Genomic DNA, 72,089 nt, shown 5'->3' with positions numbered 1-72,089 from the left:
GTTAACTACTAAGAAAATGTAATTTTTCCGACCACTGAGATCTCCAACTGACAGATTTTTTCCAAACTTGAGGGCAACAGGAAAGCTGGTCTTGAGGGCAAGCTGATTAAAACATTTAACAAATAAATGAAGACAAAACATTGAATGAATATTGTAATTTAGATTTCATGACGCCAACAGAACTGGAATTTCCGCATCAAGAAAATGACTAAAATTAAATTCTTGTGTGTAAAGTCATGTACCGTCATGGGGGGCTATTTTGTGCAGGATTTCGCAGTTTTTGAACTTTGACATGTTAAAAAACCATGTTAATTCAAACTTTAGCAAAATTTATCGATATTATATTCATAACTGGACTCAGACGAGTGAATTTGATCAATATTGGCATTATTTGTATGTAATATTTACGAATAATAAGTCAAAACATACCTTGCACAAAGTAGCCCCCAAGTGGGGCTGCTTTGTGCAGCGATAGGAATTCAGTTCAATAATCATGTTTTTAGTAAAATATTGATATAAAATTGTTATTAATTGTTGACATTTTTAATAACAAAAACATCAAGATGTGTAAAGATATTAGTTTGAAAATAATTCTCAGCGTTAAAAAAAACATTTTTTATAAAGAACTTTTTGAACATTGAAATGGATGAAATTTCAAAAATAATAATTATTATATATTCATTAACATTTATAATATTGATACATTTGAACATAACATGCTTGAATGAACATGACAGAACTTCCTCTTCAGTTTCTGTCAAAATCACCTGATGTCCTATAATATATATTTTTATGTGTTAAATCGTTTGATTAATTCATTAGAAAAATCTTTGTAGAAGAAAAATAATATTTTACAAGCACGTTTCACGTGTTTCTTGTGAATTTTATTAGAGATAGTATTTCTGTGGATTTTGTACTTCGGAGAAGCTTCTGCAATCGACATGCCACCAGCAACTGCTTGCAAACATTGTTGCAGCTTTTCTAAAGTGTAATCACGGTAGTTTCTCGTTCCAGGTATTTTTTTATAACGTGTGACAATTTTTCTGTCGAAAAAAAAAACGAATGAAACTTTGCATAAAGTAACCCCACAGTGCATTTTTCCGTTTATTTGTTATTAATTTTCAAATTTTTTTAACGCTAACATGATATAATTGTTCATTAATAAATAAATCAAAATTTTGCACTTACGACAATTGTTTTATCAACGTCTTTGCATTTCACAGCTAAAGTTTCCACGCACACTTTTCGATGTCCGACATTCTCGGAAAGTTGTTGTCATTGGATAAACAAAACACACTCTGAGATTGTTTTAAAATTGGAAAAAATTTTTGTGGTAATAGAGGAGACTTCTATCTTCAAATTCCCCACATTTTTAACGTGAAAAAAAGTAATACTGAATAGCAGCATTTGAAGAGTGTCAAATTCGAATTTGCACAAAGTAGCCCCCGCTGCCCCACATGACGTTACCTTCGATAACAATTTTGAAGTCAACGGTCAGGCAACTTCTAAGAGTGACTCAACTTCATCCGCAACCATTTTACGATAGAGTGGTCGCTCCCAAGAGGTTTCACGTTATTTCATTTGAAATTTTTATGATTAAAATTTTTTAAAAAAAGTTATCTGCTGACACAAAAAAAAACTTAATTTCCAATTAAGTTGATTGTTCATTAATAAAAAGAAATAATAAACCATCATATTTAATCTTAAATCATTACAAATGAATTTCAATACCGCGAATAAGAGTTGCCAACTCATATTTGGAAAACATTTTTTCTGTGATTTCCTTGTATGCATCATACGCAATATATTAAGGGGAACGATTTACTGCGCTATGAGCTATATTGGACTAACTATACTAGTTTTAATGGCTGGAAAAATCAAAGAGGAAAAAAAGGAACAGTTGAATATACTTAAATAATGGCATAATAAATTAAATAGTTTAGTATAGCTAAAAGAACTTGCTTAAATACCCTTTAGATTGCGCTGAGTGGCAACCATTTTTTTTAAAAAACGAAAATAAATTCCCTGCACTTTCCTAGTCTGTAAAGAAAATCTCAAAATTCCCTGTTAATTTTGGTGATTTTTAAATTCTCTGTATTTTCCAGGTTTTCCTCGTGGAGTGGTAACACTGTATAGTACAGCAACTTGAACCATGAACAATTAGATAGTAAAAATGAAGATGAAAAATCTTTGGAGGAATGAAACGTAGACGTAATGTCAGTCTGACATTTGACACTCTATCAGAACCCAAAGAGAAGAGTTTAGGCTTTTCAATGAAATCTGCAATATCCTTCACAACAATCTCCTGACAGAGTGAGATGTAACTGTAAACAGAATATATATACAGTCAAACCTCGATATCTCGAACTTGAAGGGAGAGGAGAAAAAATCCGAGATATCGAAAATTCGAATTAACGAAAATCGCTTGTTATCGATGGTAGGATAAAGAAAAATGCTTTTTACATGCCTTTTTTTTATTCCATATCTGTCTAAAAACACTTTTTACACTTTCATTTAAAAAAGATTCAATTGTTGTTTGCTTTAGAGATGTGTAAGGAAGTTTGTCTATAACACTTTCTAAGTGGACTATAGCTTTAAATGCTCCTCTGACTATAGCTCCTCTGACTTATTCGGCTGCCTCTCAATAAAACTCCTTACAGTGTCCACTGCAGAAAGTGCTTGTTTGTTAGTAACATTGGGCGGTAAATCTTCGATTTCCTCATCCTCTTCTTCTGATAGTTCACAAGAAGCTTTCGTTTGAGCGATGATATCATTGTCATCCCACTGACTGCATCACTGTTACTACATCATCTACGTTTACAAACTCATGAAATTCCATGTCATCAAGCTTCATGAGTCCGGTCAATCTGTTCCAATCATTTTCGGTGTAGTTTTCAGCAGAATTAACGATATTGATTGTTTGACTACTTTCGTGATCTTTAATGAATCCAGACTTCTACCATCTTTCGACCAGAATGATTGTAGAGGAAGACACATAATTTCATGCCTTGTCAGCCATTCTTAAATTTTTTTGGGGGGAATATTTTTTTAATTTTAGAAAAAAATCTACACTATTTATGGGAAAAAGAATTCAAGTTATCGAGGGAGTAGAAAAAAAAAATTTTAAAATCAATTTTTTTTAACATTGAGTGTATAGGAAATTTGAAAGGATTTTTTTTCTTCGAGATATCGCAAAATTCGTGAAATCGAGGTTCGAGTTAGCGAGGTTTGACTGTATTTTAGTTACAATAAATATATACATTTCTTTCCAATGAAACTGAAGCGTAACGAATGCTTTGAACTCATAACTAGATTAAATAATTACTATTTACATTTATTTACAATATATACATGACTAGTTTAGGTTAAATGCGGCATCAAATATTTAAGAGGCAAAGATCAAATTATTGAACAACATTAAAAATGCAATTCTGAAAAGTAAGAATTAAAGTTGTAGTAACAATAAACTTAAAGTTCATAAATAATTATAAAAACAATTAATGCAGATTATGATGAGTGATGTCACGTCGCTTCAAAACTATAATTATGGGGGGTTACTCCAAAGAGGTTTAGCAGACTGCAGTTCCAAAACTGACGAATCTTTAATCTTATGAGAGTTCCATTATACTGTTTTCGTTATACAGTTTTTATTACAGAAAAATATGGAAGAAAATTTCTCACCCTTTCTCAAAAAACAGGCTGAGATGTCAAAAAGTTAAGTGAGATTTCTAAAAATTTAAAAAAAAAAACACAAGCAGACTCAGGAAAAAGTATTATTTTTAAATATAATATTGAACATCTTCTATTTATTTTAAAGCATTGAATATTTTTGCTGCATCATCCTATGGAAAATGTTCTACATTTACTTTTTTCATCAGCTATTCTCATTAGGTTGCTCAATCAGTCAGTCTGTTACGATATTTTGTCTCAATTCTGTTTTGGGTGGTAAAAGACCTTTCAACAGATGCTGAACTATTCGGAATCACTGAGTAAATTTGCAACATTGTGCACACGCTTTTCCCATTCTCTACATTTGCCAGCTTTCAATTACTTCTGCTATAGAATAGTGAAGTTCGTTAACGATATTTCCGTGTTCATACTTTACGCTAGGTCAGGGACCGATCAAGACAAATTCAGGCCCAAGGCCCACAAAATTTCCCGGGACCCTAAAAAAATATTTTGAAATTAAATTTCTGAATAGTAGTCCTAACAATAAAAAGAATCTATTGAACTGCCTGATTCTAGAGAAATATTCTAAAAAATTTTGAAAGCAGACATATGAAGATTATTTTTCTAAGAAAAAGTTTACGCATCTAAGTATTAAAGCAAAGTATAAAATGCTGTGTGGAAATAAAAATAGTTTGGTGACCACAGACAAGTGAAATTAGTGATTTTTGCTAAAAGTCACTGATTTGCTGGATTATTTTAAAAATTGTAGCCTTCCATCTAGTTCATGTTGACACTAATCATTTATAAGAGACTTTACGAATATGCATTTTCGTTGCATTTGCTTTAAAGCCGTTAAGTAAAAATTGCACCCATTAAAATTCAGGTGTACTTTCGAATTTCATTAGTGCACACGAGTTTGGTTTGTCACAAAAAAAAGAAAATTTGAAATTAAAAAAATATGCATTTTTTGAGAAAAAACTGTTTCCTTCATTATTATTTTAAAAAATTAATATTTTGGACTTTTTGCTAATTTTCGAGGCCCCCCAGAAAGTTTGGGCCCTAGGCCAGTGCCTATTGGGCCTAGGCGATAATCAAGCCCTGCGCTAGGTTTTCCAGCATAGTTTTCACAGACTTGAAGTCTTACAAATTGCTGTAAATTACAAAAGAGGAAGTTTGGTAATTCATTAATAGCTAAAGAATAGAGCTGACTTGAAACAACTTATTAAAAAGAACTAATTTTTCCCCTCAACATTTGTCGTAGCTGCTTTCATGTCTGCTCTTGCTCTTGGTAATTGTTGTGCCTTTGTAGGGAAGTGGTTTTGTAAGATGCGCAACCGTCTAGGAAAAGAGAAAGAATATCTTATAAACATTCCAATTTTTTTTTTGAATCAATAAGAAATAATCTTTTAATGTCTTAAAGCTGTTATATTTATGTGTGTACATCTTCAATGGGTCCCGCAGTGGACTGATCGCTAAGACACGGTTCCCATCAGATCACCGAAGTCAAGCATCACTGGCAGCAGGTCAGTAAGCGGGTAGTGCGACCACTTTGATCAGCCTGCGTAGGGACTGAGGGTGTGCGATATGGGTCCTCGTTAAATTGTTCTACCGTAAAGTGCTCGACTTCACGTGCAGGTCGTTGGGCTACCGAAGCAGGGGTGCCATCCCCTCTGCAGAGCATCAAAAATGCGATGACTTGTCTTCGGATTATCCTCAAGGATGTTTCCCAGACCGTCGCCAATAGCCCATTGTGCAGCTCTAGTGTGATTTAAATTAACTACAACAACAACAGAAACATCTTCAATTGAAAGTGATATTATATACAAGTGGATGAAGTGAGTGCACATAGAGGTGCACATCAGAGTAAAAACAAGAAAGTCATTTCTCTACTGACTATACCTGTATAAGGGATATATTGCTTTGATTTATCTAGCTTAAAACAAGAATTATTCAAGCTTACTACACATTTCATACTAAATGCTTAATCATACTATGTTTACCCTATTCTATTACTTTCATACTATATTTACACAATCAGCTCTTCAAATATAAGAATTTTTTTTTTTTTTTTGAATTATGCAATCAACACACTCTTTTATTATTTATTATTCCTATGATAAGTTTCCACTTATTCTCTTAGATCATAATATATCAGGACTTATAATTTTAAATTATATCCAGATGGCTGTGAAGCATAAAAATGATGGCGGGGAAAAAAACCAAGCTCTAAACTAATAATCCAGTTAATATGCAAAATATAACAAAATCGCTTAATTACAAAAACGGAACGACAAAAGAAATACGCAGTTCTCTACTAAAAATTCAGTTCATTTGCCAAATACATTCAAATTGCTGAAGTTCGAAATAAAAAAACCAAAAAAGGAAGAGCATTACCTAGATTATTAATTAATTTAGTTAAGGTACAAAATATATCCAAATCAATGAAGCACAAAAATGTGGAAAAGAAAAATAAACTAATTTTAATTTAATAATAATTCAGTTATAACGTAAAATGTATCCAAACATCAAAAATACCGAAGAAATAAAATTAAAAAAAACTTAGTTAAAATTAATTATTCAGTTGAAATTGAAAATTTATCTAAATCACTGAAGTACAAAAATGAATGCGGACCGGGATAGCCGGGTCGGTAGGGCGCTGGGCCAATGTCGGAGAGTTCGTTAGTTCGAACCCCGATTGCCGAAGACTCCCAGTGTAGTAAATGGTGACTGATGCACGCAAAGTCCTCCATGTTCCCATAACAAATCAATACCTCTGGGGGTGCTGGATTGAAGATCGATCGTTCGCTGATCCAAGTCAAAAATTACGATCTGTGGATGAATGAATGGATGTATAAATGGGTCCGCCCTATAAACGGGTGTGACGTGTGTGCGGCTGAAGACGAATTCTTGCCCATAGCCACTGAAAAGCAAGAAACGCACCCTCCGCCTTAACGTTGATCGGTTTTACCAAGCAGGCTTGCTAGTGTGGCAAGTAGCATTAGAAACAACAACAACAAAAATGAAGGAAAGAGGAAAAAATAATAAAAACGTAATTCTATTCTAGTAAGTTAAAAACGAAATATACTCCTTCGAAACGGCTTGACCGATTTTGATGAAATTTTATATGTATATTCAGTAGGTCTGAGAATAAGTTTATAACTATTTTTTTTTCTTCATTTTTTGGACAATTTTTTTTGTTATTTTTTTATGGTGTGGCATTAAAAAATACATTCAATTCTTAATTTTAACCCTCCTACCATTTTATATTTTTTAACCCCGGCCGATAGCTGATCAATTAACACTTGATCAACTATCCCCGCCGGGGGAAAGTTGGATCTCCATTATTTTAAATGGGTGAAAGTATATTACTTTCACGAATCCCTATTATGCCCACAGATGTGCCAATTCAATTTAAACGCATTCAGTTCCCCATTAGATTGGCATTTGCAATGACTATTAATAAATTTCAAGGCCAAACAATGTCTGTTTGTGGCTTTGATTTGACCACACCCACCATATTTTTCACACGGACAATTATACGTGGCATGCTCTCGAGTGGGTAAACAATCCAGTTTATTTGTGTTAGCAAAAGATGGAATGACAAAAAATATTGTACACTCCATTGCACTAAGAGATTAATATTTTTGACTAATATTTTCAGAATTCTTTGTATATGTAATTTATAAAAAAAAGTTACAATAATTTAGAAAAAATATTATTCGGTGTGTTGTTATTTTCACATTCCGTACCACATACGTACACACTTACAATAAATAAGATAGATTTCCATACTCTAATGATACACTGGTGTGCAAAACTTAAGCAACAAGTGGTTTTTCAGCCACAGCTCCCCTACAAAGTATAAGATAGCCATGAAATTGCAGTATAATATGCACGTAGTTCAGTAGAAAGATTATTTGCATGCAAATTTTAGAAATAAAACGTCGTAGGTGGTGTAAGTGTACGTAAACCTTGTGGGTCGGCGCGCGTAGGTCAAAGCTGTGATAAAAGGATGAAGAGCACCGTAGTTAAAGACATTCGCTGCAAGTGCAACTGATTTGCTTTGTGAAACATCTCTTCAAGAAATCATTTAGACGTCTTTACTCGAGGAAGAATAATTGGGAAGCTTGAGGAGGGGCGTAGTGTGACCAGTGTCGCCGAAGAGTTCGGGATCAACAAAAGTGTTTCTCATGCTTGGAATGCCTTAAAAACTACTGGTACAGCTGTTCGGAAGGTTGGTGGTGGCCGTCCAAGGAAAACAACACCAGGAGATGACCGTTACATTGTCCTCCAGGCGAAAAGAAACCGTTTTCAGTCAGCGAGCGCCATATCTCAGCAACTGTGCACAGTGGCCAGACGCCTCCACAAAGGTGGCTTATTTGCTAGACGCCCTGAACGCTGCATACCTTTAAAAGTTAGCCATCGGCGGCACCGCTTAGAGTGGTCCAGAGAACACGAAACCCGGACACCTCATCAATGGAGTCGCGTCTTCTTCACAGATGAGAGTCGTTTTAGTGCTACAAGCTATTCTCAACGTCAGTTGATCTGGAGAGAGGTTGGAGCTCGATTTCATCCCAATAACATCGCGGAAAGAGATCGTTACGGTGGTCCTGGAGTTGTCGTCTGGGGTGGCATTATGTTGAACGGGCGGACTGAGCTTCAGATCTTCGACCGAGGTTCTGTAACTGGAGACCGCTACTGCAATGAGGTAATCCTACCCCCATGTGCGTCTGTTCCGTGGGGCCATTGCACCAGACTTCATTTTTATGGATGACAATGCCCGGCCACACCGTACTGCTAATGTTCAAGAGCTACTGGAAAGTGAAGATATCACACGAATGGATTTGCCAACTTACTCTCCAGATCTGAATCCCATAGAGCATGTGTGGGATGCATTAGGGAGACGTCTTGCGACGCGACAGTATCCTCCTGGTAACACCCATCAGCTGATAGATGCGTAAAGGAGGAATGGAGACGTTTACCCCAAGAACTCCTAGATAATCTGGTGCTTAGCATGGAGAGACGATGCCAAGCAACAATTACAGTAAGGGGAGGGCATATCTCATACTAGGGAACATCTGCCAGTTGTACTTACGCTTCTTCAGGCAATCATGTGTAACGCCACTATATGTCAAATAAAGCCTTTTTTTGTTCCATACCCTACTTTAAGCTTTTTATTCATTTCTGCGCCATTATTCTTTTACCATCGTTTAAGTACAAAATAATGTACATCATATTCAAATTTTATGTCAATCGGATGATTTCTTGTAGAGTTATGGCAAAAAACGCACTTGTTGCTTAAGTTTTGCACACCAGTGTAATTCATATGGCAAAACAACGTTTGCCGTGTCAGCTAGTATATTTATAAAAATCAAAATCGCAAAAAAAGACTTAGTTCTTAACAATTAATTCAATAAAAATAAAATATCGAAATCACTAAAGATACGAAAATGAAAGAGAAAAACACTACTTAATAATAATGTAGATAACACATACGAATCGCAAAACACCAATGAAAGAAAATAAGGCTAGGAAACATTTCAGTCAAAATGAAAAATATCTATCCAAATTGCTGAAGTACGAAAACGAAGGAAAGAAACGAAAAAAACTAATTCTAATAATTCAGTTAAAATATAATTTAAATCAGTGTAGTACGGAATTAAAAACTGTTCTAAATTACTCAGTTAAAACGATGCATCCGAATCGGAGAAGAACGAGATAGAAAAAACCGTATTTTCATCTAATATTTCAATTAAACGCAAATCGCTGAAATATGCCACAGAAAAGATATAAAAAACTGTGAAAAGATATAAAAAAAACTGTAAAGAACTGTAAAACTGTAAAGAAAAGATATAAAAAACTGTGAATGGCATTTCAATATTTAGCATTCAGTAAAAGTTCGATATAACGGGATATTATGACACATTTCCAACTGACCGTCCTGACATTAAAAATGCGTTTTCCAATATTTCATCATTTTATTTCAGAGAAATACATTTTCAGCTGCTCAAGTGTGAAGAAGTAAAAAAAAATTTGTAATAGTCGCTGAACAGCCGACACAATTTTTGGGGGGTTTGCTACTACTAATGTTCAACTCCGTAGCCTTTTCATTTTGAACTTGGTCCAGAAGACAAGGGAACTCCTGGATCCAGTAGTGGGAGAAATTTTGCCTTCGTGAAGAACTTTTTGATGGAACTAACCCGCATTTGCGTTACATGGTGAGGGAGACCACTGGAACCTCAAACCGTTAGCCTGAAGGCAAGGGGACCATGATCCGTCTACCACTGAGGATATCTCGAGTCAGCACTGTTGTCGGCCGGATACGGATTCGAACCCCATTCACCTCATTGGAAGGCTTTATCCACTGAGCCCTCGGGACAAAAGTGTTAAATGTAGGACTCTGTTATCAATACAAAAAAAATCGTTCAACCTTATTTTTTGTCAGCAGTTCTAACACATTATATTTATAAAGCAAATCTCCCTCCAAAAGAAAACACTATTTTACAAACTAACCACACATTTCAAAAGAATATGCATTTTTATTGACCACCTATTTTCTTTCTTCCCACTTTACAATTGAAATCTGCATTATATTAAAAAGCACAAAACCTATTGAATATATTTATTTTAAAAAAAATTTCCCGCTTTTTCAACAATAAATAAGTGTATTCGCTAAATAATGAAAAGCTCCCTTGAACGATAATTCTATTGTGAATTCTCGCTGCAGCAGACAAATACTTTATTTATCCTATTTGTATGTTATAGACCTTTCTAGGTGTGTACATTTACATTGCGTGTAAGAAGGGCCGGATGACCCATTAGGCCATGGCCTGGGGCCCCCAATGATAAGGGGGCCCCTTAAAATGGATTTTTTGAAAATAAATTAAGAAAAGCAATGATTTTTCAAATTTTTTCAAAATGCTACGATTATTTTTCAGTTCTAACTTAATAAAATAAAGTAAACTTTCATTTATTATTATTTATTTTAATTTTAAATATGCTTTTTTAAATGAAAAGATGTATAAATGCTTTTATATTTGAATCAATAAAAAGTATACGAGGAAAAAAAATTTAATCTAAAGGACCCAAAAATTTGAATGGCCTAATCCGCCCCTGCGTGTAATTCAGCACTAAAAATTAGTCAACATTTTTATGTTCTCTCCCCCTTCCCCCCCCCAAAAAAAATGAAGGAAGAAAATCAAAAGAAAAAGCATATTTTACCAGATTTAAATCGATACATAAACAGATTTATTCCTATAAAGAAACTGTGATTCTATGGGGCTGTTGACAGTCTCTTTGCTATGAATACCATAGTTACTTAACCAACTGTTGCTATAATTCATATTCTTCAACTTTTCTTGTTATACGAAGTACAAAAAAAAAGGAGGATGAAAAGAAGAAATATTGATTTTTTTTTTCTGTCCCCTTTCTGCATACACACCGCCCCAGTGTTCGTAACCCCTGTAAAAACAAAGACACAGATAGAGTACTCTGTTGAATCAATTCTCTTGTTTCCTTTCCTTTCATCGAAAGGTAAACAGAAGGAAATTCAAAAAAATGAAAGGGGGTGGAGGATTGTGTATGGAGCTCTTAGCCGGATTAAGTCACTTTTTTTCTTTTCTCCTTTTTTAAATCCTTTTGTTGGTTCCTTTCTTCTATTTTTTTAGATATATATCCTTTTTTCTTTTTCTCTTCAAACGGCATTTTATAATTAAATTCTTATAGTTCTATCCTATGCTTATTTTGAGAGCCGTGATGGCTCAGGGGATAGAGCGTTGGGCCTCCCAATGAGGCGAATCGGGTTCGAATCCCAGTCGATAGGAATTCCGCTTTCGGCCGGCACCGACCACAGTGCTGATCCGAAATATCCTCAGTGGCAGATGGATCATGCGTTAGAGTTCCTTTGCCGTCAGCCTAACAGTGAGAGGTTCTCGTGGTCTTCCTCTCCATGCAAAGCAAACGCGATTTTGTTCCAACAAATAGTCCTCCAAGAAGGCAAATTTTTCCCAATACTTGATCCTGGAGTTAACTTGTCTTCTGGATTGGATTCAAAATTACAAAGCGGCAAAGTTGAACAATGGTAGTCCTAAACCCTAAAGATTCAGTCAGCTGTTCAACGTCGGTTATAACATGAAATTTTTTTAAAAAAATGCTTATTTTGAAGTATGAGGTATCCAACGCATGATTTACTTATTTCAACATTAAAAATGTCGAAAACAAACGTCTTAAAAAGAATCAAACTAACGGTACGTCTATATTGCGAAAGCTGTACAATATGCTTGCTAAAACTTTAGAATTTAGTTTCAAAAGTTACTTACATTCAGTGCTGTACTCTGTTCTTAAAAATAATTCAAATGCCCTAAGACTGTAATCTAAATTGTGAAATTGCCATACGCGCGTTGTTTAATAAAACTCACGGTTTACTATAGATACTCGCGGTAACAATAGAACTGATCATGTAGGTTATCGATAGTTTGCATCGCCACTGTTGCCAATTTTTGTTACTAAAATCCAAAACTTTTATGTATAAACCTTTTTCAGCTTTCACAACAAACTTATCGTCTGCTTCATTCTTCTATCGCCTTTTTTTTTCCCGAGATTTTTAATTTTTAAATCAATCTTCTTTTAAATCAATTTTTTAAATTTAGTCTTCCGTTGTATTATGTGAATTACAGACCAATTTAACAAGTTTAGAAGTAATCGGCCGTTACGTACTTTTGAACTCAGATGTGAAAGTTTAAGAAAAAACTTTTAAAGTCATATTCAAGAACAAGTTGAAGTTTTTATAATGACTTTGTCATTCATAAACTTACACCTTTTTTAATTTTTTATTTCATAACCGTCGCTGAACATCCGACACAGTTTTTAGGGTTACCAATGTTAAACTCCGTATCCTTGTCATTCTGAACCAAATTCAGAAGAACAAGGAAGCTCCTGGATCAAGTATTGGGAGAAATGTCTGCCTTCGGGGAGGACGTTTTGAGGGAACCAACGCGTATTTGCGTTAATTTTGCTGAAACAGCGCGTTTATTTTGTTTATAGTTACTCTTTTGGAAGTTTATAGTTACGCTTTTGGTCAATATTAATATAAAAATAGTAATAAAAAGTAATAGTAATTAAATAAAAGTTAAAAAAAAGCAATAGTAATTAAAAAAAGAAAAGTTTGATCTGTGCTAAAATGCAAATTCATTAAAAAATTGCTTCATTATTGCAAATTTTGAATATTATAAGTTAGCTGTGAGCCATAACACTTTAGGTGACGACTCGATAATTCCGTAATTTTGAACCCAATCCAGCAGACAAGGGAACTTCTGGATCAAGTATTGGGAGAAGTTTGTCTTCCTGGAGGACTTTTTGATGGAATGAACCAGCACTTGCTTTACATGGAGAGTAAAACCACGAAAAACATCTATGATTACGGCAAGGGAACTCTAACCCATGATTTGTCTACCACTGAGGATATTTTACGTCAGCACTATGGTCCGTGCAAACCGGGCGCGGAATCCGAATCAACCAGCCATTGCCGGGATTCGAACCAGTTTCAGCTGATTGGGAGGCAAGCTCTCTATCCCCTGAGTCACCATGTAGGGGTCTAAGGTCCAAACATGCCTGAAGGAGGAAATTTTTATAAGTGAACTAGGGGGGCTCAGTGAACCCCTAAAAGTCTATTGCATAGCCGACCGTGAGAGGGCTTTTGAAGCGAAGCAGAGGCAGGCTTGCCGTGCTCAAGCGGTCTGGTGGTTAAGACAGCGGACTAGTGACTCAGGCCTGGAGCAAGGGGGGCAGGTTCGAAACCCAGCTGTGTTTTTAATGTGTTTTTTCCATATTCTGGAGGGTCCTGCATATAGGAAATAATTTTTTTTAATTCGAAAAAAGGGAAAAAAACTGGAAAAATCCAGGAAAATTAGCTTATTTCTTATTTTTCGACTCCTTTTGCAATATTGTGGATAGTATAGCATGCGTAAGGTGTTCTATGTATAAAATCCAGCATCTTTCTTCGTTAAAGAGCGCATAATAGAATAATAAAAAAAATAAAATGGCGCGAATAAGGTTCAAATTTAGAGAGCGCCTAGTTCCCTTTAATATTAGGCTATAATTTTCAAACTCGGACCCTAAGTAGCGGTCTATGGTCCAAACATGCTTGCCGGAGTAAATTTTTATAGGTGAATTAAGGGGGGTTCAATGGGCCCCTAAATGTCTATTGCATAGATTGTGAGAGGTCTTTTGAAGCGAAACTGTGGCAGGCTTGGCGTGCTCCAGCGGTCTGGTGGTTAAGACACAGGACTAGTAGCCCAGGCCCGGAGAGAAGAGGCACAGGTTCGAATCCAGAAAAGGGGCACTTTTTCTTTTCTTTCGTTTATTTCGCATTCGATGACGTCTAGTTCCCCTTAATATTAGGTTATAATTTTCAAACTCGGATCCTAAGTAGAAGTCCATGGTCCAAACATGCCCACGGAAGAAAATGTTTATAAATGAATTAGGGGGGGCAGGGGGTCCCCTTAAAGTCAATTGCATAGCTGATCATGAGAGGGCTTTTGAAGTGAAATTGTGGCAGACTTCTCGTGTTCGAGTGGTCTGGTGGTCAAGACACCGGACTAGAAACTCACGGTTGGCACGAGAGCACGCTGATTCGAATCCCAGCGGCGGCAGTTTTCAAAAAAAATTGTTATTTTTTCTTCTATCGCTTATTTTGCATTATATTATTTTTCAATGTGTTTTTCTTTATTTTAGAGGGTCCTGCATGCAGGAAACAATTTTTTTTATTTGGAATAGGGCGAATAATGGGTAAAAACTGGAAAAATCCCAGAAAATAGATTTATTTCCATTGTTTTAAATTATTTTTACAATTCAATCGGCAGTATATCATGCGGAAGGTGCTCTATGTGTAAAATCGAGCATCGTTCCTTGTTAAAAAATGCGTAATGGAATAATAATTTTAAAAAATATTTTAAAATGGCGGGGAGGGGTTCGAATTTCGAAGCCTCTCTAGTATTAGGTTATAATTTTCAAACTCGGATTCTAAGTCTAAAGGTATATTGCGAAGATGAGAGGAGAGAGCTTTTGAAACGAAAAAGTGGTAGGCGTCACGTATAACCGTGGACAGGATATTAGGCCACCATACAAGCAAGTTCGCTGCTGGGTGAAGGGGTCCTGGGTTCAAATCCCAGGGAGAAAAAATTTTCAAAAATGTTTTTTTTTTTGCTTATTTTAAATAATATTATTTTTTTTGTGTCTTTCGATATTCTGGAGGGTCCTGCAATCAGGAAAAAAAAATTTTTAATTGGGAAAATGGGAAAAAACTTTAAAAATCCAGGAAAATCAGTTTATTTGCTCTTTTTCGAGTTCTTTTGTAACATTTCGGATATTCTAGCATGCTTGGGGTGTTTTCTGTGTGTGAAATCCAGCAAAGAAAGCGTAATGGAATAATAAAAAAAGAATAAAAAAATAAAATAGCGCGAGAAATTTTCTTTTTTTTTGTTTATTTTAAATTATATTATTTTTTTAATGTGTTTTTCGATATTAACGAGGGTCCTGCATGTAGGAAATTTTTTTTATTGGGAAAATGGGAAAAAACTAATAAATTTGTCCGTCCCTGGGATTCGAACTCAGGAGCCCTCCCTCCAGCAGCTAACTTGCTTATCTGGTGGCCTACCTTCCAGTCCACGGTGATACATGAAGCCTACCACAGTTTCGCTTCAAAAGCTCTCTCCTCTGATCTCCGCAATATACCTATAGGGGCCCACTGTGACCCCCCTAATTGGCCTAAAAAAATTATCTTTGGCAGCCTTGTTTGGACCATAGATCAATACTTAGGGTCCGAGTTTGAAAATTATACCTTGATATTAAAGGGAGCTAGGGGATCTTGAAATTTGAACCTTTTTCGAGCCATTTTATTTTTTTATTCTTTTTTTTATTATTCCTTTACGCTTTCTTTGCTGGATTTCACACACTGAAAACACCCCAAGCATGCTAGAATATCCGAAATGTTACAAAAGAAATCGAAAAAGAGCAAATGAACTGATTTTAATGGATTTTTCTAGTTTTTTCCCATTTTCCCAACAAAAAAAATTATTTCCTACATGCAGGACCCTCCAGAATATCGAAAAACACATTAAAAAAAATAGTATAATTTAAAGTAAAATAAAAAACTAAAAAAAATTATTTCCTACCTGCAGGACCCTTCAGAATATCGTAAAACACATAAAAAAAAATAATATACTTTAAAGTAAACAGCAAAAAAAAATTTGAAAATATGTCCGTCCCTGGGATTCGAACCCACGAACCCTCCCTCCAGCAGCGAACTTGCTTGCCTGGTGGCCTACCTTCCAGTCCACGGTGACACGTGAAGCCTACCACAGTTTCGCTTCAAAATCTCTCTCCTATGATCTTCGCAATATACCTTTAGGGGCCCACTGTGACTCCCCTAATTGGCCTATAAAACTTTTCTTCGGTAGCCATGTTCGGACCATAGACCCCTACTTAGGGTCCGAGTTTGAAAATTATACATTGATATTAAAGGGAACTAGGGGGGCTCGAAGTTCGAACCTTTCTCGCGTCATTTTATTTTTTTATTCTTTTTTTTTTTATTATTCCATTACGCTTTCTTTGCTGGATTTCACACACAGAAAACACCCCAAGCATGCTAGAATATCCGAAATGTTACAAAAGAAGTCGAAAAAGAGCAAATAAACTGATTTTCCTGGATTTTTAAAGTTTTTTCCCATTTTCCCAATTAAAAAAAAATTTCCTGATTGCAGACCATCCAGAATATCGAAAGACACACAAAAAATAATATAATTTAAAATAAGCAAAAAAGAAAACATTTTTAAAAATTTGTCTGTCCCTGGGATTCGAACCCAGATCCCTTCCTCCAGCAGCGAACTTCCTCGTCTGATGGCCTACCTTCCAGTCCACCGTGATACGTTAAGCCTACCACAGTTTCGCTTCAAAAGCTCTCTCCTCTGATCTCCGCAATATACCTTTAGGGGCCCACTGTGACCCCCCTAATTGGCCTATAAAAATTATCTTCGGCAGCCTTGTTTGGACCATAGATCCCTACTTAGGGTCCGAGTTTGAAAATTATACCTTGATATTAAAGGGAGCTAGGGGATCTTGAAATTTGAACCTTTCTTGAGCCATTTTATTTTTTTATTCTTTTTTTTTATTATTCCATTATGCTTTCTTTGCAGGATTTCACACACTGAAAACACCCCAAGCATGCCAAAATATCCTAAATGTTACAAAAGAAGTCGGAAAGGGACAAAAATTTGAATTTTCTGAATTTTTCCAGTTTTTTTCCCATTTTCCCATTAAAAAAAATTATTTCATACATGCAGGACCCTCCTGAATATCGAAAAACACATTAAAAAATAATATAATTTAAAATAAACGAAAAAAAAAAATTTTTGAAAATTTTTCCTTCTCTGGGATTTGAACCCAGGACCCCTCCCTGCAGCAGCGAACTTGCTTGTCTGGTGGCCTACCTTCCAGTCCACGGTGACACGTGAAGCCTACCACAGTTTCGCTTCAAAAGCTCTCTCCTCTAATCTTCGCAATATACCTATAGGGGCCCACTGTGACTCCCCTAATTGGCCTTTAAAAATTATCTTCTGCAGCCTTGTTTGGACCATAGACCCATACTTAGGGTCCGAGTTTGAAAATTATACATTGATATTAAAGGGAACTAGGGGGGCTCGAAGTTCGAACCTTTCTCGCGTCATTTTATTTTTTTATTCTTTTTTTTTATTATTCCATTACGCTTTCTTTGCTGGATTTCACACACTGAAAACACCCCAAGCATGCTAGAATATCCGAAATGTTACAAAAGAAGTCGGAAAGGGACAAAAATTTGAATTTTCTGAATTTTTTCAGTTTTTTTTCCATTTTCCCAACAAAAAAAATTATTTCCTACATGCAGGACCCTCCAGAATATCGAAAAACACATTTAAAAAAAATAGTATAATTTAAGGTAAAATAAAAAACAAAAAAAAATTATTTCCTACCTGCAGGACCCTTCAGAATATCGAAAAACACATAAAAAAAAATAATATAATTTAAAGTAAACAGCAAAAAAAAAATTTGAAAATATGTCCGTCCCTGGGATTCGAACCCAGGAACCCTCCCTCCAGCAGCGAACTTGCTTGCCTGGTGGCCTACCTTCCAGTCCACGGTGACACGTGAAGCCTACCACAGTTTCGCTTCAAAATCTCTCTCCTATGATCTTCGCAATATACCTTTAGGGGCCCACTGTGACCCCCCTAATTGGCCTATAAAACTTTTCTTCGGTAGCCATGTCTGAACCATAGACCCCTACTTAGGGTCCGAGTTTGAAAATTATACATTGATATTAAAGGGAACTAGGGGGGCTCGAAGTTCGAACCTTTCTCGCGTCATTTTATATTTTTATTCTTTTTTTTTTATTATTCCATTACGCTTTCTTTGCTGGATTTCACACACAAAAAACACCCCAAGCATGCTAGAATATCCGAAATGTTACAAAAGAAGTCGAAAAAGAGCAAATAAACTGATTTTCCTGGATTTTTAAAGTTTTTTCCCATTTTCCCAATTAAAAAAAAATTTCCTGATTGCAGGACCCTCCAGAATATCGAAACACACACAAAAAATAATATAATTTAAAATAAGCAAAAAAGAAAACATTTTTGAAAATTCGTTTGTCCCTGGGATTCGAACCCAGGACCCCTTCCTCCAGCAGCGAACTTCCTCGTCTGATGGCCTACCTTCCAGTCCACGGTGATACGTTAAGCCTACCACAGTTTCGCTTCAAAAGCTCTCTCCTCTGATCTTCGCAATATACCTTTAGGGGCCCACTGTGACCCCCCTAATTGGCCTATAAAAATTATCTTCGGCAGCCTTGTTTGGACCATAGATCCCTACTTAGGGTCCGAGTTTGAAAATTATACCTTGATATTAAAGGGAGCTAGGGGATCTTGAAATTTAAACCTTTCAGAAGTCATTTTATTTTTTTATTCTTTTTTTTAATTATTCCATTACGCTTTCTTTGCTGGATTTCACACACTGAAAACACCCCAAGCATGCTAGAATATCCGAAATGTTACAAAAGAAGTCGGAAAGGGACAAAAATTTGAATTTTCTGAATTTTTTCAGTTTTTTTTCCATTTTCCCAACAAAAAAAATTATTTCCTACATGCAGGACCCTCCAGAATATCGAAAAACACATTTAAAAAAAATAGTATAATTTAAGGTAAAATAAAAAACAAAAAAAAATTATTTCCTACCTGCAGGACCCTTCAGAATATCGAAAAACACATAAAAAAAAATAATATAATTTAAAGTAAACAGCAAAAAAAAAAATTTGAAAATATGTCCGTCCCTGGGATTCGAACCCAGGAACCCTCCCTCCAGCAGCGAACTTGCTTGCCTGGTGGCCTACCTTCCAGTCCACGGTGACGCGTGAAGCCTACCACAGTTTCGCTTCAAAATCTCTCTCCTATGATCTTCGCAATATACCTTTAGGGGCCCACTGTGACCCCCCTAATTGGCCTATAAAACTTTTCTTCGGTAGCCATGTCTGAACCATAGACCCCTACTTAGGGTCCGAGTTTGAAAATTATACATTGATATTAAAGTGAACTAGGGGGGCTCGAAGTTCGAACCTTTCTCGCGTCATTTTATATTTTTATTCTTTTTTTTTTTATTATTCCATTACGCTTTCTTTGCTGGATTTCACACACAAAAAACACCCCAAGCATGCTAGAATATCCGAAATGTTACAAAAGAAGTCGAAAAAGAGCAAATAAACTGATTTTCCTGGATTTTTAAAGTTTTTTCCCATTTTCCCAATTAAAAAAAAATTTCCTGATTGCAGGACCCTCCAGAATATCGAAACACACACAAAAAATAATATAATTTAAAATAAGCAAAAAAGAAAACATTTTTGAAAATTCGTTTGTCCCTGGGATTCGAACCCAGGACCCCTTCCTCCAGCAGCGAACTTCCTCGTCTGATGGCCTACCTTCCAGTCCACGGTGATACGTTAAGCCTACCACAGTTTCGCTTCAAAAGCTCTCTCCTCTGATCTTCGCAATATACCTTTAGGGGCCCACTGTGACCCCCCTAATTGGCCTATAAAAATTATCTTCGGCAGCCTTGTTTGGACCATAGATCCCTACTTAGGGTCCGAGTTTGAAAATTATACCTTGATATTAAAGGGAGCTAGGGGATCTTGAAATTTAAACCTTTCAGAAGTCATTTTATTTTTTTATTCTTTTTTTTTATTATTCCATTACGCTTTCTTTGCTGGATTTCACACACTGAAAACACCCCAAGCATGCTAGAATATCCGAAATGTTACAAAAGAAGTCGGAAAGGGACAAAAATTTGAATTTTCTGAATTTTTTCAGTTTTTTTTCCATTTTCCCAACAAAAAAAATTATTTCCTACATGCAGGACCCTCCAGAATATCGAAAAACACATTTAAAAAAAATAGTATAATTTAAGGTAAAATAAAAAACAAAAAAAAATTATTTCCTACCTGCAGGACCCTTCAGAATATCGAAAAACACATAAAAAAAAATAATATAATTTAAAGTAAACAGCAAAAAAAAAAAATTTGAAAATATGTCCGTCCCTGGGATTCGAACCCAGGAACCCTCCCTCCAGCAGCGAACTTGCTTGCCTGGTGGCCTACCTTCCAGTCCACGGTGACGCGTGAAGCCTACCACAGTTTCGCTTCAAAATCTCTCTCCTATGATCTTCGCAATATACCTTTAGGGGCCCACTGTGACCCCCCTAATTGGCCTATAAAACTTTTCTTCGGTAGCCATGTCTGAACCATAGACCCCTACTTAGGGTCCGAGTTTGAAAATTATACATTGATATTAAAGTGAACTAGGGGGGCTCGAAGTTCGAACCTTTCTCGCGTCATTTTATATTTTTATTCTTTTTTTTTTATTATTCCATTACGCTTTCTTTGCTGGATTTCACACACAGAAAACACCCCAAGCATGCTAGAATATCCGAAATGTTACAAAAGAGGTCGAAAAAGAGCAAATAAACTGATTTTCCTGGATTTTTAAAGTTTTTTTCCCATTTTCCCAATTAAAAAAAAATTTCCTGATTGCAGGACCCTCCAGAATATCGAAACACACACAAAAAATAATATAACTTAAAATAAGCAAAAAAGAAAACATTTTTGAAAATTCGTTTGTCCCTGGGATTCGAACCCAGGACCCCTTCCTCCAGCAGCGAACTTCCTCGTCTGATGGCCTACCTTCCAGTCCACGGTGATACGTTAAGCCTACCACAGTTTCGCTTCAAAAGCTCTCTCCTCTGATCTTCGCAATATACTTTAGGGGCCCACTGTGACCCCCCTAATTGGCCTATAAAAATTATCTTCGGCAGCCTTGTTTGGACCATAGATCCCTACTTAGGGTCCGAGTTTGAAAATTATACCTTGATATTAAAGGGAGCTAGGGGATCTTGAAATTTAAACCTTTCAGGAGTCATTTTATTTTTTTATTCTTTTTTTTTTATTATTCCATTACGCTTTCTTTGCTGGATTTCACACACTGAAAACACCCCAAGCATGCTAGAATATCCGAAATGTTACAAAAGAAGTCGGAAAGGGACAAAAATTTGAATTTTCTGAATTTTTTCAGTTTTTTTCCCATTTTCCCAACAAAAAAAAATTATTTCCTACATGCAGGACCCTCCAGAATATCGAAAAACACATTTAAAAAAATAGTATAATTTAAAGTAAAATAAAAAACTAAAAAAAATTATCTCCTACCTGCAGGACCCTTCACAATATCGTAAAACACATAAAAAAAATAATATAATTTAAAGTAAACAGCAAAAAAAAATTTGAAAATATGTCCTTCCCTGGGATTCGAAACCAGGAACCCTCCCTCCAGCAGCGAACTTGCTTGTCTGGTGGCCTACCTTCCAGTCCACGGTGATACGTGAAGCCTACCACAGTTTCGCTTCAAACGCTCTCTCCTCTTATCTTCGCAATATACCTATAGGGGCCCACTGTGACCCCCCTAATTGGCCTATAAAAATTATCTTCGGCAGCCTTGTTTGGACCATAGATCCCTACTTAGGGTCCGAGTTTGAAAATTATACCTTGATATTAAAGGGAGCTAGGGGATCTTGAAATTTAAACCTTTCAGAAGTCATTTTATTTTTTTATTCTTTTTTTTTTATTATTCCATTACGCTTTCTTTGCTGGATTTCACACACTGAAAACACCCCATGCATGCTAGAATATCCTAAATGTTACAAAAGAAGTCGAAAAGGGGCAAAAATTTGAATTTTCTGAATTTTTCCAGTTTTTTTCCCATTTTCCCATTAAAAAAAATTATTTCCTACATGCAGGACCCTCCTGAATATCGAAAAACACATTAAAAAAATAATATAATTTAAAATAAACGAAAAAAAAATTTTTTTTAAAAATTTGTCCTTCTCTGGGATTTGAACCCAGGACCCCTCCCTCCAGCAGCGAACTTGCTTGTCTGGTGGCCTACCTTCCAGTCCACGGTGATACGTGAAGCCTACTACAATTTCGCTTCAAAAGCTCTCTCCTCTAATCTTCGCAATATACATATAGGGGCCCAATGTGACTCCCCTAATTGGCCTTTAAAAATTATCTTCTGCAGCCTTGTTTGGACTATAGACCCCTACTTAGGGTTCGAGTTTGAAAATTATAACTTGATATTAAAGGGAGCTAGGGGTTCTTGAAATTTAAACCTTTCTCGAGCCATTTTATTTTTTTATTCTTTTTTTTTTATTATTCCATTACGCTTTCTTTGCTGGATTTGACACACTGAAAACACCCCATGCATGCTAGAATATCCGAAATGTTACAAAAGAAATCGAAAAAGAGCAAATAAACTGATTTTAATGGATTTTTCTAGTTTTTTCCCATTTTCCCAACAAAAAAAAAAATTTCCTACATGCAGGACCCTCCAGAATATCGAAAAACACATTTAAAAAAAATAGTATAATTTAAAGTAAAATAAAAAAAATAAAAAAAAAATTATTTCCTACCTGCAGGACCCTTCAGAATATCGAAAATTACATAAAAAAAATAATATAATTTAAAGTAAACAGCAACAAAAAAAAATTGAAAATTTGTCCGTCCCTGGGATTCGAACCCAGGACCCCTCCTTCCAGCAGCGAACTTCCTCGTCTGATTTCCTACCTTCCCGTCCACGGTGATACGTGAAGCTTACCACAGTTTTGCTTCAAAAGCTCTCTCCTCTGATCTCCGCAATATACCTTTAGGAGCCCACTGTGATCCCCCTAATTGGCCTATAAAAATTATCTTCGGCAGCCTTGTTTGGACCATAGATCCCTACTTAGGGTCCGAGTTTGAAAATTATACCTTGATATTAAAGGGAGCTAGGGGATCTTGAAATTTGAACCTTTCTCGAGCCATTTTATTTTTTTTATTCTTCTTTTTTATTATTATTCCATTACGCTTTCTTTGCTGGATTTCACACACTGAAAACACTCCATGCATGCTAGAATATCCTAAATGTTACAAAAGAAGTCTGAAAAGAACAAAAATTTGAATTTTCTGAATTTTTCCAGTTTTTTTCCCATTTTCCCATTAAAAAAAATTATTTCCTACATACAGGACCCTCCTGAATATCGAAAAACACATTAAAAAAATAAAATAAACGAAAAAAATTTTTTTTTGAAAATTTGTCCGTCTCTGGGATTTGAACCCAGGACCCCTCCCTCCAGCAGCGAACTTGCTTGTCTGGTGGCCTACCTTCCAGTCCACAGTGATACGTGCAGCCTACCTCAGTTCTGTGTGTGAAATCCAGCAAAGAAAACGTAATGGAATAATAAAAAAAATGAATAAAAAAATAAAATGTCGCGAGAAAGGTTTAAATTTCGAGACAACCTAGTTCCCTTAAATATCAACGTATAATTTTCAATCTCGGAACCTAAATAGGGGTCTATGGTCTAAACATGGCTACTGAAGAAAAGTTTTATAGGCCAATTAGAGGGGTCACAGTGGGCCCCTAAAGGTATATTGCGAAGATGAGAGGAGAGAGCTTTTGAAGCGAAACTGTGGTAGGAAATGCGTCAAATAAAATTCATTCATCTAAAAAAAATATTCTGTTAAAGCAAAAAGTATAAAAAAATAAAAATATTTTTGAGTTTCATCAATTTTATCTTTTTTTTTAAAAAAAAAATCGAACATTTAAAATGAAACTTTTAAAACAATCACCAGATAAACTAAATAATCTGGAGTTTAAGTCTTCATAAATTTTACATGATATAAAATAAATTGTCACTTAAAGCGATGTTCTAAAATTTACCATTACCAATAGCACATCGTGCAGCTGTAGTGCGATGTAAATAAAGTACCTACGCCACCTTTGTAGCTACTACCACAAAGCTTTGAAAGCTAAAAGCTTGTTTTAAATTGCACAGATATATGCAGCAGCAAGCAGACTTAGCAAAACAAAAAATTTGATCTCTTTCTGATTCAGGATTCTAGTTATTATTTAGTCTTTCTGAAATAAATATAGGACATTAAATTTTCTAATAAATATAATTCCGAATTAGGATGAGTGCTCCTATTTTTAATGATTCAACTGATGAAGAGCAGGTTGAGTTTAATTTATTTTGTATTCTGTAATCAGCATTTGGGCATGGAACTGTTTTTCTCATATTTCTTTTAATTATGGTATCTGAGTGATTTTTATTAATTCATTCGACTTTAATATGAAATAAAATTGTAATATTAATTTGATTTCATATTAAAGTTGAAGAAATGTGATGTGAGTCGTTAGGAACAATTGTAACGAACCTAACTATTATTTTTTTATAGTACCTAAATGATATAGTTACAAGTCAAATGACACTCATATCTTTTGAGAGGTCTGTCAAAAAATTTTATAAAACTCTGGATTTTTACTAAACTTTGCGTTAATTCATTAAAATTAAGAGCATAAAGTATTAAAATTAATTTTTTTAAAAAAAAACTGGGTTTTAAAACAAAAAAATATTGTAATGGATCTAATTTCAGGACAAAATATTGGTATAGAATTACTTAAGGATATTTTTATATTGATGCCTGTTTGGTGCTAGTAAATTTTTGTCAGCAGTGAACAAAATTGTCTGCTTTTTCTTTTGTAAGCAACTAGTTTTATAATCATGCGTCTAATGATTAGTTGCTTTAATATAGTACATAGGTTATTCCCTACAAATTTGCTATTTTCAGGTAGGAACAACAACTACAAAAATTAATAATTTTCTGTAATAAGCTGCAGGATAAGGTACTAAACAAAAAATAATAGCAGTTTTGGTTATTATTAAAATAAAATGCTTTTATTATTTTAAGTATTTATTAAACTGAGTTTATGATAGCATAGTAAGAGAATAATTCTAGTCACAAACATGTTTAAAATAATATTTTTAATGAACATGTTTAAGTACATCCTTAGTCCTTAATTGCTTTTTGAATTATATATTATCCATTACTGCCAAGTATTAACTGTAAAGTATATATATTATTTAATTGTATCAGCTATAAGTAGTAAACATGCAAATAAATTATGGGTTGCCAATTTTTAACAGGTTTTGATTAGTTCCATCTTTTTTAACCACTAAGAACCTACTTTTTATCATGTTATGGTAAATTTGGTTATTAAAATCTAAACTGAACCATATAATTCCAAATGTTATTTGAGTGTTTCAGCTATTGAAAAAGCTCTTGATTCCAAAAAGATCAGTTTTAGGAAACAACTCTAAGAGTAGAAACATATTACTGAATAAAAAGTTTGTCTCTTTTTCTGCCCATTATTGAGATTTATAATTTTATTCTTTAGTGTCAGGATCGTCGTAGCTATTTGATAGAATTCAGATGAAGGATTTCTGACTGATTTAGAAGATGTGATTGGCTGTTGCAAATTCATGGAGCTGGTAAAGTTGCTGTTAATTGGGAGTTTTCTTTAAAGAACAATTGCTGCCAGCTCTAAATATATCTTAATGAGTCTACCTGATTTTTTCATTGCAGGTCCACATATAAGAAAAACAAGTACCAGAGGTTCACATTTAATAAGGAAGATGCAGATACCTAGACAATGAAAATAACAGACGAAATTCCAAGAGCTCTACACTCTTTAAAATCATAAAGCCACCTTCAAGGTTAATGCCTAAACATATTATGACATATAACTAACTAATGACATAAACTAACTAATGACACTAATTATGACATAAACATATAACTAAGAGTAAAAAATGAAACCACGGTCCACACATGGTTTTATTTTTCTGAAATAACAAATTATTATGTGATAGTGTTTTCTTTAAAGAATTATTAAAATAGTCTCAAATTAAATTCTAATTTAAAATGTATTCTTAAAAGTATTTTTTCTTATTGAAGTGAAAAGATTCCGTTTATAATTATCATTACGATTGCATCTCATTATTTTCACTTTCTATGAATTATTATTTTCCTCTTTTTATAATGTTTATGATACATTAACATTAATTTTAGTCCCATCTGTTTTAAAAAAAATTTTTTTTATGGATAATATTATTTTTTTTAAAGCAATATGAAGCTTTAAAAAAAATCATGAATGTGGCATAAGTATTAAAAAATACTGTAGTGTAAAAATAAACGATTAGTATTAGTTTCATTGAACTCACTAATTCTATTAAATAGTTTCTACGATTAGCCACTGAACCAATGGAAGTTAGTAAAAAGTTTTTAGAAACTGAAATTGGAACCATTACATTAATGAATAAAAACTTACACATCCCTTATTTGAAGCATTTTAAATTCAGAAACAAATTTAGTTTGCATGGAATGCCAGATTTTCTCTTTTCATTAACATTACACTTATTACTTTGGGTATAAACATTTACAATGGAAGTTAGTAAAAAGTTTTTAGAAACTGAAATTGGAACCATTACATTAATGAATAAAAATTTACACATCCCTTATTTGAAACATTTTAAATTCAGAAACAAATTTAGTTTGCATGAAATGCCAGATTTTCTCTTTTCATTAACATTACACTTATTACTTTGGGTATAAACATTTTTCCTGCATTTATGTTTTGTTTTGAAAAATGACTTAAGAGAATTCCATACCCTTAAGGAAACTTATCATTGAAAGTTCTCTTTCATCTCCATAACTAATTCAAAGTGTAGAAGCATTGAGTTCAGACAAACCTAGAGTAAGTTATCAAGTTTAAATCACTGACATTTTTTTCTTCTAAATTTAAAAACGCGAACAAATTATTGGAAGTAACCATTGCGTAATCAGAAGTTATCTTCTCATAATTTATTTTCATTTTGATACTTTTAATACTTTATTACCAGCATTTGAAACCTTATTACTTATTCTAGGTTTGTCTGAACTCACTTTTTCTTTAATTTAAATTAGTTATTAAGGTGAAAGAGAATTTGCAACGAACAGTTTCCCATGTGGTATGACACAGGGCTCGAAAAATCACCCGTCCTCCCGTCCTTGGCGGTCAAAAATTCCCCGCGGACAGCAAATTTCTCGAATCCGACGTCCGCGCGGATGGCCATTTTTTCGCTAATGTTCGTGATACATTTTTAGTTTTTGTTTTCTTTTTAGAGTCTAGCGCTTCACTTCTTAAATGATCCTCTAATCTAGAAATCCCGTTAATTCTTTTATTGCTGAATAATCTAATCCTAGTATTTGTACTCCTAGTAACTACTAATTCATTGTGCAATTTATGTTAATGCTTGTAATAAATGAGAGAAAATTATATTTTTATTTATTTAGAAGCTACGGGTTAGTTTCAAAGGAGGACGGGTACATTGTTGGACAAGCCGTCCTCGGGGACGAGTAAAATTTCTGAGTTTTCTCGAGCCCTGGTATGACATCCTCTTAAGCATAATTTTGCATTGAATAGAATAATAAAAATTCTTGATCTTCTGTCAGCACTTACAATTGTTTGGACGAAAGATTAATGTTGCCTTCTACGTTTAATCATGAAGTATACACACATAACATTTAAGTAGTATTTACATATGACAATTAATGAACATAATATAGCTTTAATTATGGTAAATTAAGAAAATATTTTTGAAGAAATTTTCCAGATAAAAAACAATGGGTCCAACAGGGCTAAAGAGAATAGAAGGGCTGGTCACTCCTTTGAAGTAGCTCTCGCCGCGCCAATCCTCCGATTTTCTCTAGTGACGTCACTTTGGCGCAAAGCTTGCACTTTTACTTCAAGAACGGAGCTTTCGGCCTTACTAGCTCTAACTAATATTGGAGTATTTCTTTTTGCGACATATTCTAAGACATTTGTTATTTTCTATGATGACTTTCCTCAGTTTTTGCAGCGAATTTGCAAGAATTTAAATCTATTATTGAAATGCCAGTTTGCGCGATTGCAACTTGAAAAAATTTTAATAGAGAAACAAAGGGAAAAAAATATAATTTTCCGCATGTTCCCTAAAGTAAATGAACAACTATGTAAAGAATGAATTCCGAAATGACACAGTTAATATAAAACAGCAATATGTTTATTCTGTCCTTAAGAACTTTTATAAAAATTCATTATCTAAATATAAACCGCCTCGTTACTTCAAAAAGAAAGGCAGGTGAAAAAATGGATAAAGTCAAAGAAAATTAAAATGTAAATAAAAAGTATAAATAAAATATATAGTATATAGTTGGAATTCTCCTAATTTCATAACATATTTTTTAATGTAGTTATTCTTAATATTTATGATTTTTTTTTAAAATTATACTCTCTTAAATTTAAATATCTATAAATTATACCATCGTAAATTTAAGTATCTATAAACAATTGTAAAATTTCTAATGTCATTATGAACCTAAATTATTATTTTGTTTCAGTAATTATCGTTTAAGGTTGATGTTTCCTAATGATAAGGTATGAACAAATTGCTATTAAGAGCATATTTTAAAATCGGGAATTCTAAATTTAACTCAACTTATTGTTATAAAAGAATATGTAGATTAAAAAGTGTCGATATATACTTTCATTTTTCTTAATAATTAAAGGTAAAACTGAACTTTTTAAAATAAAGTATTTATAGTGTCATTTTGGACAACTTGTAAAATATTTTTATAAGTTTAAAATGATATTTTTTTAATATACTGGCCAAAAAAGTTTTTTTAAACTATGTTTATGAATGGAAATAATGTGTTAATTACGCAAAGTTTGAAAGCTAATAACCAGAAAAAGTCTAACTTATTTTTGCAAAGAGAAAGATGCCAAGTTATCATAATATCTTTGCGTGCAATCTTCCGAGATCTGTGGACACAGTGACGTCACGAGGAGGGAAATCGTAGCTTCAGTTCTAAGAGCGGAGTGAACTAGCCCTTCTATTCTTTTTAGCCCTGTGGGTCCAAACCAATTTTTTTCTGCTAACCTTGTTTTTCTACTTATCAAATAATTTCTTGATAGCCTTCAAAGTTAGAGCCTATGTCAGTGATCAATTTGATTCTCATTCATTTTATTGATGATGAATGTTTTTTTCAGATGCAGAATGTACTACAAAGTGAGACTGAACCACTTATTCACACATTTTGCGAAAAGCTTACAAAAGCACCTGCCTCAAAAATGGCTGCAGTTTGCCTGATAGTGTAAGTTTTATTTTAATGCTAAGCTCTGAATATGTTTAGATATGTATATGAATCTGTTTATGTATCGCTGTATCTTAAAAAAGTTTTTGTTACAAATTCAGTGTTAAGGAGGGTATAGACCCATACTTTTACAGTTTGTTTCTATAGTTGTGCCATTCCTGGTTTTGAGGCCTACTTATTTGATCCAAGTTTTTGAATGAAAATTGTTTGAAATTGAGGAAATCTTGTTATGTTTAGAGCTTGGATCATGTAAACTAGGGGCGCACAACCTTTTTTAGTGAAGGGCCACTTGCACAGCAGATTGACTAACGAAGGACTGCACGTGTATTTGGACATGTAACAGCAACTGTAGTAATATTTATTTAAACATTAGTGTTCTAATTTTTTTTTATCAATGAACTGAGTAATATATTTGTAGAAAATTAAAGGTGTTCAGGTATTAAAATTCATTAAAAAATGAAAAAACTGATAATTTTTTTAAAAAAAATTGCCATTTTTATCATATCAAAAATAGATTTACCATAATAAATAAATAAACATTGGAGAAAAGGAGTGCTTTTTTATCATATTTTGCAATACAAAAATTCATTTTAAAAATAAATTCTAATTAAAAAAGGACTGCAATGCTCATAGAATGAAAGTAGGAAAAAATTTGGTGCATAATTAAGTAATATAAATGTTGAATTCCAAGCGTAACAGAGGGGAAATCACACAAGTATTTTATTCTAAAAAATATATTAAATATTTTTGAAAACAAAAATTCTACTGGAATATGATACTTTAGGGTTTAATGTTTAATTAATTGGCATTAAATAATAAAAGATCCTCATAGATAAATTGCAAGTTAATTAAAAGTACTTGTGACAGAGGGGACAAATGAAATCCCATATTTTTGACATGCGCTGTTATTCATGCTAAATTCTGTGATTTAGACCATCCGAAACATTATCTGTATCTTTTTTTAAAATTATCACATTTCAAGGTAAAATAAATTATTATAAGATTTTTCAAATTGCAAACACATTTTCGTAACAGAGAGGACCTGGAATGTAACAGATTTGACGAAAAGTTAAAATGAAATATCACTATTATGAGTTACTTTTCGGTTATTTAAAGTTGAAGTTCGCAGCACTGCCATAATTGAAAACTGTGCTACATCTTTGTAGTTATATTTGAAAGTTTCTATTTTATCAGACTGTGTTACTCTTCGGTTATATAAAGTTGGAGTTGGAGCACTGCTATTATTAAAAACTGTGCTGCATCTTTGTAGTTATATTTGAAAGTTTTTATTTTACTAGACTGTGTTTAAAAAAAAAAGTGCTTTGTTTGTTTCTTTCCTAATTTCAGTTATTTTGGCAACAAAATTAACTACTAAATTTTTTCTTAGAGTTTTTTACAGTTACGAAACTATCTATTGCACGACGGTTATAAAGTAAAAAGTCAATTGAGTGATTGTCGCAAGTTGTTATATTTAGTAATTCTATATAGTTAATAGGCAAACAACTATGATTTTAATAGTAAATTCACATTCTCGTGAATAGCACATACACATTTTATATGGTGTTTTACCTACTCATAAAATATGGATAGGTCGTAGTACAGCAAACTTAGATTTGCCAATTTTTATGTTTGGATGGAACTGCTTTGATACCTGATAAAATTCCATCAAGGTGCACGTTTGGCTTTGTGGACTTTCTGTCCATTTTCTTTGACAATCATACACTCAGCTCTACCAGAAGTCTGGTAAGAAAGTTTATTAGATGAGTAGAAATTTATTACAAACATTTTTTGGTTCATCAGAAACTCGGTTACTAAGCTATTTCTTTTGTTTTGGTAGTAAGGTTACAGAATATGCAGAGAACAGTATAATGTTTTCTTGAAAATACATATAATACATGGTTGGCTTTTTTAATACATTTCCCCAATGCCTAAAGAATACTATAAAGAAAATATCCTTCCTCAATTTCTACTGCTTGTATCAGTGCATTTTTATTTTTCCTTTATCTTCATTTTTTTTTTTCAATTTATCTATTTTTCTATAAATTTTTATTTTTAAATACTTCTGTTATCATAAACATTTGCTTCATATTCTTTATCTTTCTTCTTACAAATATCTTTATTTATCTGAGAGAATATAGAACATTCTAGTTCTATATTCTCTCATTCTTTAAGCTGCTGTTTTCCCCATACTGATTACTCACTTTAATAAACTTTTAACTATAAACTAAGCGCAATGTCAAATAAAAATTGCACAACTTTGTATAAAAAGTGTGCTCTAATAGTGCAGGAACTGGTTTAAACTAATTGAATCGGGATGCATTAGCACTTGTTTACATTCCTAGAGTTCCTTAATGGTCAACTTATCAATTTTGCGTAACAGAGGGGACATTTAGTTTTGTCCTCTCTGTTGTAGGAGAAACTTTAAAATTTATAATTTTTTTTTCAAAAATGTAACATAACATGCTTGTACTTATAGACTTTATTGTAAGACCTCAAGCGAATAATTGTAATAGAGGGGACAAACATATTTTTGAGATAATTTTTGACTTAAGCAATAATAAAATTTTTTTTTAACAGTAATCACTGCATAATTAGACTGATGAACAATTTATTTTACAATATAAGTCAAGCTGTATGTAAAATCATAATATTTTAATAACCTATTCTTCTTTAAAGGAGACAGTTTTTTTTGGTAAAATAAGTCAAAATCATAAAGCCTATCTATTTATGATAAATTTTGCTATACTCATGCTTAACTCCAAAGAATAACATTTAAATTCATAAATTGCAATAGATTTCCTTTACAATGATACCAAATACAAAGATATTGCTCAAACTTTAAAAATTCACTGCTGGTTTCAGTTGTCATGGAATTCAACAAATTCAATTTGAATACTTTAATTGAACAAAATTTTATAAGTTTTAAACAAAAGCCTAAAATAAAAACAAAACGGTTATAGTTCAAAATAAAATCTAATTTTTATTTGGTAGTGTACTTTATTATTTCTTTTTATTGATCATTCGATTTTTTTATATAGTAAACATTTTCTTTTTTTTAATTGAAAAAGATCACTTAACCAACAAAAAATTGAAGTCAAAACTACAAACAGTGAGCAGTTTAAAAATTCATGTTTTTCGCTCTTTATGAATTTCTCAGGTTCCAAAAATATATTAGGGATATCCATTTATATTAAGGATGTAACGAGTATTTGACCCTTTTGTCAAAAATTCAGTTGGTCGAAAGATCAGCCAAATATTAAGCAGAATATTCTTTAGAAAAGTTTTTTTTTTTGAATTTGTATAAATCTGATAAAGAATAATATAAAATCGTATTTTTAACTATATAGTATTGTTTATTATTAGATATATTTTTTACACAAATTTCTTAAATTTTAAAATCCATGTTTCTGCACATGGCTAGCAAATTTATCATATACAAGACAAATGGAAAAACTAAATTTGAAGAATTGAAACTAGATTAGTTTACATTGAGCCACAAGTTTTGGCTTTTTTTAAAAATATATATATATATGTATTCAGATAGGTAAATTCCGTCATTTTTTCGATACTTTTAATTCTAAAAATTGAGAAGGATTTTTTTTTTCATTTTTGCTGGTTTTATTATTACTCAACATTTTAACAGAATGTCTCATACTATTAATTTATTATCACTTTTTTCCTGTGCTGTAATATGAATAACCAGTAGCATGAAACTGTGGTTTTCAGTATTAAAGTTTTGTTTTAGGAAATTTAATTAACTTTCTTTTTGATTAACTTTTCCTTTTACAAGCATTTTTTTAATAAATGTTACTAATGAACTATTTTACAAAAATTTTTTTCTTCTAAAAATATGGTAATATGAAACATTTAAATTAAGATTTTCAGCATAAAATTTTCATCAAAAAAATTAAGAACGTTTTTTGTTTTTGTTTCTATCTAGCTTTTTTTTTTTTTCTTTTTAAGAAAAATTATTTTTTATAGATGTTTTTATTATAACGCGGCATTTCCGTTCAAGAGCATTTCCATTACACATAATTTTTTTTTTTTTTTTTTTACTCTTTCTGGTAATTTTGAGGCCTCAGAAAAGTAAAAAATTCTGTTAAATTAAAATAATAAATTAAAAAATGAAAACAAAAATTCTAATTTAAAGCAATTTCTTAAAAATCTAAACATATTGAGAAATTAGCAGATTTTAGGAAGAAAAAAAAAAGATGACAGTTTTGCGGCAAGACCTGCAGCTCTAATCATGAGAGAAAATGAGAAATGTTGCTTATTTTCATCATCGTTAAATCGGATTACCAATTTCGTAATATCAGTATTTTTAATTCATTGTTTCTATAGAGATACATTTAGGTATTCTTAAAATATTCGTTGCATTCAAATTTTTGCTATTTTGGAATTTGACTGTATATTTTCTTTGATGTAAATAATGTCTGGTGAGCTAAGCTTTATACTTATCTGAATTTAAATTTATTCTCCATTTTTTTGTATTGAGTATATTCTTCAATCATTAACAAAATAACTAATGAAGAGTTTTATATAGTTAGTTACTATTTAAATAAAAATTAATGTGTTTATTTTATTAGTGAGTTGGCTGCCAAAGTAAGGATTGAATTACTTGGAACTTACACTGAAGACAATGCTTCTCAAGCTGGAGATGATACTCTTAAGTAAGCTATGTACATTCTTAAGTTTTAAGTGCATCACATAATTATAACACTATTTGAATTGAATGTGAATTAGTTCCCTGTGGCAGAATTATTTTAAGCTATCTGCAACAAAACTTTCTGGCACTGATATCTATCTGCAAGACACTTTTAATAATAACAGACATATCTGCTACTAATTTAAATTAGAAAAACGTTGTGTTTACAAAAAAAACCTATATATACTTTTTTAATTGAACATGTAATAATTTTTTATTCTAATATTATGATTGGATTATTGTCATTGGATTATTATATTCTCACATTTTGTTGTTTGCGAACGCACAAATTATTTCCTTCTTCACATTTTGTAAATAATCATCGCAGTAAAAATACTGAAATCCATAGTGGTAATTGCCGTAGAAAAGATCAAAGTCGAAATCACACAAATCAGACTCCTCAAATGCATGTTTCGTTTCCAGATTAGGTTGTATTAAATAATATCGTATAAAGAGTTTCAGGTTTAAAAACTATGGGGAAATCAATAGCAAGTGACTGCTGAAAATTAGATAGAATCAGTGCCTTGAAAAGTAATTACTCAAATGCACGATTCTAATATTTTTATTGTTTGAAATATATCGGGATATTTAAAAACCATGTGAAAATCAATATCAATAACTGTCAAAAATTCAATCAAAACATTACATCAATTTATGATACTATCGGCCTAAATTGACTGCGTCAAAAATTACTTATCTAAATGCATGATTTAAATATTCTGCGTAAGTTCCTGCAGAAAATAAAAGTACATTTTTTTTGTTCTTATAAAGAAAAATCTTTCTACAAGAACTCTGTAACATTCCGCGACAATGTCGCTGCGATTCCACCACGGGGGATCAGTTATTGTTATAGATTTATACATAGTTCTTAAAAATCATTATTGGAAAGAAGTAACTTGTTTTTCCACTAGTCAGCAACAAAAAAAAACTAGTTGGTTATCAGCAAAAGAAAATTTATGGTTTTGAATTAAAGGTTTAATTTTTCTTAATTCTTTTCCAGGAGATTTTTCTTTTGTGGTCGTAGTGCCTTTTCATTCTTAGTTTTTTTTCCAGTTTATTTATTAAAACTATGAAGTGTAATCTGTTACTGGACGCAATTAAACAGCAACTTACAAACATAAATCAGTCACTATAATCACTAAAAAAATTATTTGGATATCTTGATATTTCCTTTATTTTACAGACAACACCTTTACTTAGTTTTTTTATTTTACTGCAGAATTGCAGAGACAGTAAAAAAAAAAGGCTCAAGGAGTAATACAGTACCTGGCTGAATTATTAGACACTCTATAAGATACTGCCATATCTTTCGTTTCAGGTTCAATTCGTTCCGTGACTAAATTTTCTTCTTCGTGCGTCGTACGCTACGTTGTTTTTAACGAAATTTATGGTAATTAAGGTAAAAAGATTCATGATGACAGTGGCGTGCCAGCCGAGGGCAGAGGAGGCAGTCGCCCCCTCTGAAATTTTAGTGAGGGGGCAAACAATAAAATAAAATCAAGTAAAATTCCGATTAAAAAATAGTAAAAAAGTACAATTTTAGAAAAATAACTTTTTAATTGAACTTTGTAGCTATTTTCCAACTAGAAAACCGAATTTTCCTCTGAAATTAAAGTAAGAGGTTATAATAGATGTAAAGGCAAGAAATAAAACCAAGTAAAATTCGTAATTTAAGGAAAAAAAACACTCCTCTTTTTTTCAATTTTGAAGCAATTTTTCAAAATGAAATCTTTATTTTCTTCTGAAATTTAATAAAAGTGTCCCAATTTACTTTCATGATAGACACAGTGGTTGCTGAATGCACTGCTAAATTATTTGACTAGTTACTAGAAATTAAGAACCAAAGAAAAATAATTTCTGCATGAAATTTTCCAGATTTATTTTCAAAGGTCCTCATTACTGTCCAAATATTTTCACTTTTCAGGGATTTGAAAATATTTATTTGACATTCAAACAGATTTAGGTAATTGCATTAGTTCTTTTGTCTAGATTTTGTTATTTCTTAAATACGGTAAACTCTCGCTACTACGATATCCAATACAGCAATAACTCCCTTTATTACGATAATGTTTTGTGGTCCCAACAAACTTGCATATGAATTAATGTCATGCCCCTTTCAATATTACGATATTTTCTGAAGCAACTAACCCCTGTAAAACGATTATTTTCTCCAAATTTCAACCTTATTTTCTCCATTTATTATTGGTCTTCAAATAATGTAAAAAATCTTATTTTATCATTTTTTCCATCTTTTTTGACAAGATAGGACTCACTACTGACCACCCCAAGAGCTTCCATTCTTAGAATGGTCTCCCTCATCTCTTAAGAAGTCACAGATGTAACATTCCTATCTGATTTGTTGTTTTTTTAATGTTGAAAGCTGATCATGTGTCTCAAATGACCACAGCTATCACATTAACACCTGAAAGGAAATTTTTTTCTGTAGAGAGTGGGTGGTGCACCATTCACAAACGAAAATCATTTTCGTGCTTTGGAACCAATACATACTTTGATGGCTAACTTGACAGTCAAAAAAATTAGGGATGTAACGAATATTCGGCCCTTTTGCCGAATATTCAGCCTAGCTGAATACTGAAGTTATTCGGCCGAATAATGAATTATATGCTATTATTAATTATGCTGCTATTATTAATTATTTAGATTTGTGAAAGCCTTATTGTTTGCATCAAGATATATAAAATATTACAAAAAGTACATCAAGTTGTTAATTTTTTTTTAAAATGTAAAAAGTTTAAAAAAAATAATTTGTTAATATTTATTTCATTTTTAATTTAAAATTTCAAAAGTGAAACTTTTTAAAAAGTTCGTAATTTTCTGAGTTTTAATAATTTTTCTGACAAAAAAGAAAGTTAAGAATACATTTAACAGTAGTAAGTAATGAGTTCTTATCTTAAATAAAATAGCATATAAATTACAAGTATAACTATAACTAAAATATGCTATTATTAATTATTTAGATTTATAAAAGCCATATTGCCTTGTTATTGGCATCAAGATATTTAAATTATTACAAAAAATAAATCAAGTTGTTACAATTTTTTTAAATATACAAGGATTAAAAAAGCATATTTGTTAATATTTATTTCCTTTTTAACCCACTGACGGTTCTGCACGTAAAAAGTCGCATTTTAACCTGCAGTCTTCTCTGCATAGCAAAACCGGTTTTCCCATGTTAACTGATAGGGGGACTATGTGTAGGGGAGAAACATTCTCCCAATTTTGCCCATTTCCTTAACCGCCAGTGGGTTAATTTAAAATTTGAAAATTACTTTAATTGCAATCAAAAGAGAAATTTTTAAAAAGTAAGTATTCGGTCACTGAATATTCGGTATTCGGCCTAAAATTTGTCCGAATATTCGGCCCCATCACTATTTGTTACATCACTAAAAAAAATGAATAAACAAACGAAAATATCAGATTATTTTCAATAATAATGGTTTTCAATTATGTTTATGATCTGAATTTTTTACAATTGTTTTTAATATTTAGCCATAATTAACACTCTGAAAATTAATTTTTTGCGTAATATATAAATACATTTATGGTTAATACATGTATGACATTAAAATTGAAAAAAATCTTTTTCTGTCCCCAAAGTATGTAGGCCCTCGATATATCACTATATATCTCTACAACAATATATTAATTTGGTCCCCAAAATATTGTTGTTACAAGGTTTTACTGTATTAAATAAATGAATAAACTTTGAATTTTATATTTGTTTGGATTTTGTGAGGATGACCTGAGAAAGAAAAAGATAAAGACTGCTTCAAATAATAAATTTTTCAATGAGTAGTTTTATTTCATTTATATTTGTTTTACTTATTGACTTCAACGATTTAGTACTAAAGGTAGCTTGTTTAAAGAATAAAACATGGTTTAAAAGTTTTTAAAATATAATAATTTGAAATCACAAACCAAAAGAATTATTCTTATTTATTTCATTAAAGATCAGATTAGAAATAAAATTGGGGAGTTTATATGTATGTTTATTTTTTAAAGTTTCAACTTAATTATGTAATCCTTTGGAGTTTAATTTATACCATTTTTTTTCTAAATAACTACTAAATATTCTATTTCTATTTAGTTTTTGCCCAAATCAAATCTAATTTGGCTAAATGAATTTGATATTCAGTTAAAAGTAAGCGTGTGTGTCTGCATCTTTTTGTGATTTGGTGAAATTCAGAATTTCATTTGGCAAATGAAGCATGTCTTCATTTTGTCATGATCATGCAAAGTCTTTGAAAATTATTTTGCATTTTGTTAATACTTATAGTGCTTAAAATATTTTTAGTGCTTAAAAAGTCATTAAAAGGTGCTTATTTTTTGTTGAAAGATTTGACTACTCACCCTGAAAAAAATTATGTCAAATACAAAACTTGTATGGTATATAAATTTTTATAGATTTTTTGCACTCAAAAATTTTAGGGTTTTTCACTTGTCACAATTACCCCTGCTTAGTACATTAATTACCAAAAAATTTGGTGAATACTTAATATTGAATAATGGATTTTATACTTGTGTAGTTTCAAGTTTATCTACTTATGAAAAAATTAAAATAAAAAATAATGTCAGAAGAATTTAAAGAATTTTTGCTAAGTTTTACTAAGCTTTTATTTTCAGCAGAGGTTAAGAATTTGAAAAGACTTTGCCTTTCATTTTTGGTCGTGCAAAAATTCTATGCTGTTTTCTATAATTATCAAAACTATTTCATCATTTAAACTTTAGATTTTATATAATGCTAACAATGTCTGGATAAATATTTTTGGATTATTTTTTATCAAGACATGAAATGACACTAAAAATTTACTCATTGGTTTGATTTTTATTGTTATTTCATATTCATACTTAGTTATTAATCTTTTTTTCAGAAATGAGTGCTTTATGTTTTAATGAAAATTGCTTTGAAAATTATTTCACGGGTATTTTTTTGCACAAGGAAAGCAAGTTTGGAAAAAATGGACAAAAAAATTTTTTTTGCTGATCCAGGTGGATGTTTTTATTGTTTATAAAAATGTCTTAAGATGCTCACTGATCCATGACTAATCAGTTGTAAAAAATTATTAAAACTTATAAGTTTGGAAATTTTCAAATTCTTGTGCTATTTTTTCTATTATATTATAGCAGTAACATATAAATTGTGAGAGACTGTTTTTCAAATAAATTTTTATTTTATGAGAATAACAATGATTTTTAACAACTTTAATTTTCATTGTTATGTGTTAACTTATTTAGTAGGCAATTAAATATAAACAAAACATTTTTAAAAAACATTGCACTTACAAAATGGAACCTCACCATTTGGAAACACTCTGTAGACTAATCACTTACTGGCTAATTTTGACAATTAGATAGAAATGTTGTCTAAATATCACCAATACAGTCATATATCATTAAGAAAATTACATTAAACTAATTTTTTAAACTATTCTGGTTTGAAAATAATTGTTAGTTTAAACTGTTTCAGATTTGAATGAATTTGCTATTGTCTAATTATTTGCTTTTTAATTTATGAATAATTTAGGACATTGGTATTTAGTTGTAATATTATTCAAATGTGAGTTTTGAAAAACAAAAGGAAAACTAAAACAAAAAATATCTATTAGCTTTTATTATTAATATAAAGACTTGCATTTTTTGTGTATATTATGTTCAAACTTATATTTGTTCCCCCCTCCCTCTAAGTAATAGAGTAATATCAAATTCTTGCTTTATAGTATATTATTTATAGTTTGTTATATCCCTGTGTTATATTAGCATCAGTATCAATTCAATAAAAAATATCGATGTTTTCTAAAAAAATTATCATGCAAAATATTTAGACCATATATCTTGTTTAGCTATCATCTTTTTTCAATTTATTAAACTTATGCATGTGCCTTTCTTTAATATTATTTTTTCTATTTAAGTTATCCGCAGTATAATTTTGCAATGTGCAGTTACAGAGAAAAGAAGTTGGAACCTACGTAAATGATGCAGGATATACTGTAGATTATATTGAACTAGTGCTTGGTAATACGTTTTGTATGTTTTACTTTATTTACCTAGTTTTCTAGTTTGTATTTAATTTATATGCATAAACTCCTATAACTAAACTTTTATATCTTACAAATTATTCTAAATAATTTGTTCAACCAATTTGATAGACCTTTAACTGAAAAGAAAAAAAAAGAATTTAACAAGATTATTACACTAAACTATTAATCTGAAACAATTAACAAGTCAATTCAACAAATGGTAGAATTTTAAGATTTAGCGATTAAAACTCAGCATAATTCTTGATGGATTTTTCTTATTCTGGTTTATTTTGAATATAGAGTTTTCAGTGCTGAACTGCACACTCAGTGGAATGGTGGTCATAGTGTAGCTTAACAAATATGAACTCTAGTAGAAAAAAAAGTTGTTTTCTACTAGAATGCAGGAATGGGGTTAATCAGGCCGTATTATTATTTATTTTTTTTTAGAAACATTTTATTTGTAACAGATGTCCTATATGTGAACTATATTGAATTTGTTACTTACTTTCGATATGAAATATGTTCATTTTGTGATTAAAAAAATTGGCTTTAGTTTTGTGTATTATGAAATTTGATTTAAACTAATAAGATTGGTATAAATTTTTTTTATAACAGTCGTTGAACAGCCAACCCAAGTTTTTGGTTCACGACTGCTAATATTCCACTTCATAGCCTTGTAATTGTGAAGCAATCCTGAAGATAAGGAAACTCCTAATTAAGTACTCCCAGAGGTATGATTTGTAATGGGAACATGGTGGACTTTGTAACTCGACACATTTAACTTCCGTCAGTCACTATTTAATACACCCGGAGTCTTCGTCTGATGGGGATCAAACCCATGACAAACCATGATCTGGGACATGGGCCCATAGTCCTACCAACCAGGCTATCCCGGCCTTTGGTATAAATTGTGTCATTTTTTGGAGTGCAATTTGTTTTTGGGTTTGTTCAGTTTGAAATAAACTGATTTATTGTTCAGATTATTTTTGTCTCATTGGCTCTAGGATCTGAGATGAATCACCAGTTAATGTTTCGTAATAAAATTAATCTTCGTTAATGTGATAGTGGTTTTCAAAAATTACTTGTAGTTAATGGTGTTCTAACTAGTTTTGCTTCCTTTTCATTTAAACGAAAGTGTCATCTGAAATATGTTACTGTTATCTGGAGAAAATCTGTTGCTGTAATATTTTTATTAAACTTATTGAAATTCAAAAGAGGAATGAAGCAAATTGAGCATTTAGGGCAACATCAGTTAGTGCAGAAAAAGATGGCATCTCTGAAGAAGCATCTACTTTTGTTTGAATAAAATCTCTTTGTACTTGTAGGATTTAATTTATTATTTCTCTTTTCCTGTTTTGTTTAATGCTTCTTCAAATTTCAGATCTTGAAGGTGGGAGGTTCTTCTTCAATGAGGTTAAGGAAGGTGATAACGTTCTTTATGCCAGTGACGATGAAAATGAGTGCCATCTATCGGTCATGGCTATGTACAGGGCTACAGGACAATGTCATAAACTAACTCTTCTTGTTCAACCTCAAACCAGCAAAAACTCTACCATATCTAGGTTACAAGGAGGTATGTAGTAATATTTGGCTTCAAAAATTAGCTAAAATGATTAAAACTTTTAAAAAAAAATTTTAAAAAATGAAGAGTGAATATTTTGGAGAAAGGACATAAGTACTTTCCAATTATTTTCAGATAGCTCTCATCCTACAAAATTTTTTTTAATTTTTTTATCTACTGATGAGATAGATACAAAACTGTTTTAGTAGAAAAATATATGTGAGTATAAATATATGTGAATTTTTTATTTTATGTTCTGAGCATCAAAAACAAATATGGTAAATAAAATATACCGATTTAATAGCACTTTTGTGTGAATAAAAATGTTGAAAGTTGTAAGTGTTCTAAGGTTCTACAATCAAATTCTCTCTTTTTTTTTTTATTAGACAACAAATTTAATGAAATCAGAGTTCCCACGGTCCTTAAAATTAGCAATATACAATTTCCTTACTTAATTATCAGTCCCAAATTTAAAAAATTTCCTGTAAAATTTAGAACTATCACATGTGGATCTAATACTTATCTAACTAAACCTGGCACCATTTTCTCTAACTACTTAAATAAAATTATTAACAATGTTTCTAAAGAAGGTTTCTCTTGGATTATCAGTAATAATCAACCGATTTTAGATTTCATTAAACATAATAAAATTAATTCTATTGCGACTTGATTTCCAGGATCTTTTCAATAGCATTCCCCTTTCTAAACTAAAAGATGTCCTTTGGAATTATTACTATGATTTTAAAAATATCCTTTGTTGCGATTTTGATTATTTGGAAAATTCTGATTAATTTTTGTCTTTTTAATAATTATCTTTACAATGGAAGGAATATTTTTCTTCAAATTGATGGAATACCACAAGGATCTAATTATTCCTCTCTCTTAGCTAACTTATTTTTGCATTATTATGAAAAAAATGTACTCTTAGTATTAAATTTGTTTTTAGATATATTGATGACTTAATTATCTTTAATTTTCAAGATTATACTATTTTATTAAATGATATTTACTCTGAGGAATTAATCTTGCTTCGTAATCATGATGATAATATTTAAAGTGATGATAATATAAACGACAATTTTTAAGAATAGGCGACTAATTTGAACTAATTTCATTAATATATTTATAGTTAAACATTTTATTTATATTTTTAAAAAAACTGCTATTTTACAATCAATTGCAAAAAATTGGTAATTTTTTTTAATAATCAATTCACTAAAATTATCAATTTGCTATATTCCATTATCCATATTTAATCCTCTTATAAAAGTTTTTTTCCCCACTCTGTTCAACCAGTGCAATTACTACTCCTGATGGGGCATGAAAGCATTCCGCTGCTTTGGTCTATTGAAAGGAAAAACAATCCTCGAACCTGCTGTTTTTGACGTTTGAATATTTATGTAAAATTTTCAGAATTTAATTTAGCTTCATTAGAAAACATAGTTGAATTCACTTTGAATTTTTTTTGTTTTTCTAAACGTAATGTTTAGTTTATTCGAGTGTTCTTAGCCCGTTTTTTTTTTCTTTTCAATAAGGCAGTAGCCTCTTTAAAATTGTTACAGAAATAATAAATTGCATATTTAGTAATAAAACTTGTATATTTTTTAAAATTAAAAAATATGCAAGTATTTAAAACTTGTTTACTTTATTGATTGCATGTAAAATTTAGTCATCAAATAAAATATATTAAAAACCTTTTACAGTTTTACCTATTTTTTTTTTCATTTTATGTAATTTAGACTACCATGTATTCTCATATAATTGTCATATTTAATTTAGGAGACCTGCAGGATACAGGGCTGATACGGAAGATATGGAAAAAATCTGGATTTTTCGCTAACAGTGATCCGGAAGTTTCCGGAGATCGAAAGTCCAGAAGTTTCAAAAAATCATTGATCACAGAAGTTTCCGGAAATCAAATTTTCAAAGGTGGAACTTGAAAACACGATTTATTTTATTTGTTTGTAAGGGAGAGCCAGAGAGATACTTTCTAAGCTTATATTCTTGATTATTATTCATTTTTTATCAGTAAATAGTTGTCATAATCATAAACTCAAAAAAGAAAGATATATTTGTAAATTTTAATTACTTCTCCAGGTCATCATAGGTATGTGTAAAATTTTGAATATATTTTAAGTAAACTAAGAAATATTGTGAAAAAGGAAAGAAAAAAAAAACCTTGTTTAAAATTTTTTCCAATTTTTCAATGTAATCCGTAAATTTTTCAATGTTTTCCGTAAATTTGCCTTGGGCTCACAATCATCCCTGAAGATATGATTTATGCTAAAATTGAATCTAAGCAAGATTCCTACTTTATGACTTTTATTAATTCATAGATAATATTTTTTTGTTGTTTTTGTTTCTAGTAATAAAAGCCAGTGCAGTTTATAATTTGTGGTAAAATTCTAATTCAATATTTAATTATTATTATTCCATTCGAAAATTAAATAGAGTTTATAAAATATCAGTATAGTGTAGGTGTATTTTAAAAACATTAAATTTAATATTTTTTATGTATTTACAATTATTATGCTCTGAAAAATGTCTATGTAGTATGTGATACTATGTGTAGTACATGATATGTCATACAAATTTTTCTTCTGATGCATTTTCTCTTTATTCAATTATTTTGAGAATTTCTTAAATCATCAGCATAACATGATATGCATGGTTGAGATTAAGACTTCCGTTTTTTTTTGTGTATTTCAAATTAACTTATTATATATATTTTATAAAGTGTAAATGTTTTAAAAAATACTTTATTTGGATTATTTTATATCATTAAGGTGCAAATATTTTAAGAATTTGTTAGAGAGAAACTATTTCTAATTTGAAGCAATTAAAGCCACTATTTTATTGAAAGCTCAGAGTTTAGCACTATTTATTTTTATTAAAATTACTTGTGACAGATTTTCAATATTCTTGGAAATATTTAATTTTTTTTACTGTATACATATCAATTATTCATCTTTGTTTAAAAAGTATTAGAGTCAGATTTGTTTTGATTATTGGTTTTATTTTATTGGTCCAAAGATTTAACTCTTTATACACCTTAAATTAGTACTTTTACAGTTTGCTGTTTTAATGTTGGAATTTAGATGTTTAATTAAAATATTTTGAAATGAGTCGGAAGGACAATTATAGAAATTTGTGAGCTAGTTAATTTTTTCCTACTAATTTTTTATTGGAATGCAAGGTAATATTTTGAAAGTAGGGTGAAGGCATTGAGGGTTGCATTTGACATTAGATTGTATACTTTTAATTTTATCAGATTATTTAATATTTTTCTTTATAACTGTCAAGTTTATGGTCTGTTTAAGACATCACTAAAATGTGCTGTCCCAATTTAATTTTTTTAAATGAGGTTGAAACTATCTGATTTCCTGAAGTGAATGTAATAAATCATAGTTCAACTATAGAAATGTATATTTAAAGTTTAATTTGTTGTATTTATTTTTGTTAGAGGTGCATCATGCTTTTGACAGAACATAAAGCTCGATGTGAAGCAGAAGGTGTGGATTTCAACAATTATTGGTTTAAAGCCATGTTAGGTGGATTGCAGGAAGTATTTTTTCAGGTAATTCCATCTTATCATTTTTACGCTAAATTTCCCCCTCAACACTATGTATTTAATTTCGAGTGAAATTTCTGCAATATAAGGATGTAAAGTTTTAGCTACTTTTTGTTTGAATTTGTCTCTGTTAAAAGTGAAAAGTGATTGATCTTTAAATCAACTATTAACTCTGAAAGTGATCTGGCAACTATTAACTGTTAAATTTTCCTCAAGAAAATTTGGGAATTTTTCATTTCTTATAAAATTTACTTTATATTTAATAAAAGATTAGAAATTGCTGGCTCAGAATAAATGGAATAAGTGAAAATAAATGTAGTTTTAAACTTTTATGAAACATCTAAGATGATATTCAACATTGAGTTTATCAAATTCAAAGCTGGTATTTCTATATCTAGATTTTGTATGCTTCTATTTTTATTTTTTTTGGTAAAAACCTAAATTTTTTTTCAAAAATACTTTACATATTTATTCCTGAGTAGTAAATAAGAATGCATGATTTGCTCCTAACAAGAAAGTTAAACGTTTGGTAACTGTTAATAACATGTTTTGCTGCAATGTAAAATTTTTTTAAAGTTTTAGATTGTTACGCTATTGTTTTTATTTCTTAAAGATAAGCAGATTATTACATAAAAATTTTAACCTACTCAATTAAAAGATCCGAAACTTTGTTATTAATGTCTATTGGAATAAAATTCAAACTTAGATTTCAATAATAATTTTTCTCAGTTAGCATTGCAACTTAAAATACTGTTGTTTTTTTTATTTATTTCTATTTAACTTTTGGTTGTTTTAAAATTAGTATGTTTTTTGTTAGATTTAGTGATATTATGTAAAATTAATTCCTAATATCAGTTTTGGCTGGAAAAAAATTGTAAACTCATCATAAAAGTAGATATAACACATTGGCTGTTGAGTGATAATTTCAAAATGGTTAAGTTACATACCGTTTTCAATATGTTTTTCATATAATTTTTGAATATAATTTTTCAAATAAAATATCAAATCATAATAGTTGTAGTGAATAATATTTAATATGATAGAAGATTATGAAGAAATATTAAATGTAAATGTCTATAAATAATGAAAATATAAATAATTTGTTAATTAAGTTACTTTAACAATTTTTTGGACATAGAAATGTGTTGATACCTTTGAAAAATATTTTTAGACCCTATTTATATGTTTCACTAAGAACTAATAAAAAATATATTGGTTTGAAAATTATAGATCTTAAACATAATTGTATTTTTATTCTATAAAAATTTTCGTAAAAATATTTATTGCAATGAATTTAAATATATATATATATATATATATATATATATATATATTGTTTTATTCTTCATTTTGAACTTATCTAATGAGTTCTGTTTACTTGCAGCTTAAGCGCAATAAATGAAACTTATTGTTTTTCTAAACTTTCTTCGTGTTCTCTTGTATTTACTAATTTATATATATATATATATATATATATATATATATATATATATATATATTATGTTAAGCCTAATGAAAAAAAAAAGTGGAATGATTTAAGGTGCTTGGATATTAGTAAGACCCATTATTACAGACCATGTTCTCAGTAGTTTTAATTTGCTAAATCATGCAGTTTCTCACGTAATAATTGTCTTTTATGTGAACTGAAGAAAAATATAATTTCTAGCTTATTTTTTCCATTGGTAATTTTACTTTTTACTAAATGTTAAGTATTGATGTAATCATTTATTTAATAATAATAAAGAACACAATTTTATGTCAACAAATTGTTATTTATTATCTTAAATTGTCTGTAATTTATTATTAAACGATTGCACAATTTACTTGCTTAGAAATTCAGCTTTTTTGTCTTTTGGCCAATCTCATCCCTGTATAATAAATTTATTATTTGTTTAGGTGTCTTGGATTAAGGCCTGTATGAGTGTCAGGTCAGCTCCTTCCCACCCAAGAGTAGTGGGTGAGTCATTTATGATCCAAATTTTCTATCAATAATTGCTTGCAAAATTTTGTAATAGTGGAGTTTGGGACATTCAGGTCACTGCGAGGCTTAAATGTCCCAAATTTTTTTTTTTTTTTTTTGCCTTAATTTTAATTTATGTTAGAATATTTTCCCTGTCTTTTATGTGTGCTATTTCTCACATGTTATGTTATTATTTTTTGTAAAGTGTTTTTTCATATATAAATAACGACATTACCGAGTGGAAGGATAAAAAACAGGTCTTAGGCAATAAAGGACGGTGCAAAAATTTTTTATTAATTATTAGACAGAAAACGTTTATCAAAGTGTGGTCACGAAATTTTGGACTTTTCAATATAAGTAAGGGAAAATCTTGCAAAGTAAATCTGTAAAATGTTTCATTTTAGGAAATAAGGGGAATCTTAGTAATTTTAATTGGTTTATTAAATAGGTTGTGCAACTCCCACAAAGAGCAAAGGGAAAATGTCTTACTATTAATATATAAATGTCATGAACACATTAAACAGAGAAGAAATAATTCAAGAAAAGAGATTATTAAAGAAAATTGAGAAGTTTTATTTTTCTGCACGTAAGCTGCAGAACTCATAAAATAAGATAAAATACAAGGAAAACAAGGGGGGAAAATAAAGTAAAGCATTCTGCTTTTGCGCTTCTTACATGTGGCATTGATGTATTTTGCTTCATGCGATACAATATTAGAAAGGACTCTGTGGATGTAATCATGTAAGCTAACGATGACATTATATCTTTCAAATTTTTGGTTTTCCAACTTTTTAATTTTTTAATACTGTAGAACTCCAATTATCCGAATCAATTGAGCCAGGACCCCATTCAGATAATCAAAAATTCGGATAATTGGATTTTTTTTAAAAAAAATGCTAAGTTTAAATAATTACTGTATGTATAGTGGAAATGAGGGAAAAGAACTGTTTTTAAGGAAAGAGATCTTTTTATGAATAATGTGTACATACCTTGCAGTAAATGCAAGTTACTACATGCATCTCAGTTAAAGTAAGCTGTTTAACTGTCTTCATCCGTTTTTGGGCAGCTAAGTCGCGCATTCGTTTGACAGTGAGAAGTTGCATATGGTCACACTCGGGTTGATGCTCCATCCACTTCAATGCAGTTTCAAGGCCAGCAAATGCTTCACTAACTGACGGCCCTGCTTCTTCCTCAATTTCAGCATTAGGGTCATCTCCTTTATCGACGCTTTCCTCCATCACTTTTTCAATAAGTTCATCATCATTTAAAATTTGAAATCCACAGTCTGATGAATCACACGTCATCCACTCTCCTATATCTTTAGCACTGGTATCTGAACATCCAGGAATTTTCAAAAATATGTTTCTGAATTCCTCAAGAGATACGGCATCCTCATCTTCTGTCTCTTCCCTTTTTTTTTTTCTTAAACTTCTTTTTCCCTTTTCTCTTTTTCCTTCTCTTCTTTAGTTGATGCGCCTTTTAACTTATTCCATGCACATCTTAATGAGACATCTTTAACCAAATTCCAAGCTACTGCTACCATGTACACGCAATCTTTCATATTTATCTTTTTGTGGTTATCCAACACACCTTCTTCATCCTTTCCCTTTACTGAAAGCTTCCTTAAAAGTTGTCTTCAGTAAAGCGCCTGACAAGCGTCAATTGGCACAAGCAAGCTGACCAGGGGGTCTAGCGTTCACATTTCTTTGTCAACAAACAACATTCCTAAGATAACATTCCACAACTAACATCCTTATTCATACGGTCTCCCATGTGCTCTTTTGTCACTGGATTCCCCCTCCTTTGTTATTCCTTTTATTTATCTTTGTCCTATCCTGTAAACTTTTACTGCATAAATCTTTCCTTGGCTTTACTAACATTTTATTTTATTCATATCCAAAAAGAAAAAAAGAGAGAAATTTATCTTTTTACTATATTTCCATAGGAATTCTGAAAGCGATTCGGATAATCGGCAATTCGGATAATTGGAGTTCGGATAATTGGAGTTTGGATAATTGGAGTTCTATGGTATTTTAAAAAAACTTTTATTTATTAATTTTTCTCCTTTTCCTTAAAAAAAATTTTTCTTGCATTTTATCCTTATATTATACACATAAATTTCATAGAGTTATAAATAAGAAGGAGTGGGCATTCCTCCCCTTCCCTATTGGAGCGAGTGAAGTAACTGTCAAGTAGCGGCGGCCATGTTGGTATAACCAGAAACTTTGCGGAGCCGCTCAGGTTTCAAGAGGAAGAGTTAGGTTGTTTTTGATCTTTTCTCTTATGATTGGAAAATTTCGAAAACGAGATTGAAATAGTTCTGTTGTTAATACATAACACCTTTTTTCATTCAATTTTTCAACATTAGTTTCTTTTCTTCTTCCCAAAAAATAACGTTTTAAGATAGCTCTATTTTACAACTGAATTAAAAAAAGAACTTTACAGCAGTTTTCGGGAACTTAGGTTCCTTTATATTTTATCTAGGCATTAAAAGTAATATATTATTGTTATTTAAGGGGGCAGCTTTCCAATAAGAATTTATTCAAAGAATATCACATTAAAACCACACTATTTTGAATATAAGCAAAATAATATGAAACGCACTTTTCTTTAAAGTTAGAATATTTAAAGGGAAAAATATTGGTTTGTGCTAAAAGAACAGCAATAATCAACATTAAGCCATTTGAGTAAACACTTGGGTAATGAAACTAGTCCATAATATACTTTTTATTGCTAAGCATAGAAGTCTAATTTCTTTTTTTCTTTTTTTTGCAAAGCACTTGATCATATGAAGTGTACAAAATTGTAATTTACAAATAGCAACGTAAATTAACTGTGTATTTATTTTTAAAGGTAAATACCCAGAGTATTTAATATATAGGAATATTTATTTTCCAATTGAGGTTTAAACTCCACTCATGAAATGCTCTATCTCATTCACAAAATACATGAAGTGTATGAGCAAATAAATGCTCTATAATAAATGCCCAGGCATTATTATCTATAATGAATGCTCTATAATAAATAATAGCTTTCACACAGCAATTGAAACGTTAGTAGAAGAAGGTGGAGGCTCAGATGAAACAAATTTTAAGGCTTTTAAGGAACTTTAAAAGATAAAATGAATACTAAAGCCTTTTTAAGGCACATAGAAATCCTGGAAAGTACTAGATTTAAATGTCAACACTTCGAAAATACAAAGAGTAAATATATAATTACTTGCTGCTTTTTAGCAGGGTTGAAAAAACCCAACCCGCCTGGATTTTATTAAAAAAACCCGGGGGAAATTGGTTTTTTTCATTTAGTGCTCATAAGCTTTAAGTTTTACTGTGTAAATATTTTTATTTATTAAAAAGTGTCATATAAGTTTTAAAATAGAAATATATCCAAAAAGTTATTTTAATTTTGTTATATGTATTTTATGTTAAGTTTAAATAGCGCATTATCACTAATATATGTATGAATCTTCTTTAGTGTTAAGTACATAATGCTTCACAATTTTTAACTCAAGCATTGCAAAATATAAATGCAGTAATATAAAAGGAACAAGTTTATTAATCTTTTTGTTTTTACACACATTTATTTACTATATTTATTAAATATATATATGTTATAAAATTATAATCTGTACATATTTATAATCAGTAAAAACTAAAATTTCATCTGACTTTTGACTTTAATAAAAAACTGAAGTAAATATTTAATGGTCTTCCATGTTTTTATAATAAGATGAAAAGAAAGTGAAATTAAAATTACGTATAATTATAAAGAGTATCAGGTACTTATCCCATTTTTTCAAGTAAATGAAGAAAGATAATGATAAAGAAAATGATTTCATTTTTAGATAAATAATTTTAAAAAGTTCTTTTGTAAAAAGTTTTAGCTTACTTTTTTAAAGTCAGAAAATAAAACTGTTTAAATTTTTTAATGTATCACTTAGTAAAAAAAAAAACTGTTTCTTTTCAATTTTTTTAAACATATGAATTAATTATTATATCCTGTTTATTAATATATAAAGCATGCAACTATATTTGAAAAATTGATCTTTTCAGACTGTATTATTTAAATTTCTATTTGGTTTAATATCATTTTCAGTAATAGACTAATTGCTAAAATAAAATCTATTACTCAGTTTGAAGAATGTTTAAACACGTACAGCTCTAGTTCAACGAAGTTCGCTGGGTTATATCTATGGAAGTTCGATTTGTTTTGGTTGTACCAATATGGCGCCGCGGTTGCGGTTAAGGCTTCACGAGTTTACGGGCATGCCATCTCCTCCTATTTATTACTCTTATGATAAATTTAGTAATACATATATATATATATATATGTATTACTAAAATGTATTAAAATTCTTTTTTTTTTAAATTTTTTTTTATCCTTTTTGTGCTGTATGTAGATATGTAGAAGGACGACAAAAAGAGTCAGCACCAGCCTTCCTGTCATCTCTAAAAAAAATGGTGAAACATTGCTGCAGAAAAGTGCCAAAGTAATGTAAAACAAAAAAGGACTTTTTTGATTAAAAACTCTTTAATTTTCGTAAAGTATTATCTTAAAGTTTAATTATAATATGAATTGTATGTAGTGTACTCATATAAATTTTGTCAAAAATATTACCCTGCTCTTTTTCTTTCCTTTTTTATACTCTTCACTTTAACTGAGTTAGTTCACATTTACTCGAATAATCGAGACTCTGCTGTAAACCCGGGCAGAAACGCGGCGACATTGTTGCAGAACGTTATAGAGTTCATGCAGAAAGATTTTTCGTTTGAAAAATAGAAAGAATTACTTTTCTTTTCTACAGAAATTTACAACGCAATCTTTCTTAAATTTTACTTAAAATTACCTATGAATTGTGCATTTGAGTATTTACTTCATGGTGCATAGCGTTTTTAAAAAGTGCTTAAAGGTGCTTATTTTTGTGATTTAGAAGCTTTAAAGGTGTTTTTTTTCATTGGTTATTTTTAAAAAGTTAATTTTCCCTTTTCAAAAATGAGATTTTTTTCATAACCATGTTGATTTTCGACTTATGCAAAAGCTTGCTTTTCGCATTGTTCTATTCAATGTTTTCACAATTCATTTCGGCGTACCGTCGGTCCATAGTGTATGAAAGCGCCAATCATTTTACATGTTTGTTAAATACTTGCGAGTTGGTTTGTGCGTCTACTGAGCTGGGTTTGGAGAGATAATTGCCTTCTCATGTGCAACTCTGCTGCATTTTGCAACATATTCTCGAATACCACCCTCTGATGTCAAACTGAAAAATCTCTCAATCATTTTATAACGGCTAATATAATCAAGAAAAAAGTTCTTTGTCAGAAACTAGTTATTTTCTCATTATCATGTAAAGTCTTTGAAAATTATTTTGTTAATGCACATAGTGCTTCAAATTATTTTTTGAGTGCTTAAAAGGTGTTTATTTTTTTGTTGAAAGATTTGACTACGCACCCTGTACTTTTTAAGGCCATGATTCTATTGAATTTTTAGCAGTTATTGCGATTGATTTCTCCTTAGTTTTTAAATCCGATATTTTTTATACGATATCATTTATTACTTACCACAACGACCTAATCTTGAAACACACATTTGGGGAGTCCAATTCGCATGATTTTGTTGTCGATCTTTCTTTCGGCAATTATTACTACGGATTTCATGATTTTTAATTATTTTATTATTGTGATGATTAGTTACTAATTACATAATTCAAAAAAGGAAATAATTTGTGCGTCCCCCCTAAAAAAATTGAGAATATCACCCATAATATTAGAATTAAAAATTATTACATGTTCAATTAGAGAAAAAATCATTTAGTTTTTTTAAACACATATCTTTTGTTATTTTAAATTAGTAACATATATGTTTGTTATTATTAAAAGTATCTTGCAGAAAAATATTAGTATTAGAGACATATGTCCCAGAAAGCCCTAAAAATTCTGCCACAGGAACTATATATATATATATAATCATTTCCTTATTATTACAGAATCGATCAATGACTTTTTTTTTTACTGATTATTTTTTAATGTTTCACAGTACCTGAAGCTAAAATAATGGAAGGTCCAGATATGTATGCGGAAGTAAGTAGGAAGTTCCATTAACCTAACATGTGTCATTGTGGACAGCCCAGAAGCCCCATTTTATGTATTCAGGTACAGTCACAGTTCAGAAGGGTGGTCGAAATACTGCAGTCAGTAGGCTAAAGATCAGGGACGCACAACCAACGAATTCAGGAAACTACACTTGCTCTCCTTCGAATGCAGGTGCAGTCAGTTCCATTGTATATGTGGTCAAAGGTGAGAAACCTTATCCTTAATACCCTAACTGTAGTTCATGCCTAAAAACAGAATCCGCAGCAAACATTGAAAGAAAATTGTGATGCCCCCTCGTATATTTGGAAATGTGGTTTTTCTATGTTTTGGCAGAATTTTTTTTTTGATATATTTTTTTCAATTTAATTAAAGATTTTCTCTTTTCTGAATTCTTGAAAAAAGATCTGTTTTTTTTTGTGCTTTTTAGTGTATGTGCAAAAACAATTTAAAATTACTTTCAGGCGATTTAAAATCACACGTCGTAATTTGTATTCACAATATTTTAAATTGAAAACCATGATCTATATTCATAGGAGTTTAAATTACGCATCCCAATTCATGTCTCCATGATTAAAAATATCACATTATGATTGGGATTTATCAAATTTAAAATCAAGATTTATATTTACACAATAAAGAGTCTCGTATTTATTTAAAGGCTATTAATATTCTGTGGAAATATGTTTTCTCCTTGCACTTTTTAATTTTTTGCTCAAATTTATGTATTTTTTCAATTATTTAAAAATTGTTTTGCATATACTTTAGATATCCATTTTCTGCTTCTTTGTTTTTTTTATTGCTTTTCTCATCCAAGCTATTAATGTCATATTTGTTCTGAGAGCATTTGATTCTCTAATTTGGCTGATTTTAAAAACCGGAATATCTGCATTAAGGAAAAAAAAATTCTAAAGTAAACTTTAGAAATTGATAAACAGTTAAATTAATCATTACATTTTGTTTTTACTGACATTATTTTAATTTGACATTTTGAATAAATAGGAACTACATTTGTTAACTTTCAGAAGGGTTTTCAAATAAATAGCTTTTCCGAGTAGCAAAATTTAAGTTTAAAGTTTTTGTAACTTTCAATATTTCTTTCTTTCTTTTTTTTTAAGTCACAAAGTTCATTTTGAAATATCAAGCAAATTTCTAACATCTATTTTCGGTAGATCATTGACACTGAATGATATTTATTCTGCAACTTTTCTTAATTTATGAACAGTTTTCATTTTTTACACGCCCTGTTTCCTAACTTATTAAATAAGAAGTATAACCTACACCTGTAACTTTGGCCGTAGGGTGTTCAAATAAATTTGTTATCCATCTATTTTCAAAACTTAAGAAAATAGAAAATTTTAATTTTAAGAGAATAAGAGACTTATAATTTTAAATGTATACAGTACAAAAAGTTTTATTTTATAAAAGGATGATTTCATCGTGCTTTGGTATTAAAATGTTTCTGTTCTCCAAGTTTAATTTTAAATCGTGATTGATTTTATAATCCAATGATTTTAATGGTGGCCACACAACAATATTTATAAAAAATAATAGTAAAATAAAATCAAAATAGTTATGTACCAGTTTTCTATATAGCCTGCTACCAAAACTGTATACAAAAGCTGGGCCTGACATTCTTGGATTATCAAAAATTAAACTCAGCGTTTTAAAATATATCCATTTTGGATACATTTTGAGTTTAATATGGCATTTGTAAATTTGAATTTTCAACAATATAATTTCATTTATAAATTTGATAAATTCATATTAAATTTAATTATAAATTTGAATTTTAAACTGCATCCATTTGGTATAAACACATTTATTCAACGATGTTTTTATTTTACTATACAGACCACTTTTTCTGACTGGGCATTTTTAAATTTGAATTTTCTATAGTTTCAGTAATTCTCTTGTGTTCTTTTTCAATTATTTAATTAAACATAGGCTTAACATTTAACCCCTTCCTTCTTGTTACCGTGAAAATGAGGGGGTGAAGTTTCGGCTTCTATTTCTCGCTCTTGTGATATTGACGGGCTGAAGTGTTCAGTAGTAACGCAACTATAAGAATAAAACCAAAATTATTCTTTTGCCTGGAAAATATTTTATTTCTCATTTTACACACTAGATGGCAGTACCAGGATATTTTTAAGGTAATTGTGGAAGAGATGAAAACAATAAGAGATGTAGGAAGGAAACTCGGTACTATAGTCCAGATTGTGACGTTGGCCTCTGTATCTCATGCTTTGAAATTTATCACGCAAGAAAAGATTACTAATCTTTATTTATATTATGCTAAAGTTTAATAAAATTCTTTTTTAATGTTTAAAACACATATTTTTTAAATTTTCCTTTCTTGCTGGAAAACAAACATTAAGTCATAGTGACCCTGAATGTTCGCTTTTCCTAAAAATTTAATTTTTTAAAATTTTAAGCTAAAAACAAATCAAGAATTAAAAATGACAATATATATATTGTTCATACAAATATTTTTATGTAAGTTTCAGGGATAAAAAAAAATAGGCACTTTTATGACCGTCTTCTTGAAAATTAACCGATCATTAAAGGGTTAAATGTGATTAATTAGGTTGGTGGTAAACTGTTTTAAAATTTGTCATAATATTTATTTCAATAATATTTTTTTCACATTATTATAAATATTTGTTTAAATACCTTTCAACACTCAGATAAAACATTAAAAAAAAATTTTTTTTTTTGTGTACCTTAGTCTAACTTTTTCCTATCTGGGGTAGAGAAAGTTTTTCTAATTCTGACTTCAAAATTTCCTGTTTCCATAACCCTGGTTAATTCACTTAAAGGTGCATTTTGATATTTTAATTTTTTTTTTCTTTGAAATTTACCCTGACCTTTTTTTTGAAGAGTTTTTTTGCAGCAGAATCTTGCCCTGAAATCCAGTGCAAATTCGACAGGTTTTTGATAAGTGATAGCTTTACAGCAAGTGCTAATTGCACACAATAAATTGCATGGGGATGCAGAGTACAAAACACCATGTACCAGTGCTCAATGATACCACAATTCACGTCACATCAGTTGCTATTCTAAATTTTTGTGATGTGCAGGGTATCTGCTCACCTGGAAAGTCATGAGAAATCATGGAAAGTCATGAATTTCGGTATTGAACAAAATTTGTCATGAAATTTTATGATTTTAACTATTTTTTTAAACAAATTATGGAAAGTCATGGATTTAGGTCACCGAAAAATCTAATTTTTAAAATGGAATTTACTCCCCCCTCCAATTTCATAGTGTTCCGAATATCTGAATTTGTAACAAAATCTTCGCTCACAGTCATATTTTATTAAAATATAAAATTTTTTTATCATGTTCTTTTAAAATTATGGTGTTCTTTAAAAAAATGAAAGAAAAAACATCACTTCTAGAGCAAATTTTCTTTTAAATTTCTGTGATTGCAGAATTTTTGTTATTATTTTTTAAAATTTTATTTCGAAATGAGAACAGAAAAACCAGGAGTATTTATTTCCTTTCCGCTGAACAAAAAAAGTTTCTGGAATGTAATTCTGCAGAAAAGAAGAAGAAAAATTATTTGCTTTTGTATTTTTTTTTCAGCTATGTTATTGCTTGAACTCTTTCTTTACTCTGTTTTTTTAAATTTAAAATCTATAAATATGAAGATGCAGAGTATAACAGTTTTGATTATACCTATAATTTCAATTAATGTTATTATAATGCTTTTTATATTTATTGTTGTGTTTTTGTCAGAGAAAATAGTAATTTCGTTAAGTCATAACAAATTCTTGGAATTAGTCATGGAAAGTCATTAATTTGAAAATCTTAAATGTAGTAGATACCATACCATGTTAATATTTGTCAGTGTTAAATGCAAAATGATATATGTATGCTCAAATAATTATAGGAGAGAAGCAGGGGATGGTTTGAAATATCGAAGGGTCTGCAACACAGAATTGCTGTGCCATTTACATCGGCAATCTTCTTCTTTTTGGAATGCTCTTATACCTTTTATAAGAAGATGACCAGCTTCACTTTAAACACTCAAAAGAGTAAGAAACATTTTTCATTTTATTTTTGTAATGGCTGAAAATTTAACATTGTTATTGAATTTAAGGGGAAAAAAACTATTAAGGAGCTGCCAACTCTTCTGCATTATGTGGAAGTTTCCCGCCTTCTGCACTGAGATTAAAATCTTCTGTATTTTCTGTACCATCTTTAAACTACGTAGAAATGCACATACATGTGTGGGAATTGTCTCTCTTGCCTCGCAAGTATTTTTAAAAAAATTGAGAAATGATTATAAGTTCTATTTAAGGATCACTAATCCTTCCCTTTGAAAGGAGAGTCTGCACCACCATCTCCCGCCTAGCTGACGGCCATCTTAAAAATTTACTATTTTCTAAGGGAACTGAAACCTACCCCCTCTGCCCTAAATGCCATCTACACCGGGCTTCCGCCGATCACATCCTGAACTGTCTTGGTCTTCTCTGGGAAGACATTTACTCTACTCCTCTTTTGGTGTTTGATTTTCTTCAGGTCAACGGGTTCATAGATCTGGTCTGACTTCGTCTGGCCAGAAGAGGATAAGCAGCAACAACAACAACAAGGATCACTAACAAACATAGTTCTGGATAAATAGACTTCTTTGTAGCTAGTAATAGGATTAATAATTAAAACTTTAAAATATATACTAAAAGTTGTAAATCCAGCAAATTAAAAAACAAAATCTAGCTGTACGCTTAGCTTTTTGAAAAATAGGAGTTGGACGGTATACACTATATCACAAAATAAAATTCTAAGTAACATTTTATTGAGTTTGCGTGGAAAGTAATGTTAAGTCGTTACATTGACATTAGGAAGTAAAGTTTATGCCTTACCTTTATTTCCTGTCCTGCAGCTTCCAATTGACAAAATTTTTGTAAATTCCTAACATAAGTTTTAACTATTCAGTACACAGCCTTTATTCTCTTGGCATATTAATTTGCTATGATAAGATAAACTTTTAATGGTTCACTGTTAGTTGCCAATTACACTTGGAATTTCTTCAATTCTGTAAAAACTCTTATATTGTCAATTTGTGCCTTCTTCCTCTTTGATTTTCAAAATTTAAAGATCACTAATTATAAATTAAATTAATGTTATTCAGTTAGGTAAAACTTAAATAAGTTCTTTCCCTGAAAAATCTCAATTTCATTGAAAGTGTAGCTTAGAACTGTTCTTACACTAAGTTCTTCAATTAAAAGAAGAGATGAATTTCGACTCTTGAAATAGGCTATATATTTTGATGCAATAAACTTTTCAAAGTTTTTTTTATGCTTAAACTTTTTTCTATTTCAATCCCTAATTTTACTTAATTTAAAAAGCCTTAACGCTTTTATGTAAAATATTACTTAATAGTTTAAATACTAAGTTATTGTCAAACGTGAGGGTGTTATATGCACTATGTTATGTGCTTTGAATGTTCACTATTTATGCAAAAATACCTTTCTATTTTTAAAAATAACCTAGAATAATTTTTGTTTTTGCATTTTAAGACATCAGATTATTGTTAACAATAAACTTATAAAAAATTATCGGAATAGCAGTCACATCTAATCACTTTATTATGAATTATGTGATTTAGACTATGTAAAAGTTACTAATCATTACATGATTAAGACTATTAATTTACTGTGTGTAAGTAAACTGCATTTTGTTTCAAAAATATTTCATAAAATCATTAAAAAATGCTTTAGAATGTTTGCAAATTATTTTGAGGATAGATAAATATGTTTAAAGCACTTAATCTTTTTTTTTTCTTTGTTAAAATAATTGTACTGTTTCAATTGTTGCATTATAACATGCATTTTTCCTTTTTCTTAAATTCATTTTTACAAGTAAAATATAACTTATCTAGTGTTTCATTATTGTGCAAATTAGTGAAGCTAAAAAATATTCCATTTTTAATATTTATTCTTAGATTTTATCCTTTGTGTTAATAGATTAAGCAGAGCATGTTTTTAATGGCTCATCTCGTCAAAATAAAGATTAACTGTATTCTGAATCATTTAGCATTAGGCTGTTACTCAACTCATTATAGTCAAAATTTACCACAATCACACAATTTTATCTGTGTCTTTTCCCTTTAGAGAGACTGTAAAAAAACCCTTGTTTATAGTATCTCATAGTTACCAACTCTAATGGATTTTTCCAGTTTTTCCTGGTCTACTGGTTTAATAAAAATTCTCCTGTTTTTTTTTACTTTTTAGAAAATTCCGTAAAATTGAGTAAGTTTCGTAAAAAATCCCAATTGAAATAGATATTTTGCACATATTATTGCTTGCTTGAATATTGCAATAATTATTATATATAATTAAGGTAGCCTCATGTATAAAAATCAGTTTAAAACTGTTTTTGACCTAAAATATTTAGTTTATTTTTATTCAGAACTCCCTTTTTAAATTAATTAAAAAATATTTTAACTCCTTTTGATAAATTAAATGCCTCTTACTGCTAAAAATTTTGTGTAAACATAATAGACAGCATTTTAAGTTCCTCTAATGTCAATCCTAGCTAGACAATATTGCATTCTTTCTATTTTGATAACTATAAAAATCTTTAAAATTCCCTATGCGTAAAGTATTTCGTACATTATGCAACAATTATCAAAAAAATTTATTTCGTAAAATCTATTGGATTTTTTCCTATCCATGTTGGCAGCTATGGTATCTATTAAAGCTTCCTAGTATTGTTGCAGTCTACTGAACAAAGAATTTGAAAATTTGGAGTGAATTTTAATATCGGGGGCTAAATTTGCCTGTGTAGCCACTTTCCAAATTTCAGGATGATACATTCAATCATTCTTGAGTTATGATAGAGACAGGCAGGTAAACTCTTCCTTTTATTATTATAGATAATACAAAGTATACCCCTTTTTAAAAGAACTCATAACTGCCAAGTCTCCTGTTACTCCTGTATTTTACGACTATATCCTGTTTACCTGTATATTCTCGAATTTCCCCGCATTTATTGAAGAATTTTTTTTAAAAAGTGTTTGATAAAATATCCATTGATGGCAAAAATACTTCTCCTATTCATCAACAGAGGGTGCTAATGTGGAGTGTTAATTGTTTAACTTGAGCGGTGATGGCTCAAGGGATTGAGCGTTCACCTTCTAAGGTAATTAAGGGGTAGGGTAAGGTTCTGAGGTAAACACAGCTTTCAATCCGAGCGATGACTGGTCGATACGCATTCCGCATCTGGCTGGCACCGACCACAGTTCTGAGGTGAAATATCCTCAGTGGTAAGCGTATCACAGATTAGATTCCCCTTCCCTGATGGGAGGTTCTCGTGGTCTTCCTCTCCATCTAACTCAAAGGCGGGTTAATTGCATCAAAAAGCCCTCCTTAAAGGCAAATTTCTCCCACTACTTGATCCACAGGTTCCCTTGTCTTCTGGATTAGATACAAAATTATAAGGCTACAAGGTTGAACATCACTAGTCGTTAACCCAAAATTGGGTCAGTTAGTAAAATCTTTGTTATTTTATTTCTCCAATGTTGGCAGGTATGAGAACTATCTTAAGGACCTTCCTAACATATAAGCTATAAGCTTCCTAACACATTAGCTATTATATTGCTTAAATTTAAGCATGTATTACTTATTCCTTAACATGCAAATTTATTATTTAAACATATTTTTTATATGAAGTGTTTTCTTTTTAAAGGGTACAGAATTGAGTAGTAGAGAAGTAGATCTGTGTCATTCTCACCGTTTCCCCATTTTGGAGATGATTTCCTTTCTTGCGGATTATCAGTGCAGCATGTATTGGATAGTATCATCTAATTTTTGACTGGAGTGTTTTCACATTGTAATTTTGTCTCAAGCAAGGAAAGTTCCAGACAATTTTATTTTCCATCTAAAGAAATCTATTTTTCACATCCAAACTAATTATCCAAATAATCCAAGTAAATTTTCTATGTTTAAATTCCCGTTTAACTTTTGTTTTATGTATAAATAGAAAACGAAATTTTATTAGAATTACTATCTGATTAGTTGAAGTTATTTTAAGATGAATTTTTTTTCTTTAAATAAATTTTAGCTTAAACTGGAAATTTGTGCATGTTAATATAAGTATCAATTTAACTTCCTATCATTTCTTTAAATCATCTCAATATTTTTTTGTATGATGTTAGAAAAGATATAAATTCATTAATCACCAATTATTATTATCATTCTTATTGTTTAACAAATCTTTTAACATTGCTTGCTTTTATTTGTTAAAATTAACTGAAATTTATTTATTTAAGTGTTGGAGAAGTTATTGCTTAAATTAAAATTTAGTTAAATATGATAGTTTGTTACGTTTTTACTTCGAAAAATCTCATTTGTGTTCATGGAGAACAGTTGCTCTATGTAGTTATTAATTATATTATACAGTTATTAATTGATGAATAACATCCCTGTATTTTATTCAAATTCTTGTTTTAATATTTTATAAGCAGTGTTGACAGGTAAATTGCAATTTATTTTGGAATATCTTTTTATGTGTTTTACTCTAATCATGTCTTTTCATAGAATCTCATTTTATTTTTTAAGAAATATTTTATTTTAGTAGATTGAAATGCGATTTTTGTAACTATTTTGATTTTGTTTATTCTCTGAATTCAACTTGTTTGTATATCTTTGTATTTACATATTTTTGTTAACCGTTTTTCGAATCTGTTATGTTTCCCGTTAGTATTTATTTTTAATCTTCTTCAGATTTATTATAGTAGACTAGTCAATTAGTAGTCATCAAAAAGTTATTGAAGTTGTATTCGTTATAATTAGGGTTGCAAGTTTGTCAGGGAGTGAATTTTTATGCTCATTTCCATCATTTATTATTCTTAAATCCAGAAATTTTTTGAAGTGCTGTGATTTGTGCAAAAATTGTTTAAACGGAGAAGTTTTTTCACCTTATTATAATTCAACAACACTAATTCTAACAAAAATTACTACTTCTCTGCAGCAAAATTTATTATTTTTTATTGATAAAATGTTTAGGAAAATAAATCAATAGTAATTTCACATGAAAATAGTTCAGAGATAGTCCAAATCTTATTAAGTAAGGTGGTCTTACTATCTTTTCAATTATAAATTAATAAGAGCAACATGCCTTCCAAGTAGTGCAATAAGCTCTAACTTTACCAGAAATCAATTGAAATGACAATTAACTGAGTGAGGGGGTAACACGGGCTATATGGCCAGGACTGTGAAATTTATAAAAACTTTGCATTAAAAAACGTATAGAAATGTTAGCAACCAAATATTTGATGAACGGAAAAACATATCAAGAATAATTTAACAATTTGCAATATTTCTTTGAAATTCTGTTTATATGAATAAATTTAACGTTACGTAAAATTAAATTAAATCGAAAAAAAAAATTCTGTTTTACATGCTTGTATTAGTTTTTCTCAGAAATTGCTAAATTTTATGTAAAATTTGACAACAAACTTGCAACCCTAATTATGATCAATTTAAAAACACATGTAATTTTAATTGTTAATTCATTGTTAAATTATCAAAAGAAATTTTTGATCTTTAAGAATTCATAAATTAATTTTTCAGCAAACTGGTTTTTAGTATTTGTATTTTGCATGTCATGTTGTTCTATTTGTTTGTTATTCTATTAAAAGTTTAAAACTCATTATAAATTATTGACGAATATATTTCATTTATATGCAAAATACAGTAAAACCTTAATTATTCAACGCCTCATCTATTCAGTTATCCGACACCTCTTTCAACGCTTGTTAAACTGTATTAGTCTAGCTGATGTATTATTTCTTTTTGATCATTAAACTCATTAATTACTTCCTTGATCATAATTCTGAAAAACTCCTAGGAAATGACCCAAAAAAATTGAGAATGACTTTTTTTTCATGATATTGTGTCATACGATTATTTTACTTATGACAGAAAAAAAAATGCAGATATAGATTATTTTACTTATGACAGAAAAAAAAAACATGGGTAAGACAGACATTCAAAGTTTCTAAACTTTAGAAGAGAGAAAAAACTATATTAAATATTGATTTTTTTTAAAATAATATTTCTACATTATTTTGCTATTTTATTCTAATATGATTTTATTATCCTTAATCCATATCTGCTGCCAACTCTCCTGGATTTTGGCCAGTTTCTCCTGGTCTACATATTGAAATAGCTTTTTTGCACTGATTACTGCTTGCTTGAATATTTAACTATGTATTACTAAAAAATTATGAAGCGAGCCTCATATATAATAATCAATTTAAAACTTTTTTTTTGTATTAAAATGTAATTTTATTTTATTTGTTCAGAACTCCCTTTTTCAATTAAAAGATTTTTAATTTTCTTTGATGAATTAAATACCTACTACTATTCAAAATTGTGTGTAAGCATAATACATAGCATTTTAAGTTCATCTAATGTCAATCCTAGTTGGGCAATATTGCAGTGTTTGATGACGTTAAAATTCCCTATGTGTAAAATATGTGTACATAAAGCAACAATTATCATGAAATGTATGTTATTTCATAAAATCCACTGGATTTTTTCCTATCCATGTTGGCAGCTCTGTTAATCATGATTTATTTTAAAAAAAACTTTTGTAAGACTCAATTTGTAGATAAAGTAACGAAGAAGAAAAACTTTAAACAAGTATCTAAATAATTTAAATATTTGCTTTTTGTGAAAAATAGTTTCACGTGCTTTTTTATTGTGTTTTCATTATTTGAATTGATAGGTATTTTCAAACATTTTGTTTTTTTCCTACTCCCATGTCTGATAAGGGATTCTATTATTATTGCTAATTGCTTTGAGTAATTTTACTCACACTTATAAAATTGACATAAAAATTTCAAAAAAGGATTTTCCAACGCACCCCTAGTCCCCTGGGTGTTGTATAATTAGGGTTCTACTCTAATATTATTTATCATTGCATTTTGAAGTGTCTTCCCATTATATTTCAAAAGTTATTTTGTTTTTGCCAAAAATATGTGAAAATAATTTTATTTCCTGGTTGTTAAGTTTTATTAAAATAATGACTGTTCCTAATCTGATTCTAATTTATTAGTGAAATTTTGGAGTTGAATAGTTTAAATAAAGTAAAAATTGCTTTAAAAATTATTCTATTAAAACTATCATGATAATCAGAGATCTTTTTTTTATATTACATTAAAATGAATGAAAAAGTACTATTATATATAAATTCCAATTGAAATCTGCTCAATTACTAGCCTTAATACAGTCGTAAGGCATTTTATTTAAATATTTGCAATGAATGTGTGGCAAGAAATTTTGTACTTAATTTTTAAAGATAATGATAAAGAGTGTCAGAGTCTGTAGAAGTTTTGCTAAAAACTTGTTATGTGTTTTACTCTTTTGTAAACATCTTTATCATGTACTTAATTTTTAACAAATTTTTTATAACAATTATTTTTGACAGTTACATAAAAAGTGCAGATCTTAGTATTTATTTTTAATTGACAAAGTATATATTATTTTTGGTGTCATTGCATTAATTAAACTAAATACAAATACTATTTACCGATAAAACATTTTTTAAGGTTAATTATTTTATATGTAAAATGTATTCAATGTATTTAACCAAGTATGAGGTATTTTTGGAGATAAATTTTATTATATAAGGTACGCTTAATGTTTAATAACATTTACTGCCAAGGGAAAAAGTTTTTTTATTTTAAGTAAAAGTTATTTTATTTCAGTTTTGTGATCATTTATTAAGATTGTGTGATCTTACGTTTTTTATTATTTTGCATATTTATTAATCCTTTTTATTTAAGTTGTGGCTTACTATGTTATAATTTGTGTCTAAATAATTAGTAAAAAAAAAGAATTATGCTGAATTTTTCTAAAATTTTAATTTAAATATACATTAATATTGAAGATAAAATATGAAGGTCTCAAAATATTACTAGCATATTTAAAGCTTTATAAATCTTGTAGTTAATGTAACATATTTCTGAAAATAAGCTCTTAAGCTTGATAAAGCTTATTTTGTACATGAAAGGTTAATTTTCAAAAAAATCATACCCAATTAGAAGTTTACATTTTAACAGTTTTTTATTTGTTTTTAATTAGTGTTTCCTGCTAACGTGTTTATTTGTACGTAGATTTCATGTTTGTAATGTTTTAACCAGTTATTTAAAAAAAATAATGAAGTTTTATCTTTGTTAATGTGAAACTGTAGTTTTGTTGTAGCAATACTTCACAAATAAGGATAAATCATAATTGGTTATTGTGAAGTGTTTCTGTAGATAAAGGTGCAAATGACTTACTTGACACAACAGAATTTAAGGAAAATTACAATATTTTTTTAAATATTCAATTTTATGTATAAATTTACCTCGTGATTTTGTGTGACTCGTAAAATAGTTCTGCTTTCGATATTATTTTTGAATTTTATAAGAATTTCAAAAAATGTCTTTATTCCAAAAAACTATAAAAAAAGACTGTTAACTCTTTTATTAAAAGTAATCATTTATTATATCATATATTATTATTATTGTAATCATTTATATTATATAAAAGTTATCATTTATATAAAAATTATCATTTATATAATTATATAAGATGATTAATAATAATTATCAATTATATTATTATTATTATAATCACATTATATTATACATTATTATTGCAAAAGTAATCATGTATTTGTCATAATATTTTTCAGTTTGCTTTAGTTTAACATTCTTTATATTTCTGTTTATTTTCCTTTTCTAATCTTTAATTAAATTACTTATTAAAGTGTTAAATTTCTGAATGTTAAAAGGCACTGAAGCATATCACAAAGAATTTAATTTTACATGCCTGATTTTTGCAATGTACTGCCCATTATGAATATACACATTTTCAAGGAGTATGTTTGACTTACTTGCAATTTCATTCTGATATATTTTTGTTTTACTCATTTTTGTTGATTTGTTTTGTCATAAATTTGGTTTATTGACTAAGAAACTAAACTTATTATGAAATTATTATAGCTTTTGAAATTTTATTTTCCTGTGTTTTGTGTTTAAATCTTTTTTCTTTTCCTTTTACTAATTTATTTCAACTCATGTAAATAGGGGAATGGGAAAAAAACTGAAATGTTGCTATTTGATTGAAATATATTTTTAACCTATATAAAATATTTATTAAAGAAGAGTATTCAGAAATAATAATCTGACCTAATAGGCAATTTACTCAGTTGTATTAATTTAAATAAATGCTTTTTTTCTTTGATTAAAAAAAAGAAGTATGATTTTGCTTTACTTTATAAAGAAGGTTTTTTATTGATTTTTTTTTTTTTTTTTGATTTTTTTTTATTGAAAGTGTTTTTTTAATATATTACATGATTCATGAAGTCTTGGTTAAAGTCTTGTTCTAAGAGACCTTTTTATTATAAAGTCTTTTTAGGGAAATAATTTTTTGAAAAATGCAGTTAAACTAGTCATTGATAGAAATTACTTATCTACAGTCAATTTGTAATAACTGAAGTCTAAAATGACCAAGAAAAACAAATTGGTCTTTCAGAAGGCTTTCAAACATTAATTTTTCATTTTTATTTATTTTTCTTCACAGAGGATTGATTCTTCAAAGATGCAAAAAAAATTCCCAAAAGAAGAACTTTTTATCCTTTTTTTTAAAATTATCTTTAATATATATATTTTTTTAAAGTTACTATGACTTTCTCAAAATACTTTTAGAAAGTATTTCGCCGTAAAGTTTACATATTGTTAAAAGTTTTTTGATAATAATTTGAATTTCTACTATTCATGAATAAACTAGCATATGTGCTAAAAAGTGATTGAAATTTATTGAAATAGTAATAATTTATGAAACTAAATTTAAGTTGCATTTCATAAACTTAGAAAATTCTAAGAAATTATCAAATTGACTTATAAAGTTATATTTAACATAACAGAAAATTTTACTATTGATTTTTTTACTGGAAACTTTAACTGAATATTGAATTGCGAATAAAAGCATTTTATTACTTTTTTTTAATAAGACAAGGATGTGTTTTATCAGGATTTTCATTTATACTGGTGATAGACTGGATTATGCGAAACAGCTTGAAAGATGAAGAAAGAGGAATAAGGTGGAATTTCAAAACTACTTTAGAAGACCTTGATTTTGCTGATGACATCGTACTCATTTCATCCAAATGTACAGACCTTCAGCTTAAAACAGACAAATTCAACAAATAGTGTAAGTTTATTCATAAACAGGAAGAAAACTAAAGTAATGAGAATAAATCAAAAGAAAAATGACAAAATTAAAATCGAAAATCACGAAATAGATGACATAGAGTCATTTAGCTATTTAGGTTCTATTGTAGATAAAAAAAAAAGGTGGAAGTGGTGAAGATATTAGACAGAGAATAATCAAAACAAGAACATGTTTTAAGGGATTGCATAAATTTTGGAGAGAGTCAAATATTGAAATAAAGACAAAAATAGTTGTTTACAAAGCTATTGTTTGAGCAGTACTATTATATGGCGCAGAAACCTGGAAACAGACTAAGATCGATATACAAAAATTAGAAACCTTTCAAAACAAATGTTTAAGATTTATTTTTAAAATTTTCTGCCCTTACAAAGTATCAAGTCAAAATCTATTAAAGAAAGCTAAAATAAAAACAATAGAAGATGAAATTAAAAAACGAAGATGGAGCTGGCTCGGACTTATCCTTAGAATGCCCAAAGAAAAAATTACATCTTTTGCGCTTACATGGGCCCCTGATGGTAAAAGAACAAGAGGAAGACCCAGACTTACCATCCAGCGCATGTTTTTGGGCAAATTAAAAGAATGTAGAATATCTGGCTGGGATGAAGCAAGATCTATTGCTAGAGACAGTAGGCGTTGGAGGGATATGCTAGAGGCCTTAAGTGCCCAAAGGCACGTAGAGGATAAGTAAGTAAGACAAGAGATATTGTTTATCAATATTGCTAATACTTTTCAAAAGATGATGATTTACGTTTTCTAATCAATTATCAATGATAATAAAGTTAAGTAGGTGTTTTAAATTCAAATGATACAGCAAAATTGTTCCAATAAATATTTATTACGAAACATGTGATTTAATTGTCTGGTTCGTTTACAGTCTTTAGTCTTTTTCGTTTACGGTATTAAATGTGTGTTGCACAGTACACAGAAAAATCTAAAAAAAAATTTCTGCTAAATTGTTTTTATTTTTTTTCATATTGTGTAAATGTTTTATTTCTATAATACTGTTTGCTAAAATTTAAATGAGGTAAAATAAACACTCTATTGTAACAGGGTTTGTTGATTTAAATCAGCTTGAAAGTCAAATAATTTTTTTTACAAAATTATTGGTTTTATATATATATATATATATATATATATATATATATATATATATATATATATATATATATATATATATATATATACAAGAAAACACGAAGAAAGTTAAGAAAAACAATAATTTTCATTTATTGCTATTAAGCTGCAAGTAAACAGAACTCATTAGATAAGTTCAAAATGAAGAATAAAACAAAGAAAAATTATAGACATATGAAGAAAAAAAAAAGAGGGAATAATAAGTAAAAAGATAACAAACAACAGTTTATATATAAATGAAAAGCTTTTATTTATATATAAACTGTTGTTTGTTATCTTTTTACTTATTATTCCCCCCCCCCTTTTTTTTTTGCATAGGTCTATAATTTTTCTTTGTTTTATTCTTCATTTTGAACTTTTATATATATATATATATATATATATATATATATATATATATATATATATATATATATATATATATATATATATATATATATATATATATATATATATATATATATATATATATATATATATATATATATATATATATATATATATATATATATATATATATTGATTTAAAAAGTTTAAAAAAAACTATGTTTTAAATTATTGATACTTTTATTATTTCTTTTCTTAGTTTTAAAATTTATTTATTATTGCTGCATTAATTAATTTTAGTTAATGAAATTACTTTCTTTCTTGGTATGTGCTAAATCCCAACACATTTGAAATTGCATTTTAAAATCTCCTGATTCTTGAGATTGCAAATACAGATTAAAGTAAACATTTAAGTATTTTTTTTTTCTCATAATATGTTTACAGTATCTTTGACATTATCAGATTATAAAGAAATTTTGTGAAAAAAAATTTTAATGACTGCATATATTTATTTTTTTTTAGCTTAACTCATTTATTTTAATATAGGATTAAAAATTACTTTTTAATATAAAAATATATTGATTAATATGATTGATTCTGTTCCAGAGAAATTCTGGATTTTTCCCTAACTGGGCTAAATTTCAGGAAATCTTTGCTCACATTTATGTATTAAAATTCTTGTATATTTTATTTAAAAATATTAGAACTAGAATTTATACTTGGCATCTCTTTCATTTGTAAATATTTTTTCTGGTAGAATAATAAATGTGGTTGAAGATAAAAGTAAACTTATACATAATTATTCATTTAAATTATGCTGTATATAATTTATTTACAATTTAATGTTCTAAAAATATCAATGATTAAATGTTTTTTTTTTTTTTTTTTTGAAATGTGTCATTGATGGATTTACTCAAGAAATTTTCAGGATTTTTGAGTTGGACTCACAATCACCCCTGGATTAATTATTTATTAATTTTTTGATGAATGACTACATTTATAAACACAATCTGTTACATTTATTTTGTCATTTTAAAATTCAAGAAAAAAAAAGAAATTACAATTTTAAATTAAAATTATGGTTTGGTAATGGAAACTTTGTTTTAATAGTTAAGGTATTCTTTAAATTCTCTATTTCATCTAGTCTTAAAATTTCAATCTTGTATTTGTTTCAAAATGGTTGCTATACATTCAAAGCTATGTATTATAATGAAAAATTGTTTTAGATAGTTAGAGCTTCTAAAATAGTCTTATAATATAGTTTTAATATTAATTTAATTTTTATTAAACATTTAAAAAAAGAATTTGTTACAAATCAAAGTTCTTACAGTTATTTTAAAATCCAAAAAATCTGATTTAAATATAAAAAGAATCTGATTTTTTTTTTTTTTTTTAAGTCAAAAAAATCATGAATCCTGTATTGTAATAACTTATAGGATTAGTACTCTATTTGATTTTGGCACTAAAGTTCAGGGAAATTTTTTTCCTACAAAAACAAAATTCCAAAGGTGTACCAAAAAAAAAATGACCAATTTTAGAATTACGTAACAGTAAATAATTCTAACATGTGTTAAAAGGAGTCCTTTCAAAGATGCCACAGTTCTACACAATGTCTTCATTTATTTGTCATTTTTTCTACTCTCAAAATCCGTTAAAACATCAAATAAAAAAAATCATTTTTTTCTGACGAAATATAACCATATACAGATAAAATACAGTCTAGAATTTTAGAAAAGTTGAAGAATTTTATTTTTGAAATTTCATGAACTCGATGATAAAAAAAAAATTTAAAACACAAAATTTTAAAAAGCCTTTACTGATCTCTAAAAAAAAAATTTTTCCTTTTAAATATGCTTTCCATATAGGCATATTAGTTATTTATTATTATTTTTATAAATCATATTATTTCTTAGATGTATTTAATTTCTAATAAGTGTAAATTTAGAAGTGAGCCGCGTTACAAGAATTTTACCCCTACAGCAAGAAAAAAAAAGAGGGGAAAAAAAAACACATTGACATTTTCTATTTCATAACCATAAATAATCAAAGTGCTAAATATATTTTTTATTTGTTTTGACTTTTATACTTTTTAATGAAAAATAAAAGAGTTAAGAACTAACATTAACTTTAGTGGAAATGTGTACACTTTAGTCAGTAGATTGCTTATCATAATGGAGAATTTATATAACTAAAATATTACCTTTGAGTAATAATGGAAAATTAGAATTGAAATTTAATAAAGGTTTCGACAAAGTCTCTTCTCAGCCTTTCATCGTTTTGAAAATTAGAATTCTGAAGAAACTAAGTGAACCATTTGAAAAGTTCAATTTCATTTAGTAAATTTTGTTCCATTGAACCTATTCATAAAATTTAAAGTTTTTGATTTTGAAAGTTTTAAAAATGCTTTAAAATTTAAGAAACTTTATTAGTCTAATCTTTAAATGCAAAAACTTTTTAAATTTCCTAACATGGTTCAAAAGAACTATCAATGAATAAAAAGAATTAGACAAAATAACGGAATTTAGTTTATTGACCAACAAATACACAGTGAAAAAAATTCTTTAACCTTAGACGCAGATAGGACACCGGCAGGCCCGTAGCCAGGGTGGGGACCGTCGGACAACTCCCCCCCCCCCCTCCGAAATTTTGGGATTCAAACTTTTTAGTCGTTCTTTGAGCCTCTCTTTCCTTCTGTTAGACTCCTCCCCCGAAATTAATTGTTTTTCAGCATATTAATTTATGCAATTTCCGAATCGACGCAGATTTAATTGACATTGAAAACCTCATGGGAGAAATGGAAGTATGGGCATCAAAGTGGAACCTGCGTGAACCCCTTAGTAGACCAGATACGGCACTTTCAGCAATGGAAGAATGTGACAATATCTTTTTCCCGTGCTTTTTTCCAAACATTTATTGCTTGTTATCAATATTGGCTACGTTGCCAATCACCACAGCAACTGCAGAAAGAACTTTTTCTACTCTTAAACGCTTAAAAACAGAAATGATAAAGAAGAAAGGCTAACTTTATTAAGCATATTTCGGGATATTCCGGGTTGTCCTAAATAAGTAATCGAAAAATTTTCTTCAAATGTCATGTCTTTGTAAACTTTGTTTACAAATTGACTATAATTACTATGTAATATTAATTGAAAAATAATTATTATGTAATATTTTTAATTACTAGTTTAACTTTTGCAA

The 72,089-nt window shown here is 29.7% G+C and overlaps 1 protein-coding gene across 13 annotated transcripts; it reads left to right on the top strand.

Moving 5' to 3' along the window:
* Positions 1–24,101: 24,101 nt before the first annotated feature.
* On the top strand, positions 24,102–66,194 carry LOC147806677 (uncharacterized). 13 transcript variants are annotated; one of them, XM_087149262.1, is made up of 14 exons: positions 24,102–24,277; positions 25,500–25,593; positions 25,688–25,818; positions 29,172–29,275; positions 33,862–33,945; positions 39,911–40,013; positions 41,400–41,591; positions 43,359–43,508; positions 45,043–45,156; positions 47,047–47,107; positions 51,510–51,599; positions 53,144–53,403; positions 57,092–57,236; positions 60,892–66,194. In XM_087149262.1, exons 7-9 carry the CDS (start codon positions 41,495–41,497, stop codon positions 45,069–45,071), a joined length of 276 nt encoding a protein of 91 aa, XP_087005388.1. In that variant the 5' UTR covers positions 24,102–24,277; positions 25,500–25,593; positions 25,688–25,818; positions 29,172–29,275; positions 33,862–33,945; positions 39,911–40,013; positions 41,400–41,494; the 3' UTR covers positions 45,072–45,156; positions 47,047–47,107; positions 51,510–51,599; positions 53,144–53,403; positions 57,092–57,236; positions 60,892–66,194. The 13 variants fall into 11 exon arrangements, with proteins under 13 accessions (XP_087005388.1, XP_087005393.1, XP_087005389.1 ...); XM_087149263.1 differs by having other exon boundaries at positions 51,510–51,604; XM_087149268.1 differs by having other exon boundaries at positions 39,911–40,025.
* The last annotated feature ends 5,895 nt before the right edge of the window (positions 66,195–72,089 follow it).

The sequence above is a fragment of the Parasteatoda tepidariorum genome, chromosome 8 (assembly GCF_982258835.1).
Source record: "Parasteatoda tepidariorum strain Cologne lab strain chromosome 8, Ptep-v5.0, whole genome shotgun sequence".
NCBI lineage: Eukaryota > Metazoa > Arthropoda > Arachnida > Araneae > Theridiidae > Parasteatoda > Parasteatoda tepidariorum.
This window is presented reverse-complemented; position numbering and strand designations above follow the sequence as displayed.

Coding starts and splice junctions, on each gene's coding strand:
- LOC147806677 (XM_087149260.1), top strand. CDS start 41,495: ATGGCTATGTACAGGGCTACAGGACAATGTCATAAACTAACTCTTCTT. Junction 41,592..43,358: donor CATATCTAGGTTACAAGGAG/GTATGTAGTAAT, acceptor TATTTAATTTAG/GAGACCTGCAGGATACAGGG. Junction 43,509..53,152: donor CGGAAATCAAATTTTCAAAG/GTGGAACTTGAA, acceptor CAGTACCTGAAG/CTAAAATAATGGAAGGTCCA.